This window comes from Vulpes lagopus, chromosome 10 (assembly GCF_018345385.1).
Source record: "Vulpes lagopus strain Blue_001 chromosome 10, ASM1834538v1, whole genome shotgun sequence".
NCBI classification, from domain to species: domain Eukaryota; kingdom Metazoa; phylum Chordata; class Mammalia; order Carnivora; family Canidae; genus Vulpes; species Vulpes lagopus.
The window spans coordinates 10,074,286-10,135,233 of NC_054833.1; the positions used below are offsets into that span (position 1 = coordinate 10,074,286).

General features: G+C 41.1%; 1 long non-coding RNA gene across 1 annotated transcript; it reads left to right on the forward strand.

Annotated features, from left to right (window-relative positions):
- Positions 1-26,038: 26,038 nt before the first annotated feature.
- LOC121499852 lies at positions 26,039-50,225 on the forward strand. The gene is made up of 3 exons (XR_005990250.1): positions 26,039-26,161; positions 32,313-32,409; positions 49,531-50,225. It is a non-coding gene; the product is annotated as an uncharacterized LOC121499852 (long non-coding RNA).
- Positions 50,226-60,948: the final 10,723 nt, after the last annotated feature.

The window sequence follows — 60,948 nt, forward strand, 5'->3', positions numbered from 1 at the left end:
AAAAAGAGCTCTGATCTGCTCTGGATCTTATAGCTCAGGCCCCATCTACTCCAGACCTCCCAGAGGAGTGCACTTTCCCTCACTCCAATTTAAGACCTGCCTCTAAGTCCACTTTTCCTACCACATGATTAACTCTGCCTAGAAGAAAACCCACATGACCTAGAAGAATATGCTCTGGCCATGGCCAAATAATGGTGTCAATAATAACTGGGTAGAGAAGAAAGCCCCAACTCAGATATGCCCCAGAAACCCAGAACTTGTGCCTCCCCTCCCACAAGCTTCCAGGTTTCCTGGGGTGTCACACAGACTTGTCGAGCCACCAGGGTTGCCAAGCAGATGAGGAGAAGGCAACTGGAACCCATGTCTGGGTCCTGAGATTCAATTCCAAGATCCACCAGCTGGTAGCATGGAGGTTGTGGGTGTCCTGTCTTCCCTTTCACAACTAGCTCAGGAACTGGAGCAAAAGGAATCTGTAGGTCTACAGAAGCTGAAGGACCTGGAGATAGGAAAGACAGAAAAAGCAAAGTGGGCCAGAGGAACGGGCATGGCTACTTTGACATCTCCCTCCACCTCCATCTATCTATATGACACATACCCATATATGTAATATTCAATATGTATATACATACTATATAGTCATATATGACACACACCCATATATAACTATATAGTATGTATATACATATTGAATATTATAGTCAATTGGGTATAATATTTGAATATATGTAGTGAACATACACAACTCAATATATGCCTTTATATTACAGTTCTCCAGAGAAACAGAACCAACAAAATCAGATAGATAGATAGATAGATAGATAGATAGATAGACAGATCTTTTACAGGAATTGGCTCATGCAGTTGTGCAGGCCCAAACTCCTACAATCTGCCATCAGCAAGCTGGAGAACGAGGAAAGCCAGTGGTGTAATTCAGTCTGACTCTGAAAGCCTGAGAATCTGGGGGCAATGGTGTAAGTCCCTGTCCGAGTCTGAATGCCCAAGAACCAGAGACACAGATGTCCCAGGGCAGGAGAAGATGAATGTCTTAGCTCAAGCAGAGAGAGCAAATTCTCCCTTCTTCCATCTGTTCTATTCTCAACTGATGGGGTGATGCCCACCTGCATTGATGAGGGTGATCTTCTTTAATCAGTCTACTGATTCAAATGTTAATATCTCCTACAGATACCCTCTCAGACACACCCAAAAATAATGTTTTATCGGCTATCTGGGTGTCCCTTAGCCCGGTCAGGTTGACACGAGAATTAACAATCACATGTACTATCACTCCTGTGGTTTTGTTACATTATATAAGATTGCATGTTCCTAGCAGACTCGCTCTAGTCTGTCTCTATCTATCTTTCTCTCTCTCTTGCTGGCTTCTGAAGAAGCAAGCTGCCATGAATCTGACAGTTGTAAGAAATAAATTCTGTCACCCACCTAGGAAGCTTGGAAGAAGGTTCCTTGCCCAGTCGAGCCTCCAGATGGCAGCCCTGACCAGCATCTCGAATGCAGCCTTAGTGGTCCCAGCTAAATTGTCCCTGGACTCCTGACCCAAAGAAATCTTGAAATTCTGTAAACCTTTTAGTTCGTGGTAATTTCTTATACCCCCCATAGAAACCAATACAGTCAATAATTCTACAGAATATGTTTTTTTCAATATTAAGGCCTTCAGTTCTTTCAATATTTCTGGATCCTTATGTTTTGAATGTTTCTTATAAACACATAATAGAAAAAAATTAACCATCACATTATTCAATTGAATACATATGTGTGCATGTATATATATCTGTATATATTCAATTGCTCTCTTTGAATCTTTAGGTTTCACTCCATCCATCATTATCTCTTTTTTAAAAATTTTCAACACTATTTTCTTTCTTGCTTCCACCTGTCTCCTAATCTCTCCTTTAAATAGAGCCATAATATGAGACTTAATCTTTTTTTTTTTTTTCAGTAGACTCCACACCCAACATGGTGCTTGAACTCATGACCCTGAGATCAAGAGCTGCGTGCTCTACCAACTGAGCCAGCCAGGCGCCCCAAGATTTAATCATCTTTATTTGTTTTCTTCTAATTTGCTTTCCTGTTAACGGTTTTTTATATGCAGAGTGGCTGAGCCTTGTATTTGATATTTATCTGTTTTTTACTTACATAGCCTTCAAATACCTTTTTCCCATGGTCAGTGACCTTTTACAGAGAAATGTCCCCACCTTTGTTCTAAGTAAACACTTGAGTGTAGCACCAAACAATGCTGCCTGACTACTGAATGCTGGGTCGCATTCTTTGCAGCCCAGCCAACCTGGCAGGGAAAACATTCAAGAGAGCTCTTTGTGTTAGAGCAAAGCAGTGGGATAGGACTAAGGCAAAAGTGGTAACGCAGGCAAAAGCTCGCTGGCATCTGTGGGATTGATTCCTACAGGTTTAATATAGCTCAAGCTAAGAGAGTACATGCTGTTGCAAAGTCAAGCACCACTAGAACTGCCTGTTAAGATTGGCAATGGACACCAAAGGCAAAGTGCTTGGAACAAATGTATGGTTTTTCTCCAAGACAAGCTGGAAAAACATGCCCCATCAAGATACTACCATGCTGATGTGTGCCTACAACTCTGTGAATGCAACTGAGAAGAGCGGAATGCTGAGGATTTTGTCATCAGAGGGCGAAAGATTCGGGTTCAAATCCCAACTATGTCCCTGCTACCTGAGCTGTCCTTGGCGAGGTCATGAGGGAGATTTCAGACACCGAGTCAATCTGGTGAGAGAGATAGAACGAGGCTGACAAAATGTCCAACACTTTATATAGACATAATTGATTCCAGTTTCCAGCTATATCCAAACAGGACCAGTCCCATCTGAAGGAAAGAGGCAATACATTTTACTGATGAAGATGATTTTGTTCAAAGTTTCTAAGGATTATAGTTAATTAAAATGACTGTAGTATTGTTTCCAGTGTGTGTGTGTGTGTGTGTGTGTGTGTTTGGAAGGGGTGAACTGGGGGTGTTCCCCACACCACCAAGAAATTCTTGGATACCGGCTGGGTGTACTGCAATTCAAATTAATAAGCCGCAGGTTGGGCCGCCTGGGTGGCTCAGCGGTTTGGCGCCTGCCTTCAGCCCAGGGCGTGATCCTGAAGACCCGGGATCGAGTCCCACGTCGGGCTCCCTGCATGGAGCCTGCTTCTCTCTCTTCCTGTGTCTCTGCCTCACTCTCTGTATCTCTCATGAATAAATAAAATCTTTAAAAAAAAAATGAGCCCCAGGTTAAAGGCTCGGCAAACAAGACTGCCCTGCCCCCACCCCCTCCCTTCAGGGATCAATCACAGGTCCAGAAGGCAAGTATCACCAAATATATGGCCTTGCTTTGTTAATGTATTGGAAGACTCAATATAATTAAGATGCCAATACTTCTCAAATTGATAAATATAGATTCAATGTAATTCCAGTAAAAATCCCAGCAAATATTTTTGTGTGTGTGGAAATAGACAAATGTATTCTCAAATTTGCATGAAATGTCAAGGGAACTACAATAGCCAAAACAATTTTGTGAAAGAAAAAGAACTCGCATTACCAGATTTTGCTTTAGAGTTATCAAGGTAGTGTGATTTTTTTCATAAGGATATATATGTTCAATGGAATAGAAAATGCAATCCAGAAATAGACCCTCACAAATATGGTCAACTTATTTTTAACAAGGGTACAAAGGTAATTTAACAGAGAAAAGATAATCTTCTCAACATATGGTCCTAAAGCAATTGGACATCCACATGTGTCACACCTTATACAAAATTTCTCTTAGACTTTATATTTAAGACTAATTTTTTAAAAAAATTACAAACTTTTAGAAGAAAACAGAAGAAAAGTCTTCATGATCTTAGGTCAGGCAGAGTTCTTTGATATGACAATAGAAAACATAATCCATAAAAGAAAAAATATAAGATATCATCAAGATTTAAAAATGAAAACATTTTCCTCTCTGAAGGACAATGGCAAGGGAATAAAAAACAAGCCATCGACCCAGATAAAATATCTTCAAATCTCATATTCATCAAAGGACTTAGATCTAGGATATATGAAGAACTCTCCAAACCTGACAAATAGCACAATTTATTTTTTAAAGATTTATATGTATTTATTTTATTGAGAGAGAGAGAGAGGGAGAGAGAGACTGGAGGAGAAAGCAGAGGGAAAGGGAGAGTCTTTAGCAGACTTTGCACTGAACACGGAGCCCCCTTGGGACTTGACCTCATGACCCTGAGATCACAATCTGAGCTGAAACCAAGAGTCAGACACTTAACCATCCAGGCGCCCCACAAATAACCCAATGTAAAGATGGGATCTGACTAGACACTTCTCTAAGGTGTAGTGATGTCAAATAATTACAGGAAAAGAGGCTCAACACCATTACTCATCAGGGAAATGCAAAAATAAAGCCATGATGAACTACAACTGCTTGACTATAAGAATGACTAAAAACAAAAATAAAAATATGAAATTTGCAATTCCAAGTGATGGTGAGGAAGAAATGCAACTAGAACTTTAAGGCATCACTGATGTGAAATGGCCAATCATTCTAGTGAATGACTGCTTGACAGTTCCTTATAAAGCAAAATCTACCCTTACAATCTGATCCAGCAATCCCCCTCCTAAGTATTTAGCCTAGATAAATGAAAACATAGGTTCTCACAAAGCCTGTAAGTGGGTGTTTATGGAAGTTTTCTTCATAATCACTCAAACCAGGCAATAACCTAAATGTCCTTCAGTGGGTGAATGGATTCACAAAACATGTGAGCCATACAGTGGAATACTATTCACCATAAAAAGATACCAACTATGTGGATGAATCGCAAATGCATCACACTGAGTAAAAGAAGCCAGTCTCAGCGCTACACGCCATATTGTTCCATTTATATCACATTCTGGAAAAGGCAAAACTAAGAGATCAGTGGCTGACAGGAGTCAGGAACGGGGGAGGGTTTGACTACAAAGTTGTTGAACGAGGGGATTTTGGAAGTGATGGAGCTGCTCTGGACCCTAATGGTAGTAATAGTTCCACTGATGCATGTGTTTGAACCTCAATGAGCTATACACTCAGAAAGTTAATTTTACAGTATACAAATTAAAAAAATAGACAAGACTATACTTGGATTATAAAGAACATCAAGAAAATCATTAATATAAACAATAAGATGGTGCTTGCTTTCTGAGTGAAGGGAAGTTGTACTTGGGATGTAGTATATGGAGGAGATCTTAGGGTGACTGGCCACATTCTATTTCTTTACCTTATAATTATTCACTTGGCTACACACTTATGTTGTTTTTGATATCTATTGTTTAACAACAAAAATGTATGTAGATATTGAGCCAACAAAATTTCAATATGATTTTATGTAAAATTTGTTGAGAAAGTGAGTTCTAAGGACTGGTAATGTCCTATTTCTTAAGCTGGATGATAAATATTTAAGCATTCATACTATTAGTATAGTTTTTAAACTCTATGAGTATTATCAGTAAAGTTTACACTCAATACATATGTTTTATATACTCTTGTATGTATGATCTGGGTCATGGTATTTAAAAAAAGCCTTTAAATTACATATTACACAGAGCATTTTATTTTATTTTAAGATTTATTTATTTATCATTTATTTTTGATAGACATAGAGAGAGAGAGAGAGAGAGAGAGAGGCAGAGACACAGGAGGAGGGAGAAGCAGGCTCCATGCCAGGAGCCCGACGCGGCACTCAATCCCAGGACTCCAGGATCATGCCCTGGGCCAAAGGCAGGCGCTAAACCACTGAGCCACCCAGGGATCCCCTACCCAGAGCATTTTAAAATACACTGAATAACTCTGTATTATTTATTAAACTAACATTTTCCTAAACACTTATTTTATGCCCAGTATATTCAGGATCTTTTGAAGTACACAAGAGAAGTTCAAAGTATTACTTGAATATTTTACATTGAGAATGTATTCGTGTATTACTGATGTAAAAAGATACGTTGAATTTAATGTCAGAAAACTACAGAGCTTGTTTCCTGCTTCAAAAAATTAGAATCTTATTCAGGAGATGAGAACACAAATGAAAAGGCCTTGAAGAATGCTAGACTGATCTTCTGGACCTTCTGCTTTGCACGGTGAGCATGTCGATAAGTGTGCCATGGGGCAAAGATGAGCACTTCAGGGGAGAATTGATGCACATTTGTTATATCCCAAACTATGTGGTTATTCACCACAGCCACACTTAAAGGAAAGTTTGTTAGACTTTTAAGCCCATTCGTTCCAGGAGAATATATAAGCACCAAACAACTGCGTATCTTAAATCACAATTCAACAGGAACATAAGCTATCAGAAACAGAAATTTATTTTACAGGCAGCTTTTTAGGGGTGCTCCTCTTTTAAATGGCAAAACACACCTACTAATGTATTTAGCATAAAGAAGCTGGAGTAAGTAAGACTCCAATTTCTCGATTTCATTATAGTTCATTACATTTTATTACAGTTCATCTGCCTTGTGACTATTCCCCATCACCCTGATACCTTAACATTCCTTTCTTGGTTGTTCTTTAAGAAATGGAACAGCCGAAGATTATTAGCTCACTATTGATTTAGAAGAGTCAGTGGATTGTTTGCAGGCACCCTTTTGGGGAGCACTAGCAATGAGTCCCACGGGGATTTCTGCAATTTCTGAGTCTCTTGGTTGAAGCCAGGCATAATTAGGGGCCATATCATTCACTTACTCACTCATTCATTCATTTACTCATTCATTCATTCATTTAAAGATTTTATTTCTTTATTCATGAGAGACACACAGAGAGAGGCAGAGACATAGGTAGAGGGAGAAGCAGGCTCCCTGTGGTGAGCCCAATGGGGGACTCAATTCCAGGACCCTGGGATCACAATCTGAGCTGAAGGCAGACATTCAACCACTGAGCCACCCGGGGCCATATTATTTAATGTCCAAACTGGGACACTTTCTAAAAGGAGTGCCACTGGTAATTACCTGAGGATAATGCATACAAATGGGAGTCAACAAGGACATATGCCATTCTCGTCATAACCAAACTGGAAATGTATGGAGGAGAGCAATCAGGGTGTAGGGGGGGTCACAGGTAATTGAAATGGTGGTGTATCCAGAATGTGGAGAGGGGGCATGCACGTATGGCCAGATGCATCGGGGCCAAGGTACAATGATCACTGGGCAGGGCTTCATGCATTGGATGAGTAACTGGACTGAACAACCTCAATGAGCTTGATTCCTATTACTGATGGAAAAGCACCGGCCCATCAAGGCTGTGATTGTGGGTGGTATGTGAGAGTCTCTGTTTTGTGGTGTGAGAGTGTGTGAGGCTGTGAGGGGCTGTGGCAGCAATGGCTTTTGTCAAAGCCCCTCCTTTTTTGCTCACTCTCTGGATATTGCTCTATTTTTATGATAATGCCAATTTTTTATGAGGTTGACCCATGGCTTGCCTTTCTTGAGTTGGCATAAGATCTGCTATTATTTCTAGAGGGTTCAGTGTGAATTTTCCTTCCTGTGTCATAACAGTTTATAAAGTCACACCGGTGGTTCATGAGCACACATGTGGAGGTGCTGGTGAGATGAGCTCTCTGCTTGACTCACAAAGACAGAACCAGAGGAGAACAGAGGGCCCTGGAAGGCCCCGGGAGAAGAAATGCATCATAAACAGTGAAGTGGAAGCAGAAACAATCTTGCCTAAGTATGTAGCAATTATGCCCTCACCCTTTTCTTATCATATCTTTGCCCACTGGTCTAATATGATAGTATTATTATAATCACTGCCACCACCGACATGTCTAATATACACACACCTAATGCTCTTTCATTCAACAGCATGTATTTATGGGTGCCTACTATTTGCCATTCTAGATGCTAGGGTTAGAGTGGGGAGCACAACACGCAGGCTCTGTGCCTTCACTGAAGCGGGGATGACAATAAACAAACATGAACATGTAAGATAATGTCAGAGAGTGAGTGAGGTGTGCCATATAACCAACAAGTTTAATTCACATTTATTGGGGATTTACTCTGTGTCTGACATTGATTTACATGCTCTAGGTGTATTAGTTGATTTAATCTCCTCAGCACTTTTATGCTGCCAGTGACAATATTATCCCCATTTTATAGATCAGAAGACCAAGGCACAGAATGGAAGGTTAGGTCACTGTCCAGGGTCAAGTGCCAGTAAGTGGTAAAACTAAAATTTAAATACAGACCATCTAGGGGCATCTGGGTGGCTTAGTCGGTGAAGCATCTGCCTACAGCTTGCAGCTTGGATCATGATCCCAGGGTCCTGGGATGGAGCTGGGTGTTGGGCTCCCTGCTCAGCGGAGAGCCTGCTTTTCCCTCTCCCTCTGCCTGCCGCTCCCCCTGCTTGTGTTTTTTCCCTCTGTCAAACAAATAAATAAGATCTTAAAAAAAAATAAATACAGACCATCTAAGTCTGAGCCTACATTCTTAAGCATTTCGTCACATGGAATTCTGCAGTGCTAAGAGCAGCAGAGGTCCATAGAAGGGTTGAAGGTGTTGGGTGGACTAAGGCTGGAATGAGAAGCCTGTGTTAAGTAGGGTAGTCAAGGAAGACTTCTCAGAGAAAAGGGCACTTCAGTAGAAACCTAAGTAATAAGAAGTAGTCAGACATGTAGAGTCTGAAGGTAGAATTTTCCAGGCCCAGAAATCAGCTAGGACAAGGATCTGAAGGCAGAAATGACTTGAATTGTTTGAGTGATAGAAAGGGAGCAGTGGGGTAGTCATGACTGTCGTGATCAAGGAATCCAAATTTGAAGCAGAAAAATCCGGCTTACTATTTGAGTATCAATTACTTCATCTATAAAAAGGAAATGACACAGCTGACCTTACCCACTTGTTAGAGAGTTAAAACGGTAGCATTATTATAATCGCGGCTATTAATAACATGTCCACAGTAAACAGGGCCTAGTTCTGTTGCCTTTTCCCACAAGAACAGCCCATGTCACTAGTTAATATTTCACTGAGCAGGCACTGTGTACCACACATAGCACACATGCAATCAAAGTCCTCACATCTGGCTTGGAAGGTCCCTACCATCCCCACTTCGCTGATGAGAAACTAGGGCTCTCAGAGGGTGACACCACCAACGACAACTACCTCATGGCCCCAAGCTGTGGGTCGAACCCAGTTTTGCCCTACTTCAAAGCACAAGGTGTTTCTTCCACCCTCCTTTGTAAACTCATCCGAAGCAGGCAGGGAACCACATCTCGTCTGTATTAGAGTATGGCCTACAGATGCAGGCCCTGGGCGATACATCTTGAGGTGGACGTTATGACGAGGATGATGATGGCCCCAGAGCGATGACGGTGACGGAGAGCAGAGTGAACTGGAGCAACAGACTGCTTCAGCTGCAGTCCTGTCCTCGGATGTCCAAGTGCTCCTGACAAAAGGACGCTCTTCCCCTGCTCGGAGGCTGTGCGGGCTTGGCCTGAGAGAATCAAGAATAAAGCTGATTGCAAACTTGGTGCATAACAGAGAAAATAAAGACATCATTTACTGACTGATTTGGACTAAGAAAAGATGTATTTACTTGCAGTTTATTATGTTGAATGTGACAGGCATACATTTGTGCTTTTTATTGAATGATGACTTACTACATACAGGAATTGATGCAATTTGTAATGCAGATTATGTTTTTAAACAAAAAAGGGTGCAAATACACTGATGACTGTCACATGACTTGCTCTGCACTTCTCAAAAAGTGGCTTGAGCGTGGGTGGAAAGACAAATATACCCGAGATGCACAAATGTAATTTCCAAAGAAGATGATTCTGGGCAGCTTCCAATTCAGTCGGGCAGATTTAGACAGAAGAAATCCATAGCTAAGAAAAGCGAAGTATCTTAAAATAGCAGGAATTGGAGTAGGATCATTTGAATCACTCCCATTAACTGCTGAGATGCCTCCAGACAGAGCAAGGAGAGCCACGGCTCAAATCAGGATGTGCGATGAAAGTACATGTTGAATCTCTGGAAGATTCCCAAAGCGAAGCACCTGGGAGTCACATATTACTTCTAATGATGGGAGGTGGGGGCAGGAGAGGCGACGACGACGAAGGGATCTCCGCTCTTCAGTGAAATGCAATCAGAGGAGAGCTGGGCTCACAGCTTCTTTTCTGAGTAATGAGTTTTGTGACCTCATCAGCTTCTAGGCACTGCGCCAAATGTTGCCCGTCTTGTGATGCATTTGTGCAATTCCTCGAGGTTGTGCGTTTTCTACTTGAAGTGCATTTGTGAATTTACCCTGGGCAGGATTCGGTACCCCCCCGCCCCCCCCCCGCCCCCCAACCCCAATCAACCACCGTGCTCATTTCCCTCCACACGCAAGGGCGCAGATGATCCAAGTCTCTTTTCGATGAAGGTGAATCCCATTAATTGCTTTTCTTCATCTGACTGTTGGGGCTTCGTCACCGACTTCACCTGGAGCCCAGCCATTAAGAGTGTTCATTCATGCTAATAACTTTCATGCAAACGGCTCGTGAGTAATATTCGAGACAATGTATGACTAAAGGTGCAACCCGTGCAAAGATCTGAAAATAAGCGGAGACTCTTTTTTTTTTTTTTTTTTTAATTTCAAGACTTTTATTTGCCTTGGGGTTGAAGGCAGAGCGGGGCGTGACATCATTTCCAAATTGTGTTTCACGGCTTTCTCATCATTTAAAATCTGAGCTTTTTTTGTTTAGCAGACATGTTGTAGCTTGCACAACATGACATGTCAAAATGGTTTCTTCTCTCAAAATCTTGGACCTCTGCAATGCATTCTGCAATGGAGATTTCAACTCCCATCTCCCCCACTGGGTAATTTATCCCAGGCAAATCTTCCCTCCGGAGGATGGGCAAACCCTGTAAGCTCAAGCAGGCTGGAAAGCCCTGCCTCTCCTGTGAGAGCAAATGCTACGCCCCCGTCTACATTTCAAAGAAAAGCTCGGCTTGCCAGCTCTTGTCAAAAGTTAGCACAGACAGCAATTCCATTTAAGACCGGGCGCAGCGTTGGAGGCTACAACAATTTGGGTGTACACCGCAAATCCCCACTCCAGCAAATGCATGCTGCAAACGCTTGCAGCAGGGGCTGGCTGGCACCTTATTCTCCTAGGTGGTGAGGCCTCCCATCTATTTTTAGGCAGCGATCACGGAGTTTCTTGCCTTGCCTTCCACAGATCTGCTTTTGCCTCCTCTGATTACCCAAAGGGGGCTGCGTTGGTGCTAATGAGAATCCATGGGTGAGGGAAGAACTCTTTGTCACAAAGACTCCGAGCTCCTGAGTGTGGATGCTCCCCATCGCCTTAGAAGCTGGCATTTTGACGTGGAGGTAGTTTGATCAATGGCGTTTGGTCTGCTTTCATTTTGTTCCAAATTCCTGGCAGGAAGGAAAGTAGGCAAAAGGTAACTGCAAAAACCTCCATCACCCTCAATTACCCTCCCTGACCACTGCTCAACCGCACCATACCCTCAGGGCCATCCAGGATAAATCTTGGGGGCTGGTAGGGGTGCCTGGGGACCTGTGAGGAGAAAGAGAAGAGGGCTGAGAAGGCACCTCCTTGTTCTTGTCTGGAAATAAAGAAGTGGCATCTGGACAAGTTCCCCTTCCGTCCTACGGGAACACCAGACCAGTTTGGTGTTTGCACTCTTGTACAACCTATATCAGTTTGCAAATGCTGCCATGACAAAGAGCCCCAAGTGGGGTCTTGAGCAGCAGACATGTAGCGTCTTGCTGTGTTGGAAGGTGGAATTCCATGATGAGGGGTCAGTAGGGCTGGTTCCTGAGGACCATGAGGGAGAATCTGTCCATACCCCTCTCCTAGCTTCTGGTGGTTTGCTGGCAATCTTTGGTGTTTCTGGCTTGTAGAAACATCAGCCCCAATCTGCCTTCATCTTCACTTGGTGTTCTCTCTGTGTGCATGTGACTGGGCCCAGATTTCCCCTATATATGAGGACACTGGTCATATTGGATTAGGCCCCACCCCAGTGACCCTACTTTAACTTGAATACCGCTATAAAGACATTTATGTCCAAATAAGGCCACCTCGTATGAGGTATTGGGGGGTTAGGATCCCAACATATCTTTCATTGGTGGGCGACACAGTTCAACCCATGAGAGAGCCCTGAGTCTAGTACCTCTCTTTTTTGATTCTAGTACCTGCGCATGTACAACCTCTGGCATACTGGTCATGCTTTTTCCAAATTTGCTGCTGCTGCGATCCCTGGAACACGATCGTGGATGTTCTCAGCATTGTCTGAACCTGGTGTGACATAGAAAAATGCAAAGCTTCCCTTGTCCTTGGCTTTGACTCCCACCTGCTACTCACTAATAGGGAAGTGACTATTTACTCAATACTTGTCTCAAGGACCAGGACCCCTATGGGAAGGAGGGGGTTACCCAACAAATTCCGGTTTTGAAGGCCCTTGGTAGCTGGCTGGCCTTGAAGGTCGAGCCCTCTGCTCCATCATAGTCAGAAGCAAGTCGTACTGGCAGCCTCCTTTACTCCCAGATCTGCCACACATACCTATATGCACCCTTTCTACCTGCATTTGAGGGGGATGGAGAGTCAGTCAATCAACATCCATTCTGGGATCAGAACTCAGTTCCCATGTCTCAGGTTTGTAGCTGGTATTCTTCTCTGTGACTGTTTAAATTCTGAACCTAGCCAGGCTGCCTCAAAGTTGAGTGGATGCTTTAGGCCAGCTGTCACATCCACCTGGGTTACTAGGGTCCATTAGATCCTTTACACATATTTTTTTCCTCAGGGGCTGATTCCTTGCCTGCATTGGTTTAGCCAGGTCCTACCATCAAGTGGGCTCTGTGTTCTGTCCCCATTTTTTCTAAAGTAGGCTCCATGCCCAGCATGAAGCCCAATGCAGGGCTTGAACTCACAACCCTGAGATCAAGACCTGAGCTGAGATCAAGAGTTTGACGCTCAACTGACTGAGCCACCCACGCACCCCTGTCCTTATTTTAATTCAGCACCTCAGTGTTCCCTCCAGAGTCATTCTATTCCTCAGAGAGCCAACATGGCAGTGGACGTGGCCAGGAATGGTTGTCTCACCTTTCGCACAGGATCACTGGCCAGAACAAAGCTTGCTATGATCTGTGAGATGTTTCACAAGTGTCGGGTGTTACTATGATTAGACAAAACTGATAAAATCACACACAGTATAGATGGAATTCTGTACATTCCGGCCCTCACAGTAGCCCTCTTATGTTATTGGCTCTTCCCATTTTACAAATGAAAGGATGACAGTGAATTTCAGTGAGGATGCAGTTAGTGAGGGATCCATTTGAGACATGAGGGTAGGATTTCTGATCCAGAATCCGGTACTCTTACCAATATCCTGGGAGTAATGGCCATGAAAAGGTGCCACTCAGATCTCCTGCTGTAGGAAGCGTGATGGATTGATGGTCCAAGTCCTAGCTCCAAGTTGACCTCTACATTCATGTCCACGCGTGCTTCCGCAGGGTCGCTCCAGGCAATGACCTGGCTCATCAGAGTCCTGATGAAGCCTAGTGCCCTGAGATGTGGGGGCCCTCCTTCTGGCTACTTTAACTTGCAGACTCCATAGTTGCCTAGCCCAGATTTTCTTAGAATTGTACTGTAGCCTGAGCTTCTCCTCAGTCAGCTTCCCTTCCTTCCCCCTCTCCTTCAGAGGGCTCAGCCCTGCATCGTGTTTTACATACTGCCCCCACATCCATTGGCTCTCGCTTCTTTTTCCCACACAGACATTAAGCCCAATAAATCTCTTGCATGTATGACTCTGTCTTGTTAGCTACTCCTCAGAGGTCCTGAATGAATGCACCAGGCCTCCCCACTCAACCTATGAAATGATGAGTTCTAATGTCAGTTCATTAGCGGTGGAATATCTTTCATGAACTCAATGTTTTCAAGGCTTACCTGGGGAGGGAAGGGAAGGAGGAATTAAAATGGCAAAGAAGGGGATCCCTGGGTGGCGCAGCGGTTTGGCGCCTGCCTTTGGCCCAGGGCGCGATCCTGGAGACCCGGGATCGAATCCCACGTCGGGCTCCCGGTGCATGGAGCCTGCTTCTCCCTCTATCTGTGTCTCTGCCTCTCTCTCTCTCTCTGTGTGTGACTATCATAAATAAATAAAAATTAAAAAAAAATTTAAAAAAAATGGCAAAGAAGGAAAGAAGTAAGGGGGAGGGATGCAGAATGGTTCTACACTGTGATCCTTGTCTACCACACACGGAACGTTAGGTAGATACAAGACAGCTGTATCATTAACCAAATCATCAACAGCCAGCTTACATGTGGAATACTGTGATTGTAGAAATCAAAAGAGATAAATATTAAGAGACCTGGAGTTTTCTAGAAAGATAAGTTGTCATGAAAAAGGGAGAATGCTCGAAAATGGGCTTCAAAGAATAAGTAAGATCTTCATAACTACTAGGTAGAGGGTGTGGCATTCCAGGTGAGGGAAACACTGCATGTGGAGCAAATTTGACAGTCCTGGGAAACAGTGAGATGAGCTGCATGAATTTGGGCATTTTTAAATTTTAATACCCCTCTCTGGGCCTGTGTTTTCTCATGTATAAAATAGGAGGTAATAGTATTACCTGCTTCACAGGGCTTTTATGTGGGTTAAAGGCTTAATATTTTTAAAGCGTCTAGAACAGCCTTTGGGAAGAGCAAGTATAATTTAAGTGTTTGTTAAATAAATTGATGGAGATGAATTAAACATGATTCCAAACTTTAAAACGTGAGTGATTGAAAGGGTGTTGGTGCCATTGACAAAGACAGAAAATGGAGCAGATGAAGCTTGTTTGGCTACTGGAGATAGAATTTTTGGATAGGACTGAAAGAAGGAGATCTAAGCGAAACTGTCAACAGAGGTTGGTTCTGAGATCGAGATTTCAGATTCATTGGCATTAGTCGCGGAGCTGAACCGAGAGATAAAAACCTACCTCATGACTCAAGCACATGGGGGCACCGCTGTGCTGGCTGAAAGGAGTTCCTCAGAGCTGATCTTAGTTGTTGGTCTCACTCTGGGGATGCAGAGCCATAGGAGTCCGTGACTCCTATGCCAGTGATCCGTGTGATACCTTTGTTAATGCATAAAGTAATCTGGCCGGTATAGAAACAACTAATAACTAATAGTTCATTTAGTCTTTGAAGCTCTCCATCTGTAGTTCCCAGTTTTCTTTCTCAAGCAAGCAAATCTGCGCAAAGAGGGCTGTAATATTTAATTCATTCACATCCAGCTACACTATAGCTTGGATTGGTTTATTATGTTAGTACACAGGCATTTGGGCAAAGCAGGTAATCTTTTAAACATAATGAGGAACCGGACTTCCTGCTCTATATCCTCCTGTTTCAAATGAGAATTTTTCAGACTTCTTTTGACTATGACGTTGAGAAATGTAACTTATGTCACAACATGACACATATACCTAAAACTGAAACCGTTACCAAGTATAGTGCACTTCATTATCTTCTTTTCTCTTCAAATCCATTCCAGTCTAATTTATTTTATGTATTGTAAAGTGTGCCCTTTGCCACCCGCTAAACCCATTTTGTGGCCACTGAGGGGTCTTGACCTGTAGTTTGAAGAACAGTGGCTCAGTCTATATGACCAACAACTGTAGCACGAGCACTAGTAAGCCAGCAGAAACTGAACTTCTCAAGTGAGTAGTTGAAGGTCAAGGCACACTTGCTGCTCCACTGAGTTTCACTTAGAGTCCTATTCTAGCACTCAGGCTCTTTGCTTTGTCTCTTCTACTCCAATTCCAATACCAGATCACTATTTGGAGTCCCAGCCCCAAATCCTCTTTTGTGTTTTATCCCTCCTCCACTGAAGTCTTGTTTCTAAACTCCCAGCAATGTGGTTGTGTCCATGCCTGCTCATGGACTTCCCCAACTCTGACTTCGATTGTCCAACACCTACCATGGCAGCCTGCAAAAAGTCAGCCTTTATTGGCCATCGAATGAATGCAAGCATGGTAATGGGCTGCTGCCTACCACAGAATCAGCATGGTGCAAACTTTCTATCTCCCTGGACTTCTTTCTTCAGCCTGTGATAGTCCCGTCAGGAGCATCTCAGTTCCCTCTGCAATCCCACCTTGAGTTGACCAATCCCAGCTCTACCACTGAGGGAAGGACTGGCTAGGAGTCTGAAGGGGACCCTGCAGTGGGAGGGCTTGAATGACAGCCTGGTGAACAGAGTGTCTCAGTTGGAAAGCTGGGGGAAGCAGAGGAAGAGGCTGGGCCAATGAGAAGCTTCACAGAGGGATGGAGTCCCTCGGACCTGGCCCCTAATCCCAACTCTTTCACTTCCAACTCTAGACCTCACTTTCTACACCTGAACATTTCAAATCATCTTACCAACCTAATAAGCAGGGCTGCTGTAGGAACAAAGTGAAATAGCAGTTAATGCACTTAGCAATTCTTATTTTTCAGTTTTGCTTGCAGCTAAGCTTGGTAACATTTTAAGTACAGAGTTTTTAGATTGGCTGTGACCAGCCTTAGGCAGATTCTTGTATCCTCTTTCCTCCTGTTTTTAGTATTCCCCTCCCTTCCCACCTCCTACTCCCCTAAAAAAGGAATAGACACTAATTATTTCTGCTAAGGTAACTGGCAGTAACCACCTGGAGAATTTCCCTATCCCATGAATGTTGACATTTTAAGAGAAGACTGAGACTAAAGGTCTTCCTAACACAATTGAGCAAATTGCTACTAATTGAATTTCAGATATTTTGTGAAGGTGGAGAGTATTATTTTGGCCAGAAGGGTCTCATTGGCACTTCTTAAAACATTGGGGTAGTTGGGGTTGAATTCAGATTGAGAAGCTGGCACAACTCATGGCCTCTGTTTACACACTCGACTTCAACCTGAGTGATTTATATAGCAGACATAAAATATTCTTCATCCTTGCCCAAAGATCAAGATTTTTCATATTCTTAGAGAAAACTCAGTGAAGTTAATAGCTGCTTCACCAGGAAACGCCAACATGTCATCATATAATTTAATACAACTCATTCTAATTATTAATTCACTTACCCCACCCCGCCCCGAAACTCTGTCTCTCATCTCTCAAACTAACTCTTACAACACTATTTTTTGAAGAACGTACAATATTATATGTGGAAATCTGGGTAAGGCATGTGTAATTTAAAAGTGGATTAGGTACTCTTATATCACACTCTTCTGTTTACACCTCTCCTGAGATGGTGTATATGTGTGTATTTGTGTGTGATGTGTGTGTGTATATGTGTGTGTGTATGTGTGTGTGTGTATATAATCTGGATAGGTTTATAATATTCAGACATATGCTTATAAATATTCATAAGGCAATTCATACATAAATGAATAATTTAAGTTCCTTAGCATCACCCGATCTGTTTATAGAATTCCCTTTCTGTCCCAATTGAGCATCACCTCAAAGTTCTTCTCAAACACCTTCTCTCAGCTAGCATTCCAAATATGCCTAATGTAACTGAAGTTTATAGAACTGCATTTGTTTCCTACTAGTGTGTAATGATTGGCTTAATGGCTTAAACAATATGAATTTATTATCTTATAATTCTAGAGGTCAGAAGTCTTAAAATCATAGTATCACAGGGCTATATTCCCTTTGGAAGCTTTAGAGGAAGAATCTATTTCTTTGATTTTTGCAGCTTCCAGCAGCTACCTGCATTCCTTGATTCTTGACTTCTTCCTCCATCTTCAGAACCAGCAATTGAGCATATTCAAATCTCTCTCTGACTTTGTTTCCATCATCACATCTCCTCTGACTTTGACCTTGCCTCTCCCTTATACTTGTGATTATACTGGGTTCATTTGGAGAATCCAGGATACTCTCTACTTCACAAAATCCTGAACTTAATCGCTTTTGCAAAACCCTTTTTACCATATCAGGTAACAGGTTCCAAGAGTTGGACATGGGCATTTTGGGGAGTCCATTACTGGTTCTACCACAAGTACAAAAGAAAAAATTATAACATAATAATTTTCTGTACATCTAACGTCCATCAAATGGAAAGAATGGAGTTTGCTCATGGTGATATGCATGCTTGTTGTAACTTTCTGGGTGTCATGCTTTGAATGACTTTACCACTTGAAACATCAAATAGGTATTGGACCCCAAAGAATGAGTACAAGAGACTGTAAACAGGCCTCCAAGGTTTAAAAGTCTTAACAATAAGGCACAAATGTTTAAAATTACTTAAAAGTTATTAATAGTTTAGTTCCTTAACATAATTTTTTAGTGTTAGGCATAACTAGCTTAGGATAAAAGGGCATTGTCATATTGATATTCTCCTTATTTAAAGAAACCACTAAAATCATTATACTTAAAATCAGTCATTCTTTATTACATCATTGATTTATTTAGCTAGCCAGTGTTCATTAAGCATCTGCAACATGCCAGGTACTACACTGGGCACTGGGGCTTAATACTGAGCGAGACTGTGAAAAGACCAAGACTGGTCTTTGACCTCATAAGCTTACAGTCTAGTAGAGGATAGGCAAAGTAGGGAAGTAATTACAATACTGTGTGGTAAGTGTGGAATGTTTTCCACTACTGTCTCATTATACCCACATTTTAGTGCAGGGTATGTCCCTTCCAAATTACTATACCATTTCTGGGTGTCAGGACCCCATCACCTTCTGTTGGGAGAAGAATTTATGAGTATCCTACCTCTTAATAAATGGACAGGAGCAGTGACTACACATATATCTCAGGCAGAAAGCAACAAACTATTGAACTGTTATAGTGGAAGCTGTCAAGGACAAGATGAACAGCTGACATGCCTTTCCCATATGGGGAGAGTGTGGTATGTCCAAGAATAGCATCAAGTGGTCTGCAGGCATTGGTTCAGCTTCATCAGGAGTCTCTGGTGCTTACACTATCATTAGCACTTCTCCTGTTGTTGATCCCACTTCTCTGTATTTGTCCTGCCTACCAGACCTCTCATTCCCAGCTCCCACCTCCTCTAAGGCCATGCCCCTCCTCCATTCCATCACATTCCTGCTCCTCAGCCCAAGGGACACTCCATTCAAATGTAGTTGGTGGCGAGGCAATGCTCCATTTTCTTTTATCTTCTTTCTACTTCTATTTTTATGGTCTAAACTCTGTTCTCTGATTCCCTCAGGACTTCTTTTCAAATATTCAAAAGCCTGTTTAGAGGTAAAAAAAAAAAAAAAAAAAAAAAAAAAAAAAAAAAAAAAGAACATTGACTGTTTCCTGCTTTTTAAATTCCTGTTTTCACAATCCTACTTTTCCTCCAGGCAAAGCAAATGCCTCTGACAAACAAAAGTCATGCAAGCACAAGGGTGGGGAGAAAAAGGCAAAAACACTGATATTTCAAGATATTATCATGCAATTAGTATTACAGCAGTGGAAGTTCAGGATGCTGCAGGGCTGATATCCAATCAGATTATGCAGGGCCCAAGGGAACATTAAGACAATTGGACTATCCAATGGTTTCAGAGGAGGAGGTTATCAGAAGATTTAAATTTTAGAATCCCAATTTTGCTAGAGTGTGCAGAATGGGTTATAGAAAGAAAAGACTGAGAGACTGAGAGCAAGGACAAGAGTTAGAACGTGAATGTGGAATCAAACTGAGAATTGGTAGTAGGTTGCACCAAACTAATATAATGTGATTGGGAGGTCTTGGGAGGTTTTGGGAGATCTTTAGGAAGTCCAGGTGGTAAAATGGTGGTTGATTGAATGTAGGGGATAGAGGAAAAATAGGAGTCATGGATGACTCCCCAGATTCTGATGTGAATAATCAAACCTCCCATTGCCATGACATAAGGAACAGGGAAAATGAGGTGGGGAGCCAATATAATGAGCTCAGCTGGAGGCATGTCAAACTGAACACTCAAGTGGAGAAGTAAAACAGACAAATGAATATAAGGTCTGGGGCTCAAGAATTAGCCTTGGTTTAAAAATAGAGATTTGGAATGAACCAGGGTAAAGTTGATAATTAAAAGAAATGGAATAACTGAGAATGTGTGGAAGACTTTTTTGAAAATGAGGAAACAAAATGAATTCAATTTCTTTAATAGAGAATAATTAAGATTTTCTTTTTTTAGTTTTAGTTTTCAGTTATATTTATCTCAGAATTTGTCTATTTTATCTAAGTTGTGGAATATTCTTTTACTTTTACTATTCTTTTATAATATTCTTTTACTGCCCTTTTAATATCTGTAGGATCCATGCTAATGTTACCTCTCTTATTCTTGATATTTGTAATTTGGGGCTCTAGCCAAGGCAATAAGGTGCATAGAAGAAATAAAAGCATTTAGATGGGAAAAAGCAGAAAGGAGTAAGTGGATACAGGCATGAGGAAACTTGAGTGTAGTTGACATGTTTACTACCTTGATTGTGGCAATGGTTTTACAAGTCTATATATGTCAAAACACATCAAATTGTACACATTAAACATGTTCTGTTTCTTGTCTAATGATTTTATGTTAAAGTTGCAAGGGAAAAAAAGGCATACAGATTGGAAGTGAAGTAAAAGCATCTTTATTTGGAGGTAACATGATGACTTATGTAGAAAACGATAAATATTATACAAAACAGCCACTAGACAAATTTAGCAAGATCACAGGATGCATGACCAATATGCCTAAACATTTGCCTTTCTATAAGCTAACAGTAAAGAATAGGAAAATAAAAATTGTTTAAATTCTTTTAAGACAATTTAAAAAACCATAAAACACTAAGGAATGACTTTAATTAAAGACAAACAATAACTGCATGTTGATAACCATAAAATATATCTGTGAGGAATTTTAAAAGATCCAAATAAATGAAAGACATACCATATTCATGGATAAGATAATTCAACATTTTTAATATGTTGATGGTCCTCATATTTATCTGTATATTCAATACAACTCTCAATCAAAATCATAACAGAAAACTTGTCAAAACTGAAAAGCTCATCCTACAATTTATCTGTAAGTGTGAAAGGATTTAGAATAGCCAACACAGTCGTGAGAAAAAGGAAAAAGAAAAAGAAAGAAATAAAAGAAAGAATCAAAGTGGAAGGCCCACAATGTATGATTTAAAGGCCCAGTATAAATTTCAGTAATGAAGACAGTGTGTTATTGATTTTGAATATGCACATAAAGCAGAGGAATGTGGTGATAGAATCTAGTCATAAGATCACATACGTATATGGCCAATTGATTTTCAACAAATATGTCAAGAGAATTCAATGAGGAAAGGAAAATTTTTATTAATAAAATAGTTCTGGAACAATTGAACAAATGCAAGAGAAAAAACAACTATGAACCTATCTAAAGCTTTATAAAAATTAATTCAGGATGGATCATCGATCTATACCTAAAAGCTAACACCATAAAGATTCTAGGAGAAAACATAGAAGACTATCTTTCTGACCTTGGAGTAGGCAAATATTTCTTAGAAAGAACATAAAAACTCTGACAGGCACTAAGGAGGGCACTTCATGGGATGAGCACCGGGTGTTATATTATATGTTGGCAAATTGAATTTAAATAGATTTAAAAAGAACATTAAAACTAAGAAAAAATAACAAATTGGATCACATCAAATATTTAAAAAGTCATTGTTAAGAAAATATTCCCAGTATATATATATATGACAAATATATGTATCCAGAATATATAAATCAAAAACAAAACTGAATTATTGAGACCAACAGTTTCTGTGAGAGCCTACTAAATTTAGATAGAAGTAGGTACCATTGACAGTCTTATGGTACTCTAGAGCCAGGCTGAGGACCCTGGCAGGAAGGTTTCTTTTTTTTCTTTTTTGGCAGAAAGGTTTCTAAACAAGAGTAGCCTTTCCCAGACAAAGAACTCTCAGAACATGATCCAGTCAGTCTTATGATTTCATTTATTCACCAAAATATGGTTACTAAAATCTTACCAGAAACTTTTGTAAGCCAACTTACAACACTATATTTTCATGCAATATCCAGTTTAGCTAAACCTTCTGAATTTTGCAACTACAGAAACCCTGGAGAATTTGAAAAGCTGCTCCAAAAGATTTCTGAAAATCTTGCATGTGGGTGGGTAATCAGGGCTGTGGTTATTTTAATTCAATAAAGGATAAATTTAGAAAGTTATCAGAGAGCCTAAGAATCTCAGAAGGAAACATTTATACAGTTTCTTTTCTCAGGGAGCCATGCTTCAGAGAATAGTTTGGGGAGTCCAGTCAGAGGTTTATATGAGTGTTTGAATTTCTGCCTTTGAGTCTACAGTTTTCTGAGAATGATTGTTAAGGCAATATTTGCATATTGTAGAGGTTTTGTAAGGCCTTAAAAAATCAGAAGGATAAAAATACTTATAATTCCACATTCTGTTTTTCTTACTCATATCATCATAATTTAGATTATTTTATATCTTGCTCTTTTTCTCCTAACATTTTATCGTAAGCATATCTCTATATTTAAAATGATCTGCAAACTATTTTTCCTTAACTATTTCCCTAATTGTGGATATTTAAATTGCTTACAGTTTTTCTTTCTTTATGCAATGATGAATAATGCTGTAACAAACATCTCTGTGCATTAATTTTTTATCTGTTTCAGAATTTATTCTTAGAATTCTACCCAGAATTCTATACTACTGTGTCAATGGATATGAAAAATTTTAAGGATTTTGACACTCCATCAGACTGATTTCCAGAATCTTTGTATCCTGTAATGAGTACCCTAAGAGTACCTTTTCCACCATACCTTTAACAGCACTGGGTATTCTCAGTTCAGAATCTATGCCGATTTAGTATGTGGAAAACACTCTTATTGGATCTATTGTTTAGAAATGAGTAAACCAGTTAATTTTTATTTATTTCAGTGGCCCATTGCCCAACTTTGAATATATTTATTCCAAGTTTAAAAAGGTACTTTCCTATAGTGGTGTTGTCTACTCTGATAATCTTCCTAACTCTTTCTTACTAACACTCCAATTTCCTTCTCCCAATTATGGATACAATTATGGATACAAGAGATTGCTTTTAATTGTATCAGAAACTTGTAGAAAACTGGTTTAAAATGTTCCTTTAGTAAGGATTGAAAACTATTAGTTTTCTAAAGTTACCAGAGTAACCTTAATATGAATCTGGATGGCATGTGACTTGGGCTTCAGCTCCTTATCACTTCTTAGGAAGTTATCAAATTCCTGTATTGGCTGGGCACCATTAGAAGATGAGCACTCAAAAAAAAAAAAAAAAAAAAAAGATGAGCACTCTATGTCTCTGGAGGTATGCTTCTTTATATCTTTTGGTAAACTGCTAGACCATTCTTAAGCATCCAAATCATGGGAATACAAAAACACCAATTTCTTCTTCTCCAGAAACACATTATCCTCTCTAGTCTTATAGTATAAGAAGAATAACCCACAAACAGAGTAGATCTCATTGGTTCATGTGACCAAATAGTAGCAGCCATCAGACAATAGGATTTTCTTGTTTTAATGAAAGGGAAACACGGGGTAAAGTAACTTTGGAGAAGTAGGTGGGTAAAAAGAAATATTAAGAGACAGTCACAGAGAAAAAAAATCATAAAATGGAAAGTTACAGAAAAAGACAGACATGGGAAGAGGCAATCAGACACAGTGAGAAACAAACAGATTGTGCATCTTTGTATGTAGGGGGGAGGGAGAGAGAGAGAGAGAAGGAAGAAAAGGAAGGAAAGGAAGGAAAGAAGGAAGGAAAGGAAGGAAGGAAGGAAGGAAGGCAGGAAAGAAGGAAGGAAGTAAAGAAAGAGAAATACTAATGTATAACAGGGGATTTAACTTTAAATATGCAATGCTGATATCTCAAAATATACCTTTGCCTGCAAGGCTCCTGCAGGTTCACTCCAGTACTTGGAAAGCCTGACCTGATTTGCATGGTTTCTCAGAGGCTTTCCATGGTCCTTGTCCGTGAGTCTGTCCCTTGTAGTTGATTACCTCCAGGCAGAGTGATGCTTCTTGGTGACAGGAGAAGGCAGAAGCATCCAACTACTGATCTGATGATTTCATTAGATGACTCTAGAATAAGTAAGTAACCAGCAAAAGAGAATTGAAGGTGAAGGAACAAAATCATAGATAATATATAAAAGATAACATTTACATTTTTTAAATAACTAGAAAGCCTTAAGAAATCCTAGGAAACTATGACTAATTACTAATGAGGAATTAGGATCTTTTGGATCTGCTGTTCTTTGGTAGAATGTTTCCCTATGCACCTCTTTGGAGGAAGTCCTACTTGCCAGCCTCTTCAGATTTCAGGAAGACACACATGCTATAAAAGGACCTGAAGGAAGAAAATAACTTCAGATATTGCTGTTAAGCTCATGGTTTGCACTTCCAGAAGAGCAGGTGGGCAGCATACTCTGGGAAGTGCTAATGATCCATCCTCAAGGGAAGCCCCTGGAATATATGGCAGTGATTTTGAAGTAGAAAGAGAAAGCAAGCTTTTCTGGAATGTTATCATCAGTTAGTCATAATTGGTTATGTTTGGCTTGGTTTGATAGAGGATTAGGAGATGAAGGTCCCCATGTACAGCAGAAGGAAGACAGGTAAGCTTAGGAATTTCCTTAAATTCTTCCAAATTCCTACTTATCCCCATGGGAATAGACTGTGCAAAGTAATAATACAACCTTTGCTTATTGATGTTTAAAGAAGTTAACGGAACTTGGCTGAAGGTTGGCATGCTCAGGCCTCCTGTAAAGGAGCTCTTCTTGAAAGTGTGTGGTTGCTTCCTTGTCACTGATCTGGTCCAATGTTTTTACCACCCTTGAGATTCCCTGACTTTGGCATGCCATCCATGCCTTGCTCTATAACTGCAAAAATGGCATATCTAAGCCTGGAGATCTTTCTTTTTTGACTCAAAAGAGACTAGAATCTTTGGAGACTGTGGAACACCATAGACTAGGGTGATAGAAGAGCCCTATTGCTTGATGCATCCCTTCTAAGTGTGCAGTCACAGAAAGTTCATGGGAAGCATTTTCCCTTTTACTATGACTGGTTTTCTTCACCATTATTCCAGGCCAATTAAGTTTGGTTTGGGAGATAGGATTTATTGATATTATTAGCACAGTTGGCACTAGTAATGATCATAAATTGTCAAGAGAACACTGGGGAATTCACTGTTTAACTTAGAACCACATGACCATCTCTCTCCATTTATTCATTAGGTCTTGGGGTTCTAGCTCTATTAAATTCTCAGGACATTTACTTGTTCACTCATGTTTACTTTCTCAAAACAACTTAAAAACTAGCTTGCTTTCTTAGAAAGATGATTTTTCACAAAACATGATGTATTTATCATAAACTATAATAAAAGTGCATATGGTTAAATAAAATCGCCAATAATAAGAGTGTTATGGAGTAATTAGATATCATATATTGTCTTCTCCTTCACTCCTACTTTTATTGCTTAAAATTGTATAAGAAATACTGAAACACAAAATATTTTAGTGCCTTAACATCATTCTGATCATAGAGTTTAAGGTTAATTGATATTAAATGGTGAATGAATGAGTGAATGAGGGATGGATGGATGGATGGATGGATGGATGGATGGAAAGATGAATGAACAGATGGCCTGAAGTTTTGATAATCCTTCCTGATATTTGTCCACAGTGCCAGACTGTTTTTGATGCTTTGGAAAGGTAAACAATGATTATTTTTATGGAGCTTACTGAGAAAAGTTAGCCAAAATAAGTATTGTTTCATGTCCATCCATAATTTATAATAGGCTCTAGCACATTTCGCATCTAAAGTCTGCAGATTTCTGCAATTATCAGAAAAAAATAGACAGTACAGTAGCACTTTTTTTTTTCCAGCACAGCAAAAACAAAAAAGGACATTTTAGAACAGGTATAAACTGGTTTTTATGAATTTGAGACTTGCTTTGCAGAATATTTGGCAAGAGTTGTGTAAGACCAGCATGATGAAATGTGTTATTTGTTCAGCCCAACAAACATTCACTGAGAACCTACTCTGTACCAGGAAGTGTACTCGACACTGTAGGACCAAGAGTGAATACAACGCTTTTGCCTCTGAATATCATACAGTTTCATGGAGAAGATGACTTATGAACAGATGATATTGGTACATTATTGTAAAGTGATACAATTACCACTATTGATGCAGGAGGAGGAGTAGACCACAATATTCTTGGAAATAGTGAGTATGTTAGTCATCTTTATTTCTTAGTGTCTAGAGAGTCTCTGGTATACTGTAGGGGCTTAAAATGTAGGTTTTGAATGAATAAATGAAACCTGGAAGTTGGACAAAAATTTCTTGAAGGAGATGAGGTCTAGAACATCGATAATGATAAAGATACTAGTGATAATGCTTAAGGTTTTTTGAAAGTTTTACCATGTACACTGTTTAAAATACTCATTCATGTCATCTTCACAAAAACTCTGAGATATATACTATGATTATCCCTACTGTATCAAGAATAAAACTAACACAGAAATAGGTTAAAAATGCGCCCAGTATCACCTACTAAAAAGTATTAGAAACAAGATACAAACCCAGCCCTTGCCTCCAAAATAAGGAGGAACATTCCAGTCACCAGAAATGGTAAAAGCAAAGATAAGGTAGTGAGCAATCAATATTTGTAGAGATCTACTAAGGAGCTTGGGTTTTCTGCTGTAGATCAGAAATCACTGAATTGTTTAGTTAACGAAGCAACATGGTTAGATTTGTGTTTCAGGTGAGTCATTTCAGTTGCTGGGTGGAGGGTAGTTGTAAGCCTTGGGGGTATGATTGAAAGGGTACTACAGGATAAAGAAGAGTTCACCATGTGAAAGATGTGAGTGCAAAGAAGGGTTTGGGGCACTGGGCAGAGCATGTGCATAGACTTCATGATGAGACAGCATTTTCAAGGAATCTTAAGTATAGAAATCTGTCTGTAACATGAATTTTAAGGGTAACAAGAGACGAGGGTAATAAGAAAAGATGTTGAAGCAGTCAAGGGGGACCATATTCAGGAGCCTGATTTTTTTTTCTTAAAACAAAATGTAACCACAAAGAGTTTTTCATCATGGTGTGAGATGTTTAAATGTATGTTTTAAAAGATCCCTCTGTTTGGTAGAAAGTAGACTGGAAACTTGTAAGCCTGTGAGCAGGGAAATGTGTCTACAAGTTGTCACAGTAATCTAAGCAAGAGATGATGGTGACAGAAGTGGGGGCACTAGGGCCTGAGAGATACTTACCAGATGGAATTGACAAGACTTGTCAGTTGATTAATCGATTGATCATCAAAGGCAAGAAGTGGTGAAAGGAAGAAGAGTCGCTGTACATTCTGGTTTGTCCAGAACTGTCCTTACTGGTGCCAGAGCAATTACTATTAGCCCCTCTTTTCATTCTCTTGAATGAAGTGGTTCATATGGCAAATGTATGGTTATTCTAGTTAGAAGTCAAAGATGTCTCCCGGGGTTTGAGTTGGTGCAACAGATGGATGCCATTCACCAGGAGAGGGAATGAAAGAGAAGGAGCAAGTATGAGAATGAGGTGGTGAGGCTGAGTTCTGGACAAAGTCAAGTTAAGTGTCTGCAATGAGAAGAGGATGGGGGTCTTGAAAAGAATACGGTATGTCTGGGCTAGAGATGTATCTCACAGAATCATTTGCACAAAGTCGTGTGTATATTGGATCCAATGGATTCTTCAGAGCAGCTCCCGCAGGCTAGGCAGTGCTCTGAGACATTAAGTCTTTAGGACCAGGTGGGTGGTAAAAATTTGGGGAAATTAATGAATTAAATATTTCCTGTGTGCCTACAATTGAGTGGATGGATGTTTCTCATGCAAGGCTGGTTATCGGAAGGCTTCTAACAGGGACATGCTCATACACTCCTAACTGGTGTAACTGGGACTGCTGCTCCCTGTGCCCTGGGGGCTTAGGGTCATGCTACCTCCTCAGAGAAGAATATGAGAGTTTGTTCCTGTCGTGAAGGAGCTTATTGTCAAGTTAGTGAGATTCCACTAACTATTGTCTCGTTAGTGACACATGAGAAACAATTAAAATGATGAGTTTATTTTTAAAATGATACATTTATATATTCTAAGTTGGCAGTACAAACTAAGAGTGTTTTAGAATTTCAAAGCAGAGAGAGAACATTGTAGGCTGGAGTAGTGGCAGCCATTTGTCGACTTGGCATTACATTTTCCTGAGATGTTTTTGGGAACAGGAGTAGAAGGACCCCAATGAGCAATGCTTTGGTGTGAGTTTATGCCAGCTCTTACACTGCTACTGTCTTGCTGCATCTCTGGATATCTGAGACATATCTTCATTAATATCATTTCTCCAGCTTAACTAAAGCTGGGGAGACCATGTGGAAAGCTTCAGGGAGGGTGTGCTGGGTCTTGGCATTTAGGAACGGGCATCCCAGGCTTGGCACATGCAACAGATAATGAGCAGAAAGAGTGGGCTGAAAATGAGTCTGGCATACGTGAGAAACGTTAAGGAAATTGGAAGTACTTGAGGGTTCATGTTGAGCAATAAGAGGAGGCATGGCTCAGAAAGATCCCCTTCTCTCTGCCTCAGCTCTCTTCTGCTTGGCTTAGCTTAGCAAGCTCCTACTTATCTTTAAGACTCAATCCAAATGGCCTCACCTCCATGAAGGCTTCTGTGACTCCTCCAGTCAGGTGGTCCTCGCTGTGTGCTTCCAAGGCACTTGTTTACACCTCTTACCATAGTATGAATCACATTGCCCTGAACTTGTTTATAAGTCTGATTCCTCCATTAGACTATGAGTTATTTGAGGGCATAAAGCTTGTTGTTGTTGTTGTTGTTGTTTTCTACCTTTCCTGGCCCTGAATACAGTGCTCAGCATATAGAAGGAACTTGACTGCTGTTAGCAGATAAAAGATATTTATTTATTTATTTATTTATTTATTTATTTATTTATTTATTTATAAAGATTTCAATTATTTGTGTCATGAGAGACACAGAGACGTAGGCAGAGGGAGAAGCAGGCTCCCTGCAGGGAGCCTGATGCGGGACTCGACCCCAGGACCCTGGGATTACAACCTGAGCCAAAGGCAAATGCTCAACCACTGAGCCACCTAGCCGCCCCAGCAAGATAAAAGATTTAAATGACAGATATGGGGGGAGGGGGGATTAGCTCTCCTACCAAACTAATTAACTCAGAGTCCTTCGGACGTGCTTCCTCCGTTTCCTGCCTCTGCCCTGTGCACAGCAACATCACCTTCAGTGCAGTACTCTCCTCTGCTCTTAACTCTACATTTTGTACATTTTTCCAGATACTGCTTAAAGTTTTTATGCAGCTTTCTCTGACATGTGACATACTTCCTTGTCAGCAATCTTCAGCTCCTCTGACCTCAAAGACTCTTCCTCTCCTAGACCTGAATTCCCACATTTTATAGATGAGGAAACGGAACCCTGACCTCCGCCTGAAGCTGGGCAACGTGCATTGTCTAGAAGGGGAGCACAGCCCCAGGAAGCTCCTTGCCATTGCCCAGGCGAGGAGGAATACAGATGAATGATCCAAAGGAACCAAAACAGAGGTCTTCTCTGTGCAGTGGCAGCCTCCTTCCACCTAGGCTTGGGTTGTGTTTCCATGTGATTATGCATCAAAAGCCCTCCAGCTCAGCCCTACAGCTGCTTTTGCTTTGTGACCACAGTGGGTAAACCTCTAAGGGATACACACTGACATCTTCTTGCTGACCTTCTTGCTTGGGCTTCGAAACGCAGCCAAACGTTAATAACACCTCTTTTTCATTAGCAAGTTCTTAGTGGAGCCTTATACTCAGGTAAACCCAGATAAAAGTGCCAGGACAAATAGTTCAAACACTCCAGTGTCTCCGAGTCGCTGTCCTACCTGTAGTTAAACGAAAAGGAATGATCGCTGCTTTTCTGCCCTGGAGAGCTTTCACCACTTTCAAAGTGGGCCAGTAACTCCCCGAACAGAAGAGGAAGCAAACTATATTTAAAGCAGTGCCTGCTTGTTTCTGTTTTAGCCATTTTGGCAAACCACTTGAAAAATGAAATCTTTTGGCCTAAACTCAGTTAAATCTCAGATGCAATTACTGTGCCAAGATAATTCCAATTTAGCATCACCTTACATTATTTAAAGCTGTGAGTGAGGACATATTCATAGGGGCCATTGAAAGGAACTGGCTTGGAATTTGGGACCTGGTGTGTTTGCTTTTGTTTGTTCTCAAAGAGGGAGTTGGAGACCAAAAGACATGGTAAAAGGGGGTGGGGGAACAAAGACAATCCCCTGGTTTATCTATCCAGTGAATATCTTGAGCACTTCATGCCTGATAGATACCACACTAGGGGCGAGACATGAAGCAATAAATAAGACCCAATCTCTGCTCTCGAGAGGCTCTTGGGGATTCAAATATTTATAACCGAAATGAGAAGTCCTCAAAATACAAAGTGCTAAGTGGTGTATGTAGGGCACCTACACTTAGGGAGGAGGATTCGCTTGAGCTGGAACTGAAAAAACAAGTGAAGTTTGCATGGGGAGAAGAGCACTCTTGACAGAGGGAAGAGCTTGTGAGAAGATGGGCATAAAAAGGCAGGGAATGTTCTAGAAGCACCAAGTGATGGCAGGAGACAGAATGGTAGGGGAGCATGAGGAATGTAAGTTGAAGCAGATTCAAAAGGGTCTGATACATGATAGTAAGGATTTGAGATTTATTCTGTAAGCACATGGAGTCATCAGTGGTGCTTAACAAGGAAGAAAGTCAGCAATACCTGGAGAGCATGTGTCGGTAGACTCCCTCTCAGACGGACTTACCCGCTGCAATCACGTTCCTTGTTTGGAAAGAGGAGGCTAATGCTGGAGTGGAAGATGCTCTGCACGTGGAGATCACCGCATGGCAGATAGGAGAGCACTGCAGGTATCAGATGAGAGATGAGGAAAGTCTGAACTAATGCACTTGGCAGGGGGAACCATATCAAGAGATATTTTGATGATAAAATGAACAGGATTCAGTCCAGTTAAATTTAGTCATGAAGGTGAAGGAGGGATTAGGAGGGTTCTGATTTCCAACGTAGGTGACAAAGGATGGCCAATGTAACAGATGGGACACAATAGGAGTGGTTTGGTCAAGTGGAGGGAAGTGAAGGGTGAGTGAAGGGAAGATGAGCTTGTCTGCAACCTGTCAAGCCTGGAGCTTGTCTATGGAGCGTCTTGGTCGATGGTTCACCAGACTTGATGCTTGGTCTACCTCAGACCTGAGGAATCAGAATGTCTGGCTCCTCAGTGATTTTGACAAGATCCTCCCACCCTGCCTTGGTTGAAAACTGACAATGTAGGTGGCCTGCCATTGTTCTTGAAATAAAATCCACATGCTTTTCCATGGCCTATAAAGCCCTGTGGTCCTGGCCTCGACTTACCTCAAGGCCTCATCTTGATCCTGCTTCACTCATTCTGCTCGAGCCCCACTGGTCTTGTTCCTATTCCTGGAACTCCTCAAAATCTCTTCATCTTCCTAGAACTTTTTCCTATGCTGCTGCCACAGACCTTCCAGATCTTCCCCTTTATGATTTTTTTGCATCATTAAGGCCTTAGCTTAAAGTGATTTCTTCAGAGAGGTTTTCTCTGTCTACCCAATCTAGAGAAAACAGTCCTTCTCAGGTCACTACAACATGAATCTTTGTGTTGCCATCACAGAACTTTAATAATAAAAAATCATGTTGTTTATGATTTGGGGTCTTTGTGGAGGGTGCTTGTTTTTCCATTTCACTCCCACTGCTCCCTGCATACATGCTGCGAAAACAAGGCCATTGCTCTTATAGCTCTGGTGCTTAGAAGAGTCTTTGGAACAGACTGGGTGCTCAGTAAACATCTACTAAAGGATCTAATAAGGGAAGTGGGGGAAGGAGGGAGAGAGGCAGGGGCACCACAGGACCCCAGAGCATTTGGATCTGACTCAGAACAAAAGTACCAAGGAGGTCTTCAGAAAGCGGCAAGGTTGGGTTGAGTCTTGAAAAACCGAGTCACCGACCAAGCTGATAGAATGGATTCTTTGAGCAGGAGTAATCTGAGATGAGGCACAGAGGGCTGGAAGCTAGACCCTTGCACAGGACACCACAGAGCCTCCCTTAGTGGTTGACGTGTGATGCCACAGGCCTTCATTCTAGATCTTCAGTGATCTGTGCAGAAGTGATACGCCTCTGTGTCACTTCCTTGCTTCCATATCTCAGTCTGATTTACTCTGTTAAATTCTTATCAATTACAAGCATAAAATTAGAAGAGGTCATTTGAGAAAAAAAAAAAAGAAAATGAAAAAGGAAAGGAAACTTTGAAAGAAATCCTCTACTCCATTTTCTCCTTTTGGTCAACGCCTACAGGAACCTCACCTCTACTAAGGAGCTGGCCTTGGAGTGTTGTTAGACTGAGCCACTGCTGTATGCTGTTTGTGCAAAATGCTGGCAAGAAGAATATCGAGTGAGTGCTCTGGACCTCTCTAGAAAGTGAGATGCCTGCCTGCCCAGGGCATTCAAGAGAGCCAGATTCTAAATAAAATAGAGCCACATCTTCATGAAAACTGTTTTGTACACTGTATTCCAAGGATTCCTCTCTGCCAGTTTTCTTTAACTGGTGTTTAGAACTTGCACGCAAGGCTTTCCCTCCTTGCTTCCATTTCCCTCAAACAGGGTCCTCATTTCTATCTCTTTCCTTTAACTCCACATCAGAAATAAAAACTTCACAAATTTAGAATCACTTAGTTATACACATAAAGATGAAGCAGGCACAGATTTGAAGCAATGGAAGTGAACGTTTTCCTTATTCAGCATTTGTCCAAGCTTCCATCATTCATATATCATTGTGGTGGCTTTTCCCATAGGTATGGTGTCATACTATTGCTATTTTTCTTTGAATAAACTCTTTTTTCATTTTGTACTTATCTTAAGCATAATGAAGTCATGAATAAGATTCAATATTTATTTTTTCAGATTGATTTATTTTAGAGAGAGAGCACGAGTGAGAGGGGCAGAGGGAGAGGGAGGGAGCATCTCAGGCAGACTCTGCATTGAGCTTAGAGCCCAACATGGTACTCGATCTCATGACCCTGAGTTTATCACCTGAACTGAAACCAAGAGTCAGATGGCTTAACCAACGGTGCCACCCAGGAGCCCCAAGATGCTATGCTTATAAACTTTCCAATGGCACATTAAAATAATCAGCTATCAACATTAAAAATTAAAAATGTATGTCTTTCTCAATGAAGCTGGGGGGAGGAAAAGTGTCCTTTACCAACTAAACTTATGAAGTTTCCAGAACTTGGGAGGCATTGATACAAGGCTAAGACCCAACCAAGTTATATCTGCAATGGTTGACCTCATTGCTACTGAGGATGTTATGTGGCTTCTGCAGGCATGTTTGCTGCTCTACCGGGATCCAGTATTACTGAATTCTAAAGAGTGTTTTGCAGATTGATCAATTATGAAGTTAATATTCATAATCATGCTTTGCAAATCAAGAGAGTCAAAGACATGCTAAATACCATGATTTTGAAAACACTTTATAAAGCAGCAATCTCCTTGTATGCCTCAAAGAAGAAAGTTCCCTTTCAGGCATATAGAACAATGTCCTTCCCTCAGCATCATATCTCTCTTCCTTTCTCCTGCTGAATATTTCAGTCTTTCCAGTTTTGTGGCTTTTATCCATAGTCTTTCTAGTTTTTCCTTTGGGACTCCATGGTGTGGATCATACCATTTGCTCTGAAGGTGTGACTGCATGTTTTGTGACCTTTGTATATATATTTATCTAGTTTTGGAAGGTGAAGTGTTCCATATCAATGAGTCTTTAGATAATTAAAGCTTATCCTCTGTAAGCTTCCAAATATTTTTTAAAAATCTGAACTATTCTGATAGAACTCTTTCTGAATATATTACACACTTGATTGCCTTATTATATAAATGTAATATAATTTCACCCAGGGAGATGGCAATATGTGTATAAAAGAAGGAGCATCTCAAATCAGCCCTCATTTGTTTATTCTTGTGGTTATTCTCTTTGACCCAAGAGTGACACCATCACATGCTAATTAGGTTGATTTTTGTTGTTGTTGTTCTGACTCTCCTGTCTTCAAAGAGCTCACAATTTTACTGGAGGAATTGGATATGTAAATATATCAAAGAGATAATTAGTGATAAATATTGTGAGAGTCAAAGAACACAGAGGATCAAGGACGAGTCATGGTCTTATTTGGTCAGGAAGAATGAATAAGAGCAATAAAAAGAAGATGCTTGGATCTTTAAAAATGAGAAGGCCATCTTGGGGCACCTGGCTGGCTCAATTGGAAGAGCATATGGCTCTTGATCTCAGTGTTGTGAATTAGAGTCCTGTATTGGATATAGAGATTACAAATAAACTAGCTAACTAACTAACTAACTAAAAAAAAAAAAAAAAAAAGAGGGAGAGAGGCAGAGAGAGAGAAAGAAGTCTATCTTAAGGACCAGCAAGGCAAATGTTTTTGAAAGGAGAGAACAGTATGCTTCAAGACGCAGAAGTCTGATAGAGTGATTTGTCTGTTGATAAAATTTGCCAAGACTGGAATATAATGAGTATATTTGTTTACCCAGCCCATTCAATTTTGTTCTGATTCCAATGAGGAGTCCTGAAGATTTGTTAATTGGCATGGTAAGATCTCACTATTAGGACTATCACTTTGGAGCATTCTCGCATTCAACAGCTATTTAAGTTTAATACCCACTATATACAGAGATTTATCTAACCATGTGTGATAAAGAAGTGACCAAAGCAGACGAAATCCCTGCTCTCATAAAGGCAGATTGAGGGTGAAATGTAGATTAAGTTAATTAGGAAATAAACCGAATTTGTCCAAGAGATACGTTTTGAGAGATCTTTGCATGTGTAACTGATAAAAACTGATCAGATGTAGAAGGTGATTCTAGAAATACTCCCAGAATTCAGGCTGAGGCAGTGGATTGCTGGTGGTGGGTGCTAATGGAGACAGACCAGCCACTCTTTGAGGGAAGAGCCTATCTCATCTACTTTGGAGAGCATTCTCTGGCACTGCAGACCTAATCTTCCTCCTAGTCTGATCCAGATAATCATCCTCTCTTCCATACTACCTCTATATCTTGTACATGACTTCTAGTTTTGTTTCTATTGTTAGATTACCACTTATGTATTTGCTTGAATATCTCTCTTACTGTTCTCCGAGATCTCATTTATCTCTGCAAGCTCAGGACCAATCACCCAGATACTTGGTACTTCAAGAAACCTTATTTGAATTATCAGTAGGGAATGAAAGAAGTTAAGGAGGAGAACAGGGTTTTTGATCGGGGGTAGGGTGGGCAAAGCAATAACCAAGCAGGATGATTGTTTAAGTTTGAATATGTTGAATTGGGAGGGTCTGTGGGGTATGAATATAAGAAGAAATAACAGAGCCTTTGATATATATGTGGGATTCGTCAGTATGTATTACAATATGGATGTGGATGATATTCTGTGGGCAGTGTGTTTCTAAGCATTTTACTCTCTGAGTAGAAAAGAGAGGGCTCAGAATAAAAGAGGGGTACTGGGATTGAAGGACTATGGGGTAATCCAGAAGCCAAAAGAGATCAAGACACGGGGACAGAAAAAGAGTTTCCAGAGAGGTAGGAGGAAGACAAAAGTCATGCCGTTAAAGTCAAAGAAGAATAGAATGCCAAGGAAGCCAAAGCCAAATACCACAGAGATATCAACTAGATAAGATGAGAAAGTGTTCCCTAATTCAGCAACCCCTTGGTTGAGATTCAGTGTCATGGTGTAACAGTGGGGCTAGAGCCAGGCTTGTAGCTACATGGTGCAAAACAATACACCTGCTGAATGTAATCTGCTCTTCCAAGAAGCTTCAAGAAAGGAAGGAGTGGGAGAGAGTAATTGCTGAGGGTGATGGGAGCTATCACAGAAGCCAGGGAGAGGATCCTAAATTGAGAAAGATTGATTGTATTTTCTACTGAAGTGACAAAAGGAGGCTGGGGGCATGAAAAAGGATTGCTGGTGGATGAAGGCCTCTGAGGAGCATAGGAGATACAGAGAACAGGGGGAGGAGTTGACTTTTAACACGAGGGAGGCACCTCTTCTTTCAGGACAGGAGGGAGGGGCACACATGGATACTTGTAGCAAAGGGGGCAGGACTTTGAGGGAATGCATGGAGGATGGCTGAATTTCCTCTGTGAAGTCTAGTGCATGGATATCCAAAGCCAAGAAAGAAGAGAACAGAAGGAAGAGGGCAGAGGCGTCAAGAAAGGTTTTGAAGGCTTGGAACCACACCTTGAGGAACGGAAGGAGCTAGCCCTGGTCATGTGGAAAAATACCAGGGAAGCAATTGCCCCATGCACCTGCCCCGCCTGACTTCCATGGTTTATTCTAAGTGCCTGAATCTCTATCATACAGATTCCAACAAACCCTCTGGTGTCTCCTTGCAGCCTGCCTAGGAGGATGATTTATCTTTCCCCTATGCTGTGAGGTGGGAAGGAAGAGCTTCCAGTAGGAAGCAGCTAAAAACGCTGCCCCTTGCAAACAAAAGATGCTTTCTTTTCTGCCCCTGTCAACGGTTCCCTTTGAAGTACCTCACTGGTGGGGGGTTAAGTGTTACTTTCTCTGCACATAGAAATCGCCCTGAGACTTGATCCTAAAAATTTCCTCTGACTTTACCCCCTACTCCCAACCATGTATGTGGGCTACCTGAGGTTGTTTACAACATGGAAAAAGGTCCTGAGAAGCTGTCCTTTTATTGTCTTTGAGTCAGGTTTTTTTGTAGTTATTCTGTTTCCTAGTTCCATTTGTCATTTACCGGTAGAATAGCTGCCTGTGAGAGCCCTTGTACTAGTTTCCTCAAGCTGTCATAGCAAAGCACGACAAATGGAATGGCTTAAAACAATAGAAATTTATTCTGTAGGCTAGAAGTCCAAAATCAAGGTGTCAACAGGACCACACTTTCTCTGCAGGTGCCAGGGAAGAGTCCTTCCTGGTTTCTGGTGCTAAGATATTCAAATCCTTAGCATCCTTTGGTTTGCAGCGACATTACTCAAATCTCTGTTCCATGTTCCTATGGCCTTCTCCCTAGTGCATGTGTGTGTGCATCTGCATCTGTCCTATGAGGACACCATTGGAGCTAGGACCCGCCCTAATCCAGCATGACCTCATCTTAACTAATTTCCTCTATACCACCCCTACATCCAAATAGCGTTACACTCTGAGGTTTTGGAAGAATGTGCATTTTTGGGGAGGACTCTAGTCATCCCAGTATAGCCATCTCTGTATTTCCTGCTATTAATGTACTATGTGGGAACTAGGATGTTAGTGTAGCCAAGCATGGCCTTCCACTCCCCAGCCTTCCCCAACATCCAGAATCAGCCCACTCTTAGTGTTTAAACTGGCTCAGGCCCCTACTCTATTTTATAGGAACCTTTCTCACTAGATTTCCTAGTGAAGAAATGTTATTGTCTCCACTGTAAAAGGTCTAGCCATGTCTGTTCTCCTCTGCGTGCAGCTCACACAAAGACAGTGGAATAGTTTGGGAATTCCTGACTTATGGTCAGCCCCCAGCAGTGAGAAAGGTGGCCCTAGAATAGGGTCAGAGGTGCTTGCCTCTCAGTAGTAACTACTAGCATCTCAAAATTTTTTTCAGAGTCTTTGTACCAAATGCAAGCTATGCACCAACCTGAGACCCCCAAACTCTCTTAAAGTGAAATATTAAAACTCATATTATTTTGGATTGCAGAGTATGTGTGCTTGCTGAAAAGTGTATTTGCTTTCCACAGATCCAAGGATTTATATTATTATTATTATTTTTTTCCCCTTTTGGCCATGCTGAGCTGTAGTCATTTGCTGGCAATGTAGCCATGATGTATGATTTTTGGCCTTTCCTGACTTCCACTTTAAATTTACAGACTTCCACTTGACCTACTTACCAGGGAATTGAGAGCTTAAAAGCTATAGGTTTCCTGTGCCTTCCTTACCCCTGTGCTGAGCCACACAGATGGATGTGTGCCTTCTTCCCATTGAGTTTAGAGGAGTGTCCGTCAGGGACCGTGGGGGCAGAAATACATGCTGGTGCCTCCTTTGATGACTCTGCGCTCTCCACAATGAGCTGGTGGTCTATATACCTATTGCCAACATCTGACTCACTCACTGCATTCTTCAGAAGCTTTCCCTCGCCTGTTGTTCTGATGTGGAGGGGAGTCTTCTTACCTAACATGTGGGGCAGCCGCTGTCCAAGTCCTTAGCATGTTCTCTGAGGTGGGTTTAGCCCCGTCTCCAGGTAAATTGCCTCCCTTCCTACAATCAAGGACGCATGGGAGGAAACAAGAGCTGAATCAAGAGACTTGCAGTGGTTGCCAGAGAGAAAAGCACAAATAGAAGTATTTATAGGATGGAGGAAATGGAGCTGGGAGAAAAATGCATAGAGGAGTAAACAGAGGTGCTTGTCCAAGGGTAGAATTACCTCTCCCCATCTCATCTCCATTCAGGATCTCCATCAGTAGATCTCCTCTACTTCCACGAATTCTTACTATGCAGCGCTTCTGTTCCTCTTACCATTGATTCTCACTTTTAATCCACCTTGGCTTTCTTTTCCCCCCTGTTGGAATATTTATGACTGGGTAGCTTGTAGTGATTTTGGTCATGTGTTAATTTATCTTTGAATACTTTCTATTTCCTTCGTGGCTTTCTCTTCAACAGCTTTATCCTGTTTCATTTCCCTCAGCACTTTCCCCTCTCTTCCAAAATTAGCTCTACTAAAATTTAATGTCTTTAGTTTCCCCTTCTGCTGTGGCTTCAATTCTCTGTGGTATCAACACAACTATTATTAGCCAATCCCTTTGCTGCCCGGCAAGGCTGTCTCCACACCCCACCCCACCCCACCCCACCCCCGCCACCCCCTGCCATTCCCTCCACTATGCCCTTGGTCCTAGATCCCCATGAACAGGGCTGATCTTGCTCCATCTTGTGCCATGGTTGGCATGAAAAGCTGGCCTGTGTCAGGGACACATCTCTCATGTCTGTTCTCTCTGCACTTGGCGTGTCCTACTTTATTGGAGAGGACAGGGTGTCCATGTGACGGGCCCCCCATTCTGACCATCAACTCTGTCTCAGCTGCTATGACAGTACGACTGCACAGTTACAACGCGAATTCCCTTGGGACTGTTGGAAGGGAACACGCTGAAGAAAACCACAGACTGATTTTTGTAATGTGCTGCATTTTCTGACACTGCGAAACGTTCACGTGGAGTGTGCACGCGCTCCCTCTCAGCTTACCACTTTCAAGATGTTCAGTCTGGGCTTGCTCTCCGCTGTTTTTAGGGTATTTTATTCAGCATTAAACTTGAAAGCCTAATTTGATGGACACGACTGAAAGATTGATGCAGAAATTGTTGCTGTTTATGTTCTCCGCCTTCTGGAATAGTGGAAAAATACTCACCTCTCTTGAACATTTGCTCCACTGCAGTTGCCAAATTATCTAACAGCCACTCTCCAATCTGACAGCATGGTATTTATTTTTAAAAAATTATGCATTGTGGTGTCTGTTTCTGTCTGTGACAGGTTCCTTATAATAATGCTAATGTTTTGTCTTTACCTAGTGCCTTTTAATTCAAGAATCTTCCAGGGCTTTGGGTGCTCATCACCTCTGTGGAATTTCATGGAAGAGGTGGCAAGGACAAAGATTAAGTTATAAGAAGTGCAGAGTTGTGTGGCAGGGCCTCAGCAGCTCTGGTCTCAACCACTAGGAAGGTCTTTTATCTCTAGTTGAGTACTCATTTTTCTTTCACTTTCCTTTTCGCCCCACCCCCACTCACCACCCCATCCCTACTTTTTGCTAGTGATAAGGAGCCTCCCAAATCTCTCTCCTTTGATCTGCAATCCTCCCACCATTCACGGACTCTCTAAGATGGTGCTGGGGACAAGGCAAAGTCCTTTCACTCCCAAAGCACCATGATATCAGAAGTCCCATTCTTCTCTTTGGGTCTTTCTTGACCTCATCGGGATATTTATGACATGGGATGCTAACGGGTCAGTATGAGGATTGGGTGAAAAGATGTCCTATGTTTTCTAAAGGGAAGAAATACGAGTCCTACATGGACACTTCTCATCCAATAGTTCCCTTCCATAGCCCCATTTAGCACCTGTTGCTCCTTTGCTTGTTTATAAATAAATAGAAATTATGTTGACTCAGTTCCTTCCAATTGATACCCATTTCGAGCAAAATGCTGTGCAGTAGGAGTTGAGGTGTGGCACAAAGATGAGATTACGACATGTGGTCTACCCTTGAGGAGCCTACTGTCTATCTGAAGAATGCAGGTGGGAAATAAGCACATACATTTCAAGGAGGAATACAAGGCGCAGCAGGTACTACACCAAGGGAACACCATATAGTTGGGAGACTCAGGAAAAATTTTCTTTAAAGAGATGGGAATTGAAATGGCTTTTAGGGGATAAAAACAAACTTAAAATATTGAGACTTGAGACCTAGAACAACAAAGATATACAGAGAACAGGGAACAGTCCATGTTGGCTGAAGTACAGAAGAACAGTAGGGGGATCAGAAGGGAAAAAATGAATAAACTATTATTGGTTGGAATTTCATAGCGGCATGTTTCGATTGTGGATGAGAATTTCTACATCAGTCTAAGGGTGAAGAGCAGCCTGTGAACAGGGCAGGGCCAAGAACAGAGCTATCATTAGGAAGGCCCATCTGGCAATAGTGTGTACAAGAAACTAGAATAATGAGATTTATAAATGGAGTAAGGGGGAAGTAATTTTATAGATGAAAGAGTTGTGACCCCAAAACATTGCATCCTTGGGCTCAGTAGGCCCAATACTTGATTTTCAAGACCCTAAAGTCACTTATTTCTTGTTGTCGGAGCAACCAGAGCAGAAGCATCCCCTACTAATTGAAGAACTCAGCAGTAACATTCCTGACTTATAGCAATGCATTCGTACTGTCGTGGAATAAATAAGGGGGAGCTTTTGGGGGGAAATATTGCAAGGCTATCTCCCACATTACTGAACAAACATTAATGTCCTTTTCCCTTGTGTAGACTCAGCTCCATGTGTTCTAAATCTATTTCCAAGAAAAGCATTCTTACTAAGACATTAAAGCTTGCATTTTAAAAAGAAGAGAAAGAGGAAAGAATCAGGATCGATGTAACATGTGCACCTGGACAGTGCACCTGAACATGGATCTACCTCTGCAGAGAAACAAGACCCACGGGGCTGAGAATGTGTATTTCATTGTCCTATTGGAAAGGAACCTGTTCAGTTAGAATAGCCACTAGAAATTGCTAGAGCACTCCCTGTCAAAGGAGTGGTGTTTGCCCCCTGTTTGTAATTGCAGAGACAACCTCAGGTCACACAATGTCTTTAAAACTTTACACATCAAGTAAGGGTGCTGGAGGATGGAAGTTCTCAAAGGGACCCAGACCTGGAGGATGCATTTTCCTTTGGGGTACTCTGTCATTTAGTAAAATTTCTACTCCTGGTTGTTGTTGAGTTAATCTTGAAAACTACATGGCTAACAAATGCCCCCAGTTGATGCCTGAATACCATTTGGATTATAGTAACAGACAACAAGGCATGTAGCTTTATTCGTTTTCAATTTGTACGAAAATCTGTGTCTTTTATTTTAGGCTCAGTGATTGTCACCTTGTATGTGTGCATAGCGTGTGTGTGTGTGTGTGTGTGTGTGTGTGTGTGTGTGTACTGGAGTTTCACATCTGCTTTCACAGCACTTTTCCAACCAACAAGCCAAACTGCTTACCAAATTGACAGCTGTGACCTAAGCAGAGTTATTGGCCAGAAGGGAGTTTTTCCTAGGTTAGCTCACCGTGCTGAATGGAACCTTCTCTAGAGTTTGTTGAGAGGTTTTTGTTTTCGTTTTTTCCAATCGGATCTATATCAAAAGACTTCCCCCAGATATGTAAAGTTTTTATAACTCAGCCTTCTTAGAAAAACAAAAGCTGTATACTGCACCTCATTTATTCCAACCACCTCATAGTCACTGTGATGTTGTGTCTATAATGCAAGGCAGGAGGGAAAATATGGCCAAATATATTATTCAACCAAGTTCATCTTGAAATGTCATTTTAAAAAACTATATTTGTCAATATCTGATGTGATACAGGTAGCTAAAAGTAGTTATTCTGTTGGTTGGGTTGAACTGAGAAATCTTACTGTGTTTTAGCTGCCACTTGCCCACTACTAATGGTCTGGCCTATTGATATCAGGTTGAGATCTCTTTGTCACCATCTTTACAGTTGCTCTACTTAGAAATAAGCTCGTTGGTCTTAAATTAGTAGCCACATATAGAAATATTTATCATTTAATTAGGGCAATGGGGTCTTAGACCTTTAGAATAATAGGATTCACCACTTCAGAAAACAAAATGACCTGTAGTATTCCAGAAGCCAAAACTTTTTTCTGTGGAAAATAGAATTTTATCTCATATGTGTATATATATGAGATAATACACACACACACACACACACACACACACACACACACACGCCTGGATAGGAACATACATATATACATATATATCAGTGTGCTTAGAAAGACATATATGAAAAGCAAGTGAACCTTGAAGTTATTTTTTAAATTATGAATTTTTAAAAAAAATTAAAACAATAGTAAGTTATATAAATGGTATCCAGAAATTTTCTTTCATGTATTTTAAAACTAAATTTCTTTTTAAAAAATTTTAATTCCAGTTTAATTAATACACAGTGTTATATTAGTTTCAAGTGTAAATATAGTAGTTCAGCAATTCTGTACATTACTCAGTGCTCATCATGGTAAGTGCCTTCCTTAATCCCCTCCATCTATTTCTGCCATTCCCCCAGCTTTATTCGTTATCTACCTCCCCTCTGGTGATCATCAGTTTGTTCTCCAGTTAAAAGTAATATTTAAGAATCTGTTTCTGTGTTTGTGTCTTTTTTCCTTTGTTTGTCTGGTTTCTTAAATTCCTCATATGAGTGAAATTATGTGATGTTTGTCTTTCTCTGATGGACTTCTTTCACTCAGCATTATATCCTCTCGATCTATCCATTTTGCTACAAATGACAAGATTTCCTTTTTATGACTGAGTAATATTCCCCTGTATATACATTGACTGCATCTTCTTTATACATTCATCAACTGATGGCTACTTGGACTACTTCCATAATTTGGCTATTGTTGATAGTGCTGCTATAAACATCAGGGTGCATGTGCCCCTTCAAATCAGTATTTTTGTATCCTTTGGATAAATACCTAGTGGTGTAATTGCTGGGTCATAGGATAGTTCTATTTTTAACTTTTTGAGCAACCTCCATACTGTTTTCCACAGTGTACGCACCACTTTGCATTCCCACCAACAGTGTAAGAGTTTTTTTTCCTCCACATCCTGGTCAACACTTGTTTCTTGTGTTGTTGATTTTAGCCATTCTGACAGGTGTGAGGTGACATCTCATTGTGGGTTGGTTTGCATTTCCCTGATGATGAGTGATGTTGAGCATCTTTCATGTGTCTGTTGGCCATCCGTATATCTTCTTTGGAGAGATGTCTGTTCTTGCCTGCAGTTGGACTGTTTTTTTTTTTTTTTTGGTGTTGAGATATATCAGTTCTTTATGTATTTTGGATGCTAACCCTTTATCAGATATGTCATTTGGAAATATCTTCTCCCATTCTGTAGGTTGTCTTTCAGTTTTGTTTATTTCCTTTGTTTTCATTTTGATTAAGTTCCAGCAGTTTAGTTTAGTTTTGTTTCCCTTGCCTCATGAGACATATCTAGAAAAATGTTGCCATGGCCAATGTCTAAGATAAAGCTAAATTTGCTTTTTAAACTGTATCCCTTCTTTATTCTTTTAAAATTGAGTTATAAAAAAAATTGAGTTATAAAGGTATCTGAATGACATATAGCATTAGATTCATTTCAGGTTGTCCTTTATTAAACTTATCTAAATGAATTAATAGTCATTTTGCTATCATGATATTTTGAATTTGTTCCAGAATACATTATTAAAATGAATTTTTTTCTCAAAAATCTATAATAACCACTTTGGTAAATGATCATTAAAAACTCTACAACTATGCTGGTTGTTTTTAAATGCATATTTTATGTTTTTGAGTACAATATAAAGCTAAGAAAGAGACTGAGGGATTATCCGTTCTGCTCCCCAAATGGACATTTGGGCCTAGAGCACAGATGCAGCTAAGGAGCCCCTGCATCAGTTACTAAAATGGGAATTTTCATCGATACCAGCAGCTTAATTTCCCCCCTATCTTAAGTGTGCATTTTGTTCCCCTAAATGCTATGGTTTCTACAGAGATCATATTGTTTAATTTCCCCAGTTTCAGAGTTTGAAAGTGATGTATAGTTTAGTGACCATATTATTTTGACTAGTATCTATACATCTTAAAACAAGCTGGGAGTTACTATGTCAATTTTGTGTAGACAAAGTTCTTTGCCCTTGTCTCTGAAATCCTCCATTTCCTTCTGTGAAAATGTACTGGAATAAATTTTCTCACGTAATAATCTAGGTGCCACCTGACTCATCTATTTGTACATCTCAGACTTCACTTTCCTTTTCCACAGCTCTTCTTTATTCACCTCACCTCACCTCCCACTCCATGTTAGGGATGCATCATTGGCTCCTTTCTTACTCTACATGCTTCCTCTGGGTGATACAGTTTGCCCTCTCCTTGACTTCAGACATCCCCATGAACCATTTAGCTTCATGATCAACTCAGATCTCTTTCCCAAGCTCCAGCTCCATAATTGGGCATCTCTTCATGGTTGAGTATGTAACTCAAGCACAGCATTTGCAAAACTGTCTTTCCCATGCAAAAGCACCACCTAGAAACCTAGGGGTCATTCTAGACAAAATCTAACTGATCATTACATTATACATTTTCTCCTTTAAAAATATTTTCTGGTCTACCTCTTTCTCTTCATTCTCATAGCCATTTCCTGTGACAAGGGCTAGGTCATCTCTCATATAAATTATCAGCAAATCCACCAATTATCCAAACTTAAGAATGGGCTCCATTGATGGGGATCTGCTAGAAATTCCCCTGCCTTGGATTCTTGGTCCTCCATCTCAGCCAGAGGCAGAAGCTTATGTTTTCGTAGGGAGCACATACCAAGGGATCAGAGAGACATGAAGGGAAAGAGAATTTGTACAAAGAAGCATGAACTGCATTGGCTTTTGTTAAGAGTGACTGATTATTTGATCCTGAAAAACCATCCTCTAAAAAAACACATAAGTTCTATCTTGGGACCATTCTTTTAGGATACAAAAGAGAGAAATCATCCCTATGGAGTGGTAAGGTCCTGAATGTACAGGGTGAGTGTTAGTGAGTGCTGTGCAGGACCCTGTAAAGTCCCTCACCTTGTTAACACCAAAGAGAACCCATGGTAGGAAGCCAGTGGCATGTGGCCTCTGGGAGAAGCAAAAAGCTCTCAGGATATTCCTTCTTTCACTCAGCTGGAACCCATGTAGAGTTGTTTGCCATGGCTGCATCTGGAATGAGAGAGAGGAGAGACTGGAAAGACCTGAAGTGCTACAAGACAAGTGTATGATATACCCTCTCTGGTAAAACTCGTACAATTGCAAGAGTAATCTTCCTAAAGCATAGATGTCATCATACCTGCCTTTTCTTTATTATTTTTTAAAGATTTTATTTATTTATTCATGACAGACACAGAGAGAGAGAGAGAGAGAGGCAGAGACACAGGCAGAGGGAGAAGCAGGCTCCATGCAGGGAGCCCGACGCGGGACCTGATCCTGAATCTCCAGATTATGCCCTGGGCCGAAGGCGGCGCTAAACCGCTGAGCCACGGGGCTGCCCTTCCTGCCTTTTCTTTAAAACACTCTCTATGGCTTGAACCAGTGGTTTTCATACTATGGCATGAACTGAGATTTTAAGAGCAAACAGAAGGGCAGCCCAAAGGAGAGCCGTTGAGGCTGGAGTAGGGATCAGAGTCAGAGAGAATATAGGAGCCTGATGAGGGCAGGATGGGGAAGGAGAAACATCACTATAGATTCTGGAAAGACCCAAAGGATGGCCCCATCAACCAAACAGGGGGAGAAGTCTTGAAAGACTAGATAGATAATTACCCCAAGGAGATATCTTTAAGCTAGAAGGGATGACAAACTCATATGTTTTGTGCTATCAGCATAAGTGCAGGCTAAAAAGCAAGATGAAATTAGTAATGGGAAGCAAAGTATGTAAATTCAAAACCAATATATGAGCAATTGAGTCAGTTCTGCTAAATGACTCACTTAAGGTGCCTTCAAAACGGACTAATCTTTTATAATTTGATTTCCTTGTAGATGCCAGTTCCCATTGATTTTGGGAGCAGCACATATAGAAACGATTGCTATACTTGATCATGACTACTTCCTATGGCTCTGAAGGAGCTTTGCAAATTGTCATTTTGGACTCAGTTTGAATACAAGTTTGAATACTCCCTTTGAATTACAATTAGAATTTTAAAATAAATTGCATAACACATAAGCATATTAATTGACAATAGGAAATGCAACTCCGGATAGCTGAGAAATTTGCACTGGCCTGATCAATGTCTTCTCCTCCTTTTAGGCAAGCTCTCTGGGAAGTCAGATCATCACAGGGGGATTGGTGGGCATGGCATCAGAATTGAACTGGACTGTTTAATGGCATAGAATTCTGATAGATGGATATATCCCTTGCTAACATGGGGACCTAGCTCCCATCAGCCTACCAGCAACTTCTCTAAGTGGTGCTTCGATAGACCTTCCCAACGTTTATCTCTATGACTTTTCTTTCTTTTTGTGGCATAGTGTTTTCAGATTCAGCCACTGATTTCTCAGATATTTGCCCACACAAAGACCCACTGGTCAGGAATTGCTATTTCTTTATATCAAGAGCTTCCAACCAAGTTGAAATAAGTGCAAATCCTGATGCTAAGAACCAAACTCAAGTACCGTTCAGCCTTCATTAGAGCAAGTCTTGTTATTTAGAAGTTAACCAGTCGGAAACTCATTGCATAGCGGCCTCTGATGAATGAACATCATCATTCCATTTACCCGATCACGAATGTGTCCTTTCCCAAAGGTGAGTAATTTTAATTTTCGTGGCTCAGCTGCTGAATCTGCAGTCTTTGCTTTTGTAACCATACACTATGCAGGGTAAAGATAGAGGCAAAGTCAAGAAAGTGAAGACTCAAGGGGAGTGTCCTCAGTCCTTCCCTTCCTCTCCTTTAGTTCTTGCCTCTTCTCCTATTTCCCTTCCTGCCACTCCAAACCCAGCTTCCCTTCCTTCTCACCTCAGTACATCTGTGCAGAGTACCACTGAGGGATGGAGTGAGATCCTGAGGTGGGCAGATAAGGTAGCTGTGACCTGATTGCACCCTCTAATTCACCTATGCTTTCTCATGACCAGCACCTCTCAAAGTCATGGTTCCAAACTTCTCCTCGCTGCTCTGTCTTCTTCCTTTGCCTCCCTCCTCATCCCCTCTTTGCCTAACTCACCCCAGTTACTCTTCTCTTTCTTCCACACATGGAGATGAAGGCAGGTGGATGTTTGTGTAGGGGGTTGAGAAATTAAATTGGAGTGGAATGGACTGAAATGAATTGGAAGCCAGGAAGAAAATCCTCCACCCACTCCAACAGAAACAGCCCCCAAGGAAGGAGATAGGATTGAGGGGAACCCCAAGCAGAAGCCCGCCACCCTATCCCTTTGATCTTCATATTCTTTTCTCAGCTGGACTTTCCACTGTTTATGACTTCTCCCTTAAAAAAGGAAGTGGGGAGGAGATGACATCAATGTGTACTTCTGCTCGATCCAGGAGCTGGAGAGAAGAAGCTCAGCTCTGGGTTCAAGACATGCCTGCCAAAGCACCACATCATATCACATAACCCAAGGCCCCTCCTTCTGCTTGTTTGTTGAAATAACAGATGGCATCCTGATCTATGCCCTACCTGGGCAATGGATATGGGTCATGGTGAGAAGGTACCCTTGAATGAATTACATTGGTTTCAAGTAACTTTTTTTTTTTTTTGAGAGAGAGAGAGAGAAAGAAGGCATGTGAGCATAGGGGGAGGAGCAGAGAGAGAGAGGGAGAGAGACTCTTTTTTTCTTCAAGATTTTATTTATTTATTTATTTGAGAGAGAGAGAAAGAAGGAGAAAACGAGTGAGCAGGGGAAGAAGTAGAGGGAGAGGGACAAGCAGACTCCATGCTGAGCACAGAGCCAGACACAGGCCTCAATTCCATGACTCTGAGTTCATGATCTGAACGGAAATTAAGAGTTGGATGCTCAACTGACTGAACCACCTGGGTGCCCCCCGTTTTAGGTAACTTTAATGACACATCATTTCTATTTGAACAAGTAAGTAGGTGGACACTTATTACACAAAGGTAGCCAATCATCATGAGCTTGACACTTGATTAATAAAGAAAGATCTGATAAAGTTGCTTTCAGATATGTTTTCTGCTGTCCCTCTGGTTATACTGAAAATCCTCAGGTATTCTTTTCCAAGGTTATGGACCTTGGCAGGTTATGCCTCCCTTCCAGAACATTTTATGAGTACATTATGGCAGCACCTCAGTGCACGGATATAATTGCCAACTAAAAACAGAAAGAAGAAAGAAAATTCCTACTTTAGAATGATGACAGGTTGGTGGGGTGAATGATGGGGTCATGGGCAGGAGGAGCTATTGTTTCACTGATCTTCAACCACTGTTGCCTTCACAGTAAAATTCAGGCAGGACTAAGATGGAGTTTCCATTAACACACCCATCCCTAGTTGTCTGTTTCTTCTGTTCCCCAATACTGATCCGTTTTTTTTTTTTAAGTGTCCTCAGGCTGAAATTTTCCCTGTTTGACATCAATCCAAAGGGAAATTGCCTGCAGTTTGAGGCAAATTGTAATTGTGTCTGTGTCTGCTTCACAAAGTGTATAAGCCTACTCTTCCCATCAATTTTCATTTTTTTAAAAGATTTATTTACTTGAGAGAGAGAGAGAGAAAAAAAAATAACATGAGCAGGAGGAGAGGCAGAGGCAGAGGTAGAGGCAGACTCCCTGATGAGCAAAGAGCTCACCACAGACTCATCCATGGGGCTCGATCCCGGGACCCTGGGATCATGACCTGAGGCAAAATCAAGAGTTGGACGCTGACTGAGCCACCCAAGAGCCCCTCAAATTTCATTTTAAGGGTCTTCTATGCAGTGACTTCTTAGAGTCATTGACAGTTTGATAAAAGACTTTTGCCGGCTGCATTACTTAAGGATGAGCTACTTTTAATTTTGTTCATTTTAAAAAGAGAGAGTAGCCTCATGGCATTACCTGTGCCAACTTACATCACAGAAAGGAAACATGGTAAGTATTAGCAAAACGTGATAAATGGAACTATAGATCACGATAGAGACAGACAGGAGGACAGATAGACCTAGTCATACTGGTTTATGTTTGTTTATATCTAGACAGATCCATTCATCTCTTCGTCAGTGACTAGTCCAATTTTAAGTCTGACGAAAAAAACCCAGATTTTGTTAATGGGCCTTTCTATATTGTTTTTCGGCCCTATAGGTTACCTGACTTGTATTCTCCTTTGGAGGAACATGGACCCCACCGTCACACTGCAGAAACTGCCCACTCTTTCACTTCCAGGCTTCCTGATTGAAGAATCTTCTAGGCCACATCCTCGAGCTGTATCCAAGGAAGTCTGTAAATGTGGCAGGCTTGTTACCTGCAAGATGCCCTTTAAGGTCATCCCAACATCAATTCCATCTTGTCTCAGAGTGACAGAATCATGGAGCGTGTGAAGCCAGACCAGGGGTGGGGTTGGTATCCAGGCTGCCCAGAACGTGGATGCCCGCAAACAGATCAGGGTGCCTGAGGGTTATTTTCATTGGTTGTTTTTGAAATACAGTTGACACGGAATGTTACATTGTTTTAAGAGTGCCTGAGTTTTCCTTTGAGGAGGCTCACTAAGGCTTCCTGATTGCTAAAGATGCTTCTTTGGATGCTTCCACACCATAGTGTTCTCTGCAGCTGCATGAACCAGACACGGGGTCACCTTGTCGGGATGGGGATGTTATCATAGTGCTATTACTTCTTCACTTTCCTTTCCTAAACAACAAAAAGCCACTTTTGGATGAGATCTTGTGAGCACAGAGTCCCTTTCCTTCTTTTCAAAACAACACGTAACTAAAATTTATCAGAAAGAAATAAACAAGCCACTTGGCCTTCATCACTTGCTCTAGCTGATGCTAATTTATTATTCTGTTCTTCATTTTTCCTGGGTGTAGAAAGAGAAGGGACAAAGGAAGACTGGGTTTTTTAAAAAGTTGTGTCTGTTTTCATCTAATTTGATGAATGTTATTATACCAAACATTAGAAATGTGTTAAGAGGAAATATTTGTTTACACCGTAAGCTGCATAAAAAGCAATATTGCTTCAGTCTTGTTAAATCAATTACTGTCTGGGCTTTCAGGAGTTGGCAAGCAATTCTACATGCCCCCAAAAAGAGCTGAAATTGCAGAATTATTATTTAAAACTTATATTATTCCCTGCCCTTCAAAAAACATCACACAAATATAATCCTTTTTGAAATCCAGATTGGACTATTTCAATAGAAAACACATTTATTTATTATTGCTGGCATTTCCTTAGTGTGAGGGACTCCTTGGGCCATTCAGGCAGACCCACCTTTCATAATGAAATCTATCCCTTAGATAAAGGAAAATAAACAGACTTGGTACCCTAGGCTAACGTGATTTTCTGAGTTTTGGAGGGCAGCAGCTTGTTTATTTATTTATTTTTTTCAGTCTGATAAGTTTCCAAGGCAAAATGATTTATCTCTGTCCAGTTCTTCTTGGGATATTCACTGGGCCGAAAGTGGATTAAGGAAGAAGTAAAGAACAGACTGAAATAGAATGAGAAGGAAATCTAAGGGCAACACTGACATGACGATGGCTTAACCCGATTACTGTGCATCCTCTAAAGAGAGCAAAAATCAAATTAAATTGGGGAAAAAGAAAGTGAAAAGAGAAGGAAATTGCAATATTTTGGTCTAAGGGAGATTGCATTGTAGGGTTAATAGAATTTAGGTGGCAACATCATTTTTAATACTAGATGGGCTTATGCCTGTAATTCCTGAATGTACTGTTCGTAGGCAAGGTGTGTGTGTGTCTTTCTCTGACATGACACAAGAAAAAAAATGTTCACAAATGATAATTGCCTAGTGCCAGCAGTCACATAATTCCCTTTCAAAAAGGAACAGGGAGAGGAGCTGTTGCCAAGGCAAGCTTGGAGGCTGTGAGGCCTCGGAGCTCTTCACTATCTGAGGTCCCACCCACAGCCTGTCATTTTTCTCCAAGGCATGGGTTGGCACCTGGGAAAAGCTCCCTTCCCAGCCTGTCATAGAGGAGCTGCCCTGCTAGGATTCAGCTTCTCCAATACGCCCCTTCTCTGTTCATTGTGACCCTGTGGACTTGGGATGCTCATGGCTCTCTGGAGGAGGTGCCCAGAAGTGTCACCAAGGGTTCTCATCCTCCAGACACACATAGACACGAGAATGAGCCAGTGATGGTCCAAGATGAATGGAAGCAAATGCCAAATTAGTGTGCAGACCAGTTCTTCTCAACTTTGGTATCACAGCTCAGTATGTCGTCATGGTCAGTAGGGAGACAGGAGTGGAACTGGGGCTACCATTGCTGGAATGGTTCTCGGGATCCCATGACCTACCATATAAGAATAGCAGGTAGCATTTATATAGTGCTGACAGTGTGCCAGGCAGGGGGTGAAGCATCTCAGGTGCATCACAGCAATCCTACAAGTGGGTAAGTGAGGAGAATGAAGAGTCCCTACCTCTTAGTAGAGATGACCCATCTGATGCCTTTAGTGCCTGGTGTGAATACAAGCTGTCATTTGCATCATCTTCCCCAGCTGACAGATGAAGAAACCAAAGCTGAGGGGTGGTAATAAGTAGTTATTGGCAGGACCTGATTTCTAACTCTGGTCTGACTCCAAAGACCACGCTCTTGACCTTTCTTTATGTCTTATTGCTGTGTGGTGAGTGGCGGGTGTGTAGAGCCTGGTGATCTCTAACAGCAATGTCCAAGCATCACTGCATTAAGTAACTCAGGGAGAATTGTGGGGTGAAGTTTTAAGAGGAGGTTCTGCGGAGGAAGAGAGGCATGGGGAGATGGTTAGCAGGCAGAGGAAGGCAGTTAGTGTAGATGGTGGAGAAGGACCAGGAGACAGTGGGTAGAGCAGTCTGGCTGGAGCCGATGGCCAACTGGAAAGAACGACATTAAAGAAACTGAACTCCCTACATGCTGCCAGGCATGTGCCCTAAGAGCCTCCTCCTCACACACCTAGTTCTCACTGAGGCCTTCTTTTCATCTTTTGATAAGGCAATTGTATGTTTAGTCAGCCACAAAACCCCAGAGCATCACAGTACCTTGACTTGGTACAGCCCACAGGAGCGATGTTCTCTACAGGAGAAATAATTCTAGGGGCAGGGGACTCACTACTTTTCAAGGAAGTTGGGCTCACTGATAGACAGCTGTCATTCTAGAAAGTTCACCCTATGTAATCTCTACTTCTTGAGACCCTGAGATGGCTATCCTGCACTGAGTTTCTTCTTTTCCAGGCTAAATGGCCCCACTTCCCCCATTTTAAAACCTATCCCAATGCCTTTGCTTTGCTGCAACTACCTCTTTTATAACTGCCTGGAAATTGCATGGCTTTAGGGAACAGGGAGTGAGTTCACATGAACAGCTCTCTTCATACATAGAGCGCCAATTAAATGGGGCAGGAAGGCTTTGAGAAAAAATGGAAAGTACCTCACCAACACATGTGTGCAAGGAGCTAAAGTATCCCTAAAATCAAGGAAAGCTTTGCATATCACACATGGTGTTTCAGAAGTTTTAATACAGCTTTAAGCTTTAATAACTTGAGAAGAATATTTGCTCAGATCTTACAAAAAACACAACTGTAAGCTTAAATTATTTAAATTTCTCTTATACTTATTACATTTTATAAATTTTTCTGCCAGTTCTGTTGAAAAATAACTGACCTACATCACTGTATAAGTTCAAGGCATACAGCATGATAGTTTGATTTGCATGTGTTGTGAAATAAACTTTTAATATGTTTTATTATAATATTTGTTTCAGGCAACAATGACCATTTTCAGAGGCGATGAAATTCCCTTAGAGATGTGTGACTCCCTCTGTTCCCCTGTACACAATGGGAATTTTCCACTGCCAGCCTGAGGCTGAATATAGAATATTGGTTTGAGTTGTAGGAGATCAAATTAGGAGCTAGGAGGCCATGTTTCAGACATCTAAAGTTACTCTAATTCTGACTTTTGAAGCACCAACATCATACTGTTTCACGGGCAAAGTTATCTTGTGGCCCAATATGGCTACTGGAGTGCCTGCCATCATGGCTATGTTCCATTAAAGCAGAAGGAAAAAGCAGAAGAACAAAACAACACCCTTCTCCTTTCTTGTATGGAACCTTTCCAGAATTCCTACATGACACTTCCACTTACAACTCATCAGCCCAAACCAAGTAACATTAAAAACTAATCTTTGCTAAAGAAACTCAGGGAGAACAAACACTGGAAGACAGTAGACATTCTCTTCTCTTCTTCAGCGCCTTTGTATCAGAGCCCCTGCTTCTCTGTATCTTCACCATCACTGAGTATTACCATTTTTTCCCATTTTTTCTAAATGGTGTCATGTTGTGTTTATTTACATTGTTCTAATTACTAGAAAGGATGAACATGCATGCAGGTTTATAAATTACTTGTCATCTCCTCTGGCTAAGTTGCTGTTTATGTTCATAGCCTATTTTCTTTTTTTTTTTTTTTTCATAGCCTATTTTCAATTCTTAATCATGTTTTCCTTATTGATTATTTAGGCCTTTCTTTTGTTAGAACTATAAACCAGGTATTATGGAAATATTTTCCTCAGTTTTTCATGTTTTTAAAAAATGTTTTATATCCCTCACAACCATTAAGATGACCATTATTTTTAAAAAACAAAAGAACAGGCATCGGTGAGAACATGGAGAAATTGGAACACTTGTACCCTGTTGGTGGGACTGTAAAATGATACAGCACTCTGAAAAGCGCTATGGCAGTTCCTCAAAAAATTAAAAATAGAAGTAATAATTCTCTTTTAACTCACATGATTCAGCAGTTCAACTTCTGGATATATATACACCCAGGAGAGTGAAAGCAGTGTCTTGAAGAGATATTTGTATATTTGCAGCATTTACAGCAGCATTATTCACAATAGCTCAAATGTAGCACTAACCCAAGTGCCCATGGATAGATCAATGCATAAACCCAATATGGTCTATGTATATATACAATGGATTATTATTCAATCTTAGAAAAAAGGAAATTCTAACACTTGCTACAATATGGATGAAACTTGAGGACACTGTGTTGAGTGAAATAAGCCAGTCACCAACGGATAAATACTGTGAGTCTAGTTAAATGAGATACCTAGAATGGTCAAATTCATGAAGATAGAAAGTAGATTGGGCATTGCCAGGGGCGGGGAAGAGCGGGGAGGGGGAGTTGTTTAATGAGGACAGAGTTCATTTTGTAAGATGACAAGATGTCTGGAGATATAGGTTGCACAACAATGTGGATATACTTAACACTACTGACCGTACACTTAAAAATGGTTATGATGACAGATTTTATGTCTGTTTCCCCATACCTTAAAACTATTTTATGTCAGTTTTATCACCCTATTACTTTATCATTTTTTTACCTTAGCATTATGATGAGAAGGCCTTCTTACCCTAACATGATAAAAATAGGTCTCTTGTCTTTTCTCCTTCCGTGTTGGAGCATGGGATACTGTGGTATAGTAGATTTGGTTTTATTCCTCATTTCATGAGACATTACCAGTGGATGAGCCTTCTTAGGCTCTTCTCTCATTTACTGAACCTCTTTATTCATTTATTTTTAAGATTTTTATTTATTTATTCATAAGAAATACAGAGAGAGGGAGAAACATAGGCAGAGGGAGAAGCAGGCTCCCTGCAGGGAGCCCAATGCAGGACTGGATCCCAGGACCCTGGGATCACAAGCTGAGCCAAAGGCAGATGCTCAACCACTGAGCCACCCATGTGCACCTATTGATCCTCTTTAATCCCCATTTCCTATTCCAGTCTCCCATATAATCACTCCGATGTGTTAAATATGTATCTTTTAATTTGCATATGTTTTTGCTAAATATGTATTGGATTTTGTTCACATATTTTAATTGATCCAAATTATATTGTGTTATATTTCTCATTCTGTGTCTTGTTTCACCCTGTACTATGTCTCTAAGGTTTGCCCTTGACATTCAATGGGCGCGTGGTCCATTGCTTCTCATGGTTTCTGCTCAGTCCTTCTGGTGTGTGCTACATTTTACCAACCCCCTCTCCCAGCAGCCGGCACTCTGACGGCCTCCAGCACAAACAACACCGGATATCTGTGCGAGAAGGGTTTTACTGCATCAAAAGTAAGGACTTCTGTTCAACAAAGACTAACATAAATAAATTTGTAGATGACAACGAAGAAAATGGAACTTGCAGTGTCCAGTATCTAAATTAACAAGAGAGTAATATCTAGAAACACTCAAGGAACCTTCTCAAATCAAGAATAAGAACATAGATACTCCAGTAGAAATTGGTGAAAGAATGTAAGCCGGCACTTTAGGAAAGTGGAAACCTGGAAAAGTATTTTCCTGGTAAGTAATTTGAAGAAGTGTTCAAATTCATTAGTGTTCAGGGAAATGCATTTTATTTTATTTTTATTTTTTAAATTGCTATTTATTAGAGAGAGAGAGAGAGAGAGCAGGGGGAGGGGCAAAGGAAGGGGAGATGCAGATTTCCCATTGAGCAGGGAGCCTGACATGGGGTTCCATCCCAGGACTCCAGGATCATGACCTGAGCAGAAGTTAGATGCTTACTGACTGAGCCACCCAGGCACCCCAAGAAATGTGTTTTATATCAACCTCATGCTTATTAGCATGGTGAAACCAGAAACCAGATAATAACGGGTATTGGTGTGGATTTGCAGACATGCAACCCTTCGTGCATGGCCGGTGGGAGAGTAAACGGTACTCAGATTAAGTACACACACACTCCTGACCCTGAAATTCCACTCTTCTACCCCCACATTTATAGTTTGGGTTTTTGTTTATTTTTAGCACATAAATATTTAATCCATCTGGGATTTATTTTGTTGTAGAGTATAAGTATTGAGCAATATTTATTTTCCCCAAATGTTTGGCCTGTTGACTTAACACTTTTGAATAATAACCCCCTTTTATGCCACTGCCATTCTATCGTTTACTAACTTCTTATAGATTCCTGGGTCTGTTTTGAGGTGTTAGGTTTCCAAACAGTGTATTGCGGAGCTGCCAAGCACTGACCCATTTGGAGAATGTTTAATCCCTCCTGTGCTTTATGCTTTGATGTCAAGAGCCATGAACTAACTGCAGATCCAAAGAAAAACCAGTCACAGAAACCAAATGCTGTGTTATCCTGGTACTTCTAAATTCCTGATGGATAGAGCTTTGGTTTGGAGGGTGGTCATTCTTACATGAGCCTCTTCTCACATTCCTGCCCTCCTTCCTGGTCTCCTGATCTGCTAGCATCTTCTTCCTCCTATTTCTTTGGCTCAAGAAGTTAGATTCCTACCCTTTCTTTCCCCCTCTCTCCTTCTCTCTTTTTCACTGAATGCCCAACTAATCCTGTTTCAAAAAGAAAGTTTAAAGTCTTGAATGGAGTGGGGGAAAACATAAAACCTCTCTGGAGATTAGCAATTTAGCAATTTGGAGATTTCACTCAGCCCAAATTTAAAAAAAAGAAAAATCCTTCAGAATTTGAAGTGCCCCTTTATTTCCTAACCACAAGCCTGGTGGCACTGGTTGGATTTTATTCATTCTTAATTCCTGGGCAGGCTCAGTCTCGTTGCCAGAAATAAGAGGTCTGACCACAGAGGGTTAAAAGACTGAGGAGCAGCCCAGACACCTGAAAACTGTCTTCACATCAGGGAAATCAAGTCATATTTCAAGGCTGTAGGAAAATGTGTTCTGCCTAGAGAGTGTCAGTCACTTAAATTTTAAAAGACACAGACGGCACTTAAAGGCTGTCAATCATTTCCTATGAAAGGAGACGAGAAACTTTTAACATATGAATTGCCAATATTTTCCACAGTAAATTAAATAGAATTTTTTTCATGTAAAAAAAAAGATGATTATTTCCCAGATTAGGCTAGGTCTTTGTCAGGAGAATATTTGGAATAACATTACCTGTCATATTTTTTTTAAAGATTAAATAGATCTATTAAAGCATAAAGAAAAAGATCTGGTCTGTCTTCCCTTGACTCATGTTGTGTAGTTAACTTGGATGCTGACAATGTGCTTGAGTAGGAAACTATCCTGCTAGAAAAAGTTGACAACCAAATTGCGTTGTCCAATGGGGCAGCCATTAGACTCACAGGGCTACTTAATTCCAACAAAGTTCGACAAAACGTTAGTCTGGGTCACACTAGCCACATCTCAAGTGTTCAACAACTCCATGGAGTTCATGCGTAGAACGTTTCCCTTATCACAGAAAGTTCTGCAGGACACCACTGATTAGACCCTTGCTATACAAAGTATAGTGGTGGCCCCCAGCACAGGTATCACCTGGGAGCAAGGCAGGCTCCATGGGTGTGTGGCCTTTGCCAAAGGGCTCTTTGCCTGGCTTAATGCTTTGTCATTGCCATCTTGAAATTGTTAATAGTCTTTAAACAGGGGTCCTCTGTTTTCATTTGCACTGCACCCCACAAATTATTTAGCCAATCCTTGGGAGCTTGCAATAAATGCAGAACCTCAAGCCCCATCCCACACCCACTGAATCAAAATCCAAAATTTTTTTTTTTCAAAATCCAAATTTTAACAAGACCCCCAGCTGAATGTTATGGACATGAAACTTTGAGAAATATGATCTAGAAGAGCAGCGCTCAACCATTTAAAATCTATGGAACATTTATTTAGATTGATGAAGATAAACTTTACACAGAGCCAAACATATAAAATAGATTAAAATAATTACACCCACTAGGCAATGTGTAGTGTCATTGTTCAGCTATAAATAATATCTGGTTATTTTTTGATCTGTAGGGTGTTATGGAAGTACTTGAAACCCCCTGGCTGGAGACACTGGATGATGTTGACTCAACCCCAATCCTATACCTAAGAAGTGACAAACCCGAGGTAAGCCAGCTTTCTTGGAATAAGCAGACAAATTAGAACCCCGGTAACCATGGTATTACACAATCTTTGTATGTGATATCAGACAACCCACATTAGTGCATGCGAGAGGGCTCCCACTTTGTGCTAGGCACTTCAGCACATTGCCTCATTTGAACCTCACAGGGCTACAGAGGAGGTGCTGGCATTAACTGCATCTTACACATGAGTAAGAGAGGCTTAGATTGGATCAGTAACTCAGCCAAGCAGAAGCAGGATTTAAACCCAGGTTTAGAACGGGGATTGGGTGGAATGAGCAGAGCACTCCTCTCAGTGGGTGGCAAACAACTAAGATAAATAATTATCAAGATAAATAATATTTGATTTCGATATTTTTTAAGCACCTAAGTGAATGCAAAATATCCATGATAAATGAATGGTCATGATTTTAAATAAAGACAGATTGCTGTTGGTGGTTTGTTTTACAACCCTGCGTTCTTTTTTTTAAATGATTTTATGTATTTATTCATGAGAGACACAGAGAGAGGCAGAGACGCAGGCAGAGGGAGAAGCAGACTCTCTGCAGGGAGCCAGGGAGCCTGATGTGGGACAGGATCCCTGGACTGAGGATCACGCCCTGAGCCGAAGCCAGATGCAATCTCTGAGCCACCCAGGCGTCCCACAACCCTGCATTCTTGAGGGACAGGAATAGAGGCTTCCAGTCAGCACTACAGAGCCATGGAGCCCCCAACCAGCTGATGAAGGTTGACAACAGTGAACAGATTGAGTCATGCAGACTTTATATACAGTCACAGTTCCTGATTGTAGAGATCTTATTAACTTTTCTTATTTTGTCCAAACTAGGGGAGGACGTTTTGATGAATGTATAAAGGGACCACATTTTTCCTCGCCCGTGCAGTCCAATGTGGTCTGCTCCTGCCCTGGTGTGTCCAATTCCAGAGCCTGAGTTGAAGACTACTTCTGCCTACACCAGTGGCTGCACTGGTGCATCCTGGCTGCACATAATCAAGACATCCCCGTGCCTGGGACCCATCGCTAGAGCCCTTTCAGTTTGTCTGGGTGGCTCAGAATGAGGCTTGGCATTGGGTTTGTTGCAAAACTCTCCAGTTCACTCTAATGTGTGGCCAAGGTTAACCACGACTTTGCTACACCTCACTGCCTCCCTTGAAGGATGACAGGCGCCTAGCACAGAAATGAAACTCTCTCTGAGCTTTCTGGAAGGTGAGGTCAGCTGGAAAACACATCATCTTCCACAATGGAATAAGAATCATAGAATTTTCGATGTGGGGCACCTTAGGAATCATACATTGTTGAGCCAAAAGGACCTCGAATGAGACTGCCAGTTTTACTGATAAGAAAACAGTCTCGGATACCATATGCTCTCACTTCTATGTGGAATCTAAAAACCACAACAATAAACCACCAAAGTCACAAATAGAGAGAACAGACTGGTGGTTGCCAGAGGCGGGGGACAGGGGTGGGGGAAATGGGTGAAGGTGGTCAAAAGGTACAAGCTTCCAGTTATAAAATAAGCAAGTCCTGAGCATATAGTGGGCAGCATAGCATCTATAGTGAATAATACTGTATTACATAATTGAAAGTGGCTAAGGGAGTAAGTCTTTAAAGTTCTCATGACCAGAAAAAAAAAAAAATTGTAGCTGCGCAGCGATGGGTATTAACTGAGCTTCCTTTGGTGATCATTTCACAACTTACACAAATGTCAAATCAGGGGGCAGCCCAGGTGGCTCAGCGGTTTAGTGCCACCTTCAGCCCAGGGTGTGATCCTAGAGACCTGGGATCGAGTCCCACATCGGGTTCCCTGCATGGAGTCTGCTTCTCCCTCTGCCCATGTCTCTGCCTCTGTCTCTCTCTCTCTCTTTCTGTTTCTATGTCTCTCATTAATAAATAAATAAAATATTTTTTTAAAAAAGTCAAATCATTACATTGTACCCCTGAAACTAGCGTAATGTCATCTGTCAATTATATCTCCAGGGGAAAAAAAAACGGAGGCTCAGGAAGCTGACCCGACTTGCTAGTAAAGGGCAGAGAGACAGCAGCCAAGGACTCCTGGAACTCATAGCAAGCTCCTTGCAAGGTCCCCATCAGAGAAAAAAAAAAATTCCCTCCCCCACAAAATTAAAAAAAAAATTAAAACAGTCCCCAAAGTCATTAACTTTCCAACTCATGAGAATTACAGTAAAATTTGTCTATTTAATTCCATGTCTTAAAACATCCTCAGAATAAATTTGATTCATTGAATCCCAGTTCATCAACTGACAACCCGAAGGCCGAATGTTCTGTTTGATCCGGAGAGCATTTTAAAAAGTTGACCCAGCATTTCCACGTTGGGAGGTTTCACGTAAAGTTGTAGATCACGTCCTTCTCTTGCAGGCGTGGAATACTGGCAAGTGGGTCTACATTCCTGATGGTAACAACTGGCCAACGCTGAGTCACTGCTGCCTGTGGTGGGGACGTCCAGGCCCTCCCTTTTACTGTCACAGCCTCTACTATTTCCAGCTGCATTCATGACTCCAGGCTGGCTAAATATCACTGCAAATTTTAAAACGAAAGTTGACATCTCCAAAATGCCAGAATCCTGCATGTGGTGTGTTTCGTGCATTTCCATTAGCGATTGGGCGAGGGGAGCATTTAGAGTTTGCAACCCCCCATCACGTCGTCATGGGTCTATCATTGTCGGTGGAGACCTGAGGAGGGTCCTTTA